Below are 72089 nucleotides of genomic sequence, written 5' to 3' on the forward strand. Positions count from 1 at the left end.
GGTTCTTACTGAAGAAGACGAAGTTGATGGAGAGGAACTTAATCGATTACAGACGTTAGCCTGTAGAACTGCAATTTCATGGTTGGAATCTTTTGTTATGACATGAAGCCTCCCTAGAAAACCAGCAAGTAAATACGGAGATTCTGAATCAGTGAAATCCCGAATAGGAACCTTTCCTACAACTACTTTCCATGCATCCTCTTGGTGATCATACATCTTGATCTTACCACTATCTAGAGAACTAGAAGGATCCAGAGCATATAGCTCCCCATCTACTACAACACTTAATTTAGTTCCTGCTTGCCTAGCAGGCCATCCCTCTCCCATTCCAGTTGGCATTTCAACCCATGAATTTGTTTCAGGATCATAAATCTCTCCTCCAACATCAACAAAAAAGGGCCAGGAATACAGACTCTGTGGCACACATAACCTTCCGCGGTATGAAGTCATTCCAGTGGCAATGGGCTTCAGCATGTCAGCCAAAAAGGCAGTAGGTAAAACCTGAGCTCTTGAGAATGGCATGCTTGGCACTTGAGACCACACTCCTGTGTGAGGGTCAAATACTTCAGCGGATTGAAGCGGAGTCAGTGCACCACCACGACCCCTACTAACCCCTCCAACAACATAAAGCTTGCCATTCAAGATGCCTGTCTTACAATATGCCCTAGCAATGGACATAGAGCTCACTTCACTCCACATATTTAGAACCGGATCAAATCGCCAGACACACCTCATGGCTGAAGATCGAGAGAATCCACCCAACACATAGAGGCAGCCATCAACAGCCCCAATAGCACAACCACAAAAAGGCATTCGATCCAATCCATCCTTCCGTCCGAGCCAGCCCCTGATGATATCTGCAATCTTGATGCTTGACCCAATCACATTCCACATCCGAAGAGCAGATAAACCCTTCTTAGGCTCTTCTTCATAAGCAACATTGGGCATTGGAGGCAACCGTTGCCATTTTTTGGACAAAGGGTCCAATGCATACCATAAAAGCCTATCATCATCAACCTTAGACAATATATAAAGCCATTCTTCTGTCATGCCAAGTTCTTTTCGCAAATTGAAAAGTTCAGGGCTTGTAATGGCAAAATTCCAGCTCCGTGACACCTTCTTCACACTCAAGTAACAAATCCTGGGAACTCTAGCTAGGATCTGCATTGATATCTCATCCGGAAGACTGGGAATAAGTCTTGGATTCTCATCACTGAAGCCTAATAACAACCTTTGCCTCTTGCAGTTTTCGTTTTGTAAAAGCTCACTATACTCGCAAGCCCTGTTACCAGCCGAACTCAGAAATGACCCCATTCTCTGCTCACTTAAAATCAAGAGAATGCTGCACTGAAAAAATGCAAAGACAAACAAACTGGGGAAGGGAGGAGAAAAGGAACTGTGATTAGTATACACAGAATCAGAAGAAAAAGATCAAAATGGTAGTTTGACCTTACAAAAAGATATATCACTCACAAATTTTCCCTAGAATTTTCATTAAAGGAAGAAGTTGTAGGGAAAGGGATTCACAAGGGCTCAATCGAAATCATCTAAATAAAAATTAAATATCAGTAATGTAAGAAGGCCAAGACACCACCAACGTCAATGCACGGAACATTACAAATTCAAACATTTTAAAAACCTAACAAAATTCAAACAAATCAATGCACGGAACAATACAAAGCCTAACAGTATCAAACTCAATAAAATTCAAACAAATCGGCATTGGAAGATTATGACTTCTACTTTGCACACAGAAAAAAGAAAGACTCAAAACATATTCATTTCATTCCGATCATGATCAACAAAGGAGGGAGGATAAAATCGACCGAAAAAACAAAAAAAATAAACCTGAAAAACTGAAACCTAATAAGCTGTTAATCCTCCGATCCGTCCAGTGCTCACAAAACAGAGACACAAATACACGAACAAGAAGTAGAGTGAATCCGAAGCAAGACAGCAAAACAAAAACCCTAATTCAACAACACAATATAACCAACGGCAAACCAAAGTACCGAGCCTAGGATACAAAACACACTTCCCACACTCCATAAACGTCATAACTCATCCAATTAATACAAAACAAAACCCTAAAAGTAGATAATCATGCAAAAGAGAGAAAACGCGGTAAACAGAACAAAATTTCTTACAGGAAAATCAAAAGAATCTTTGAATTCTACTTCTACATTACATCAACGAGTGAACTGAAGTATGAAGACACGATCGAAGAGAAGAAGATCGGAGAGAAGATCGACGAGAAGATCACCTGGAAGAAACCTCGAAAGGGAATCAGAGTAAAGTCTCAAAAGCTTCTCTTGTTACGTCTCGTGTCCATGCCGTTTTGGCCTTTCGCTTGCCCGCTGCCGAGTTACCGACTGGCCATCTTTCATGCTTCTTTATGGGTGCTGATTCAGTACTGTTCTATTTCCTCCCTTCTAATTTTTAACCGTTAGATTTATTTTATGTTTTTTGAATAGTAAGAGATGCGAATCGGATGATCTATACCAAGACCGCAGGTGCAACAAACCTTATTCAATATTTAATTTTGTCTCAGGTCGTACAGGAGACATGGGGCTATGTGAAGAGGTTGATTCTTCTTGAAGTGACCAATGTCTTCTTCGCAAACATGGTTTAAGATACCGGTTAGGAATCGGTTTCCAGGGCCGATCCCGATCGGGATCGCCTCTCATCGGACAGAAATAACCCTGATTTTTATTTTTATTTTTAAAAAATTGGTTTTCTTAACTTATTAAACCCTTGTTTGGATCAATCCAATAATATGGTATCGATCAAAAATCAAGATCGGCAGGAATGATATTGATTTGATCCAAACAATTCAACTCGATCCAATCCCATCCCTCAAACCATGTTCCTAAAGGAAATTGAATAAAAGGAGAAAAGCATGGCACATTATCTGCATGCCTAAAGGAATCAATATGGAATCACTTGAGTCAATTAATTTGTATCCGAATTAATAGGTAGGGATATTGATTCTAGGTTGTTCGGACTGATCTCGATTAATATTACTAAAACCATGGCACTTGCTGTGTCTTCCTCTCTCTTGCTCCATTTGAAATGATCATGTTCCTCTTATATGAAGTCCATCTTGTGCCTCCATTGGTACTACTTGTTAGCTTGTCGAGGCGGTGTACCTATCTCTTCCCTTTAAAAAAAAAATAATAAGGTAGAAATTTTCTCCAACACTAGAGTGGAAAATCACTCTCGGATTGTAAAGGATTCATATTTTGTGGGAGAGAGCGTTAATATAATTCTAAGACTCATTATCTAAGACGTATGTGAGATAGGATCCCTATCATTAAATCTTACCTTAATTGCTAAATTTTATATTAACAATGCAAATATTTTCTTCAATTCTAATGACATGTTTGCTAGGATCTTTGAGCAAACATTTCTAAACACCAAACCCTAAAACCCTAGATATAGCAGAAGACCCCACCAAACATGTCATTAGATTGGATTTGGACTAGTAAAGAATCGGACAGAAATGGACTCGGACTCGGCCGATCCGGACAAAATAAAAATTGTGTTTCCATGAATATCCAAAATGCTCGTGCTCACGTGCAGATTAGCTTCCCTGCCTTTGGATTGGAATCCAATACCAGTATTATTATTATCATATTTCTTCCGAATCCCTTTTTATGTTCTTTTACGGAGCTGATCTAACGTGAAAGCGACGTTGTTGGTTACGTACTATCTAGTTTTGGCAAAAGATAGTGATTGGATGACTTAGCGAGTTTACCGGATCGAATCAAAAAAAGAAGAAAAGAATCTAGGGTTATTTATGTAAATATAAAATAAGAATAATAAAATCGATCGGGTATATCACCGACAGGTGACCGTGACGCAGGTGTTTACTTTTAGCCGAATTATGGATTTGGTACACGCTCTTAAACGTAAGCACATGGCTAATGCTGATGATTAAGGATGACGCTGTAGGTGCCAAGTGGCAATAAATAATTAAGGGGAGAAAGATTTATTTATACGCTGCTCACTTGTATAGGCAGGAAAAAAATCGTCTGCAATTTCGATCTCGTACAATTCCGTGCAATACCACCTTTAGGCGGTGACACGTGTATTGATACCAATACAATGACCCAGATCTGATTTTGGTATCAATACACGTGTCACCGCTTGAATGTGGTATTGCACGGAATTGTACGAGATCGGAATTGTAGACGATTTCAACCCGTATAGGCAAATAGGCGAAATTCGAATTTGATTCAGGTTCATACAATACCTATACCTATGTAGGGAATTTGTATTTAAAAAATCAATTTTGAAAATTATTATATGGTTCGAAAGCTAATCGGATGCAGATATTGATATGATATTTCAACATCAATCTTGATGGGATAATGGATTAAGTCTTTTACTTTATAGTTTTCTCGAATTTTCGTTCTTTCTTACTACTTAATGCAATTGAGACCGCTTTTTTAATGACACCTCTCTCCAATCTCAATTACAATGTAAATGATGATTAAAAATCTGTATTTGATTTGTCCTTTCATCCGTTTATTCTGATAGAAGAAAAAAAGGTATAGGTTAGGGAAAAAAAAAACTGTTTTTTTGAATTTTCACTTATTCGTACTTGAACAATCAGATCCCTTCTATGTAGTCTTGATCAGTTGAGTTCACACTCTCAATTTTCTAGAAACATAAATAAAAATTTATACTTATTTACAATTCTAACTTGTTTGTGTTTCTAGAAACGAATTTAGAGAAAAAAACATGAAAAACTTGGGCCTATATTTTGAAATAAATTGGGCCAACTTCAAACTTGGCACTTGAAGATTACTTGGCAAGAGGGAGAAGGAACATGAGAGGGAGAGGACAAACTTCCTTCATCCCTAAGCAACCAAAGTAAAAGTTCATTGATCTTCAAGATACTAGCAAATCATCACAAATTGACAAAATAATGTCCCCAAACCAAATTGCTGACTTGAAAAGTAGGGCAGATATCCATTCACATGAAACTCTTCAATTTCTCCAACTCCAACATAAGACAAGTTGGACATCACTTCAGTTCAAAGCAATTAACCTTAACATGAAGATTTTTTTTCTTTTATATGAGAATGTGATTCCCACGAAGGAGCAGAGTTCTTCAATCTATTCATTCTTTATCCCATTTCTTTATTTTTTATTATTATTCATTCTTTATCCCATTTCTTTATTTTTATTTTTTTATTATTATTATTTTGGAGAGAGGTGAAAACATTTCCTGAACTTCAAAGCAAACAGTAGGATAAGTAGAGGTATGAAAAATCAAGAAGTACAGCCAAGCAATGTATTATGATTTGTATTGAAGAAAAAAAGGCATTGAACAAGTCCGCAAACAATTTAAATGTATTGTTGTCAACACACTTGGTAGTTGTAACTATTAAAATGCTATTTTTTTACCTATTGTGTAAGGACTAAAATATCCTTAATTTCTTGTAGGGACCTTTTGGATTGGGAAGATTCGATAACACGCCCTTAAAATTCTTGTCTTTGCATTACAAAGCAACAAGAAATGATACAACTACGGTTGCAAGTTTGGCATGTCGGCTAAGTCCACCTTGAGCCCAAACAAGGCTTGGGTCGAGATACCTTAACCCTAAGGGTAGTTCAAGGCCGGAAATCTCTTGCCCTGAGTTAGGACTGGGTCAGGCCAAGGTAGTCAATAAAGCGAAGTCTAGCATGGCCCAACCTGACCCTATCTTCTACTTTTTCTTCCTCTTCTTTTTCTTCTCCTTGAGTGGGCCCAGCCCAGCCCTGCATCTCTCCTCCCCATCCCCATGGTCAATGCGAGCAGCACAACACTAAGGGTGTGTCAAGGTTGGGTTGGGCTTGTTCCAATATAAGTGAACTTAGGGTTGGGCTGGATTTCAAAAAACCCGATCTAACCCAACCGTGTTACAGCCCCGGATACAACAAGGAATGGAGCCAATATTGCATGGAATGTTATCTCCTACACATGTAACATAGGAAGAAAAACATGTTTTATTTATCAATTATTGGATGGATGAAGAGGAGAAGAAGATAGTGATGGGCTAGTAAGCTTTCAGACATCTAAGAGTGAACCAAAACTATAGGTTTTTTCAGTTCCCCCCTCCCCATATGGTCAGGAACTCAAATCCTCCCCAGTCTCTTGGCATCTCAGCGTATCTGACGATTGGGAGGAGCTGTGGGTGTGCACCTGTGTGTTGAGATGCATGCCCATCTCCTCCCAGCTGTCGGATGCCACATTGGGCATCCCAATGGCTAGAGAGGATCTAAATCCAACGGTCAATGCTTAGGCCTAGGGCCCTCTATTTTCTATCTATAAACAGAGATCCGCCTCACCCCAAGGTGGTAGGTCAGTTGGCAAGGACTAACACCTTACAATTAGAAGCTCATGAGTTCAGCTCTCCTTAGGACTAGCTATCAAAATAATAGGGCCAGTTTTAGTTGCCCTAAGTGGGTTACTCAGTTTCCACTTGGAGCAAGATTGCTTATGGGCCTTTTAGCTTATGCTCTTAACAATTAAAGCTAAATATATTCTCATATTTGTATTTTAATTTTAGTCTCTTTATGGATTTTTATCACCTTAATTAAATCTGGTTCATTATCATCACATATGAAGACACTGGTTTATATCCATCAATTAATGAGCTTAGAATATATATATATATATATATATATAAAAAATTCTAGAAACAATTTAAAAATTAAATATTATTATTATTTTCAAAAACCTCTCAAAGTAGCTAATCCAACTTTATTTATTCCCATTAGTAATATTGATACCAAATACGAGATATAACTATAATTATCTAATAAATTAGGATATTCTTGCTTAAAGTACTTGATCAGTCTTATATAAACTTTGTATTAGTCACCTACGATACCATATTTTCATTTGATTATTAGTAGGTTGTTTTGATCAAGCCTCTTGATACTAACCCTTAGTTCATAAGTCTTCCCAAATCTAAGAATTATAATTAATAATATACGAAGTGTAGACTAAGGTACTGTTTGATAACGTTTTTGCTATTTCTATGTCTAGAAACAGTAAAAATGGTTTTTCACGTTTCTGAAAATAAAAACAAATTTTTTTATATTTGATAAACATGTTTCTTGAAACGTTTTTTGCAGATATAATGTCACTAAAAAATCCAATAGTATCATCGGATGCGCAAAAGGGAGACAGGGCTCGGTTGCTTCTTTTTATGTTTAAATAGTTGAGAGATTTATTGGGCACAACAGACTTTTTTTTTTCTCATTCATTTCTAGAAACGACGAAACAAGTCTAACTTGTTTCGTCAAAGTCATTTATAGAATTGTAAATAGGCATACATTTTGATTTATGTTTCTAAAAACGGGTGAAACGAAACAACTTTATCAAACGCTTTTTAGGTTGTTTCTCTATTTCTGGAAACAAAAAAATGCAAAAACGGTAGAAACGGAACGTTGTCAAACGGTGCTTAAGTATAACTAAATCTCTCCTACAAAAAAAAATGTATAACCAAATCTCCATATCTTCTTTGTAGATCAAATCAATTTGAACATTGATTTAAATACAATTTGTAAACTATGTAAGATTAGAAGATTCTTCTATTGAAGATTTTTAGTCTCACAAATTATGCATTAGTTAACCTCTTTTTTTATTTTATTTTTTTATTTATAGAAATATGCATTAGTTGACCAAAATACCTTGTGTTTAACTTAATGTTAATAGATTGGTGGATAAAGCACTTGGTGTGCATCCTTAATTCATGAGTCTTCTCAAATCAAAGTGTATAGTAACAAATAGAATTGGCATCTTTCAATCCATCTCACACCATCCATGGAATGTGGTACCAACACCACAAAGGCTGTCCCTACACGCCATGAATGACGTGAGATGGGATTAAAGGTACAACTAGATGGAGAGGATATGGACTCTAACAAATATAAAAGAGATCCTTAGAAGCATGGAATAGGACATCATTCAGGAGGGGCGAAAAGATCAATTCAAAGGGGAAAGAGAGATAGACACAACACCCGCTAACTTGCGGCATTGAGATGAGACCACATGCCCAGCCTTGTCCTTATTCTAAGAATCTCTTTACTTTTTCTTATAAAGTATTATCTAATTTAGTCAACCATTTAATTTTCTACCCCCTCCAACAAAATATATATATTGACAATTTAATTATTTCTAGTACGAAGCTTCCTTTGGGCAGAGGGTACGTAGATAGACCCACTAGCCTGATCAGACCAGCCCAGCATTGGTGTGAGTCTATAATTTAATGAGATGAGCCCAGCGTGATTATCTTTATATATCCTTTCAATTAGATTGTATTTCCTCTAATTTACATCAAATATTTTCCTTTCATTTATTTCTACCATTCCAGGTACTTAATTGTTTTAAATGTACTTGTTCCCATACATTTGCTTTTATTTTTTTTTTTTTGATAGAAATACATTTGCTATTCAAACATCCAACATTGTTGCAATGTTCGCATACTTGTTCTTTATATTAAAATCAAAGAATGAGACTATGACGTGGCCACGACAATTAGTACCTCTCCTTCTCCTTTGTTTTTTTTTTTCTTAATATGAGTAAATTATCCCCAACGGCACAATCATTATTTTTGTCTTTTTAGTTTTAAATCTACCTCCTAATTACATATTAAGATAACCAACTACATATTACATGATTATTAATATCATATTAATCTTGTGATGCTTGGATTTAATTCTAATGCCCACATGGTCACCCTTTAATCCAACTAAGTAGAAAATTTGATCCAGATTGATGTTATAGCAATTATGTCTATATATATTTCAATTTTTTTTCTAATTAGTCCTAGAATAATTTGATGCTTTAATAGTCCACTGATTCAGTAAGAAATTTTCGAGAATATACTACATATGATTGAAGGTGCTCATGTGGATAATAAAATGAAATGTAGGTACTAAATTAATACTATAATAACTATACGATACATAACTAAATCATCTCAATAGTTATTTTGGAGGTAAATAAAAATTGGAGTGAAAAAAAAAATTAACCTAATGAGCACTTGGAGGGTGCTCTCGATATTTTTAAAATACTAAGGAAGAAACAAAAGGTGAAATATTTCTTTATCGGGGGAATCATGAAAGTTCTCCATAAGGTAGTTTGGAAATGTAAGTTAAGGGGACTGAAGAAATTTCTCCTTTCATTTTTTATTTGGCAGGCATGAGCATCTTGTGTTATTCTTTACTTTGATATGAATGTTATAGTCCCTATTAACAAAATTAGGGCTTGGTTTTCCTAGTATTGCAAAATATAAGGGTTTTTTTCCTGGGCTAAACACATGGATGTGGTGAGTTATATGGTTTAGAAATTTTGTCAACAAGTATATCTCTAAGTTCTTTTTTGCCCACATGTCAAGTTTCTACTTGAATGATTTGGGCAAATCGCAAATTAAAATTTATATTTCCACCAAAAAAAGTTAAAATTTATTTCTCCAAGGACGCTTACTAATAATGTGACCACTAAGAAGGTCCATGATAGTATATGGGACGGTATATATCCAATGGTCGAAATGACACCAAACAAATCCAAGCCATTCCAACCAAGATATCCAATGATCGAAATGACTTAATAATCCCTCCACATAGGAGAACCAAGCCTGTATATAGAGAAAACCCATAGATTGTGCAAATGGAGGAAGCTTTTGCTAATGAATTATTCAAGACTATAATGATTAGGATAACCGTGTGCATTAAAATTATAAAAATAGAGGAAAAGTTTGACGATGGAGCAAAATTCATAGGTTATTTCAATAGTCTTACAATTAACAATCTAACATTGCATACTACAACCTTTCACTTGTCCTTCCTTAATTGTAAAGGCTTTAGTATCTTCTGTATATGATTAAGGTTCTATCTTACTGCGAGGGAAAGTAAAGGGAAGGGAATGAAATCAATCAACGTTAAATTTGAAATTTTTATATCATTGTCTCGCATGATTGTGTAACTAACTCCAAAAATATTTCAGATCTAATTGTTAATTTTTATTTTACCAAATCACTTTTATTTGAAGAATAAAACAAAGATTACATCTCAAAAAAAAAAAAAAAAGTTTATTTTTGTGAAAATTTAAAAATTCTAATTACAAAATATGATCAAAGTTGTAGGTGACTCCTATACTATTATCATTACAAACATTTTCCTTTTGTTCTTAAATTGATTTCACTCTCCCTCCCTACCATTTACTTATAACCAAACAGAGCCTAAATTAAGGAAGTTTCGTTTATTTCCATTCTCCCTTGTCTTCTTTCTCCATGGTTTCCAACCCTAATTGGAAATGTAGTGTATGAAATGTCTATAGTACCCTTATGTTTAATGGAACATAATTCAATGAAATATTTTTTTTATGTATGTGCATTAATATATGATTAAGGTTGTCCATGTGGATTCTAAAATTTGTGTGTGGGTTATTAAAGGAATTTGCGATTCATTGGTTGATTCATTTAGTAGAATCCTCATTTATAAGTTCTTTTACTGAGAAATCAAATTATTTTTTAACTATTCTAGTCTTACCATAGTTTTTCAGTGCTTTAAAAGAAAAGTTGTGGTTAAAATTTTGGTATGTAATTAGACTCTTAAATTTGTCATTTCAATTCGGTGATTTATTATTTGTTAAAAGTTGTAAACTTAATTGATTCATTTAAAGATGGAATTTTACTTCATTGCGGGAATCATAAAAGAATCATAAAAGTTCTCCATAGGGTAGTTTGGGTATATAGGTTAAGTTTAGGGGGACTAAAGAAATTTCTCTTTTTTCATTTTTTTTTTATTTAGCATGTGAGAGCATCCTTCGTTACTCATTTATGGGAAAAAGGTTGAGTACACCATCAGGGTGCTCACCACGTGCCATCCTCTTTCCTCTGGAAAAGATCCACTTGCCCTCTTATGTCCAACCCTATGATTGGTGCATGCTATTAGCTTATTCAGAGCTGGCGGCAATGCTCTGTCCTGTCCTCTCCCTTCTTCTATTTGCTACGCACCTTATTGTACCTAATAATGAGATTAGGGCTAGATTTTCTTATTATTACGTAATTTATGTGATTTTTTGGAATAAACATCTGGGGCCCGTTTGATAACGTTTCAAGAAATGTGTTTCTATAGTTTCTGTGTCCAGAAACAGTAGAAACGAAAAAAAAAATGTTTGATAAAACTGTTTCATTTCACTTGTTTTCAGAAATAGAAATTGAAATTTCTACCTATTTATGGTTCAAGAAATGACCCAGGTTCGCCGTTTCTGGAAACGACTCGTGGTCATTCTTTCGCTGGTTACTATCGACTTCCAGAAATATGACTTATCAAACACCTTCAATTCCGTTTCTGTTTCTAAAAACGAAAATTTATATTTCTGCAGTTTCTTGAAACAGAAACGAATGAAACGTTATCAAACGGGCCCCTAATTTTGCCATGTGATGAGTTACATGGGGCTAAAATTTTGTTGATAAGTAGATCCCAACAAGTTTTTCTATTCACATTTTAAGTTTTCAGCCTCTTGAAGGAAGTTGGTCACGTAATGAGATAAGACCTAGAACTCCAAGACCACCAAGAAGATGCACGACAGCACATGAGAAAGCATGTTACCAAAAAATAAAAAAAAAGGTACGTGGGAAGGCATATGATTCAATTTAAGTCTAAAAAATTTAACACTTAACAAATCCAAGTCATTCCTACATATCCAATTATCAAAATTGTCTAATAATCCCTCCACATAGAGAAAAGCCATAGCTTGTGCAAACCATAAGCTTTTGCCAGTATATTCTTCAAAAAATTATAATGATTACGATAACTATAAGTTATGGGAGTAATTTCTGTATGGAAGCTCACATTAAAGTAACAGCATAAACACCCATTCAGAGCTCTCCCTTTAGTATAATTAAAAGGAATAGGGAGGTCATTATACAGGGTAAAGAAGAGAGATAGACACAGTTGTATGAAGGTGTAGGGTACACTCTCGAATAGAAAACATTGTTGTCTATAAGTAATATAATAGGAAAAATTTGACAATTGGGCAAAATTCAAAGGATGTTTCAATAATCACTATTTTGAAATCTAACATTGCATACTACGAATCTTTCACTCACCGTGAATTGTAGGGAGACTGATATCTTCCTTTGCCGATAGAACAATTAAGGATTTGTCTCGCTTCAATGGAAATAAAGGGAAAGGAAATCAAATCAGATCAATGAAGAAATTTTTGGTATCATTATTATCTCACATGATTGTGTAATTATTTCTAAAATATTCTAAATCTGATTATTAATTTTTATTTTACTTTACAATAATCCCATTGATTTGAAAAATAAAATAAAGATTACAAGACAAAAATTTAATTACTAAATATGATAAGAGTTGTAGATAACTCTTACACAATTACCATAAGAAACTTCCCTTTCTTTACTTGCAACCAAATGGAGTCTAAAGGAAGATTCGGTTATATCCATACTCCTTTGTATTCTTTCTCTATGCTTCTAACTCAAAGTGCAACAATAGTCTATGAAATGTCTACAGTACCCTCATGTTTCAACAAAAACCCTAATACACCTTAACATTAAACATGTACAATTAACTAATTAATCCCAACTCAATATTGTATGGTGTTCGTTCCTTGTTCTGATCGATAATCCTTATTTGTGGTTCTCTACACCTAGACACAGTACCCTATTTTCAGGAAGATAGGGGCACCTTTTTATAACACTTGAAAACATGTTCATAACGTCTGGGCGTAGAGAATGCAGAGAATTTAGATCCTCTCAAGCTGTGAGGTACCAATGAAGAAAGAGAAAGACACAAAATAGGAGAGAGAAAACATAGGAAAAACTAGAAAGAAAGTGACACAAAACCCTCATTGGTACCTCTCTAACAACTCAATCCTTATCCGAATGCAGACGGATTGGGATCTTTCCTCCATAGTCTTTTGGTTGAAAATCCCAATAAGAAGAGAAAACACTCAGTTTCATCGGGGTTTCTAATCTCCATTTTGTTTTAACATAAAAAATTAGAAACTTAATAGTACTCAGAACAAGATTTCCGACGACGAATTTCCCTTTCTTACGACCAATATAAGGTCTTTATTTTTTAGAATATTTAAATATTTTCATTTTTACGTCTCTCCTTCTCCGTCTGTGCATGTTTAACGTGTGCAAGAAACGATAAGAGAAGAAAAACTGATTTGGATCAATTCAAAATCTCATCTGGTTTACAGTATTAGTGTCAAGGTTAGTCTAGGTTAAAGAACCATTGGATTGGAATCTTATCTCCAATATGCCCCATCTCCTCCTCTTCCTGGGCCAATGAGGTTACATAGACGGTGTGGGTTACTAAAGTTGGAACCACGCGTTTGTGTTTGTCGCCATCAATACACCTCTATGTACGATATCACCACGTGTACGTCTCTAGTTAAACCTTAACGTACCGGACGGATAAGAAATTTGGCGTTATTCTGTTACACCTTATACCGGACAGATGTTAAATGCAGATTCATACACAGCTGATCCATTTTCAGCATGTGCTTCTAGATACGATCCGTTGTACATACAATCACCTAGTTATACCAGTCAACCTCCAACACTTGTCCCACCTTCTACCATTATAAAGATAAATAGGGGTATATTTGGAAACAAAAAGGACAGGTGTTAGATGTTGACTTATCATGGTTTAAAGTATCTCCGTTATCGATATGATATCTTCAATTTAGGTGATCGATACGATTCACATCGATATAATACATGGAATTTTTAAAATCCTTTCGTATCGATATATAGCATACGATACATATCGATATACATCAATACACCACCGATACACATTGATACGATACGATATGCACCGATACGACTCTATGAAAAATAAAAAATCGAGGTGAAATGTATGTTTCGGTATGTATCGGTGAGTATCGGTACGTATCGATATACTGCGCTACGATCATATAATGGTCAAGATGAGTAATTTTTCAGAAAAACACAATTTTTTGAGGGGTTTTTGTTCCAAAGTATTCTCTCTAACTAAAATGAAAATCAAGGTTGGGAACAAGGATTTTAAATTTATAAGATAATTACAAATCTTGAATTCTTAGTGCGATACCCTCAATTTAGTGTTTATGCATAATACATGTTATTAATAGTTTTTTTTAACAAATTCTTTATGCAAAAGTATTTAAAAAAATATTTTCTTTCCATTTATGTGTGTATCTTTAGCGAATCTTAGCATATTTTCAATACGATACGATACCCTCCGATACGTATCTTAATTTTGACCGATCGATACGGTGACCGATATCGATACTTTAATCCTTGAGTCGACAAGGTGGTCGTACGAGCAGTTGATCCATTTTGATGCGCTTCTCTCCTTTCATAAGAGGTTTGAGTTGAAAATGGATCGGCTGCTCGTATGATCACGTGGTCAGTGTTCAACATATGTGTTTTTGTTTTCAAATATACCCATTTTTATCCTTGTAATGGTAGAAAGAATGACAGGTATTGGATGCTGACTCATAATATCAGGTGATTGAGTAGCGGATCCTATCTCCGCATGCTTAGGGATCTGGCTCCTCCTCGCTCAGGTCGACCCATAATTATCTTGGTAATCCCCCAGTGTTTAAACAATGATCTAATGGTTGTGTTTTATTCGATTAGAACAGAAGTGTCCCATTAAGAACCATTGGATCACCATTTAGATGTCTATGGATTAATCCCTTTGTGTTTAAACAATGATTCAATGGTTGTGTTTTTATCGATTAGAACAGTAGTGTCCCATTAAGAACCGTTAAATCACCATTTAGATATCTATGGATTATCAGGTAGTTATGGACAAGACCTGGACGATCACTCCTCAGGAGAGGATCCCGATCCCTTGCTTAGGCCTAAGATGATCCCAGAAGCCTTAGATTCTGTTTGGTTAGTTCTTTCCAAACTTCTACCCCACCCCCACCCCCCCAAAAAAAAAAAAAAGTTCTTTCCAAACAGAGCCTTAGATTTTGGTATCTAATTTTGAGATTTTGTTTGAAACGATAAGTGCAGATCGTATATATATATAGAAAGATCAAATCTTAGATTTTATATATGAAGAAGAATCATGACGTCATGGATTTCTTAGCTGGTTCGGTGGAGAGTTTCAAATTTCTGTGCGTCTCTGAAGGAATTCAGTTCAGTCTCTCAGAGTGAAAGTGAAGGAATCATTGAAGGTGGTGGAGGACAACGACTATCAAATATGACAAAGCCAACATGGATATCCACGTTTCCCATGCAACATCTCCAGCCTGTAGGTCTCAAAGCCCTAATCTACTCTTCCTCCGAATCAGAATTCCGGTGCCTCACTCGCACTTATACTTTCGCCTATTCGCAATTCCTGTCTCCTTCTTCTGATGAGAAGGGAAAGGAAATAGAAGAGAGGAGGAGGAGGAGGAGGAGGTCGAGTACTTGAGTCGACGACAGAAATGGCGGAACGAGTGGAGGAAGAGGGAGTTTCCGCCACCATTGCCGGTGGTGGTGAAAACGGAGAAGGACTCAGCGCGTCAGGATCATGTGCCGTGGGTGTTGAAGAAATACTCCTACGGTGACAATGGAAGAGATGAGGGTGGTGGGAATAGGGTTGTGGTTATAGAGGAAAGGGTCAAGCATCGAAAGTACTTTAGGGCTCACAGATCCAACGGTCATCTCACCCTGCAACTCATATGTGTCGACGACGAAGAGGATGCGAACGTGAAGGGGGATGAGACGCCGCGGGTCGGAACTGAAAACGTGGAGCAGGAGTTTTATGAAACTGATGAGACCGAGGAAGCGGAGATTATGGCAAAGGAGTTTGAGCCTGATCAGGATGATGAGATGGGAGATATTAATCCGACGGTGGAGGCTTCATGGATGCAGGGGTCGTCGCTGGAGTCTAAATCTAACGGTGGAGTTGCGAAAGGAAAATGCTGGACGGTGAGTGGTAGCGTGGGTAGGAGATCAAATTCCGATCTCTTCCGGATGGCCATACCCTCAATGAGGCCGATCCACGGCTAGGATTGATTTGGCGGTCAAAAGTCAAAACAACTTAAGTATGGACTTCAGTTACTTATTAGTGTTGTTTCTTTTTTTTTTTTTATAATGAAAAAAGGGTGTTCAATGGTAGTTAGCTCCAGGACAAGCCCTTGTACGGCAAGCAATGCTTCCGTAGGACTAATGAACCCATAACCAGCCGACTCGAGCGGTGATGGTTGAGGGCATTTTCACCACTAGACTTCAGTTACTTGTTAGTGTTGTTTCTCTTTCAATCCTAACTAATAATGCAATGCATGTAATTTTTTTTTTTTTCCAATAGTGAATGTATCTCCATGTCAAGATTGAGAGATTTTAGTCTCACATTAAGTCAGACAGTGTGCAGTTGTAGGACTTATGACCATTGCAAGGGCTTATTTATACTAAATCTCAAGTTAAGTTTTGGGTAAAACATCATCAAAATGTGTCGAAGCGAATTATTTGTGCACTAGTCATGTAGACACATAATTTAAAGCTAGGGGAGTTGATACATTGAGTGCAATTTAAGGACAAGAATATGAATGTAGGCCCACATCAATTGAGTAGTGTGCAATTATGAATTTATACCCTAGAAAACCTTTCCACCTAAATTTAGGAGTCTAGATCCTTTGCAATGAGCAGTGAGGTGCAGTGAGCTTCCGAAGGCTGAGAGCATTTGGACACGGACCTCAAGCGACTTCCAATCATCCGATGCTCACTACACTATGCAACAGCAGACGATTTTCACACGAAACTTAGGCGTTTAGTTAGATGTTGTTAATTGTATTAGAGTGGGTTGTCCATGTGTGGGCCATTTGGGGCCCATGGCTCAATGCCGTGAAGAGTTGATGTACTTTGTACCATGGTAATACACGCGAATATGGGTGTAATCCCACGCACATCAATTAGATCGTGTCCAACTATTGGACTTATGACCTAGGAAGGGTTTCTCCAACTAGAAGTCGGATTTTTTGGGTGAACTATTGTTAAATGATATCGAAGCGGGTTGCCCGTGGGTAGCCATGTGTGGTGCCATGGCTCACAGTTGAGAGGAGTTGATGTACTTGGTACAACTTCATGGCAATAACCGGATGGGTTTGGTCCTACGTTGGTTAGGTAGCATGCGATTATTAGGCTTATGACCCTGTGAATGGCCTCTCTACCCTGAGCTCAAGCTTTGGGTTGATGCCGTCAACTATGCACTAGAATTATTTGATACATTAATTAATCTATTGATTCAATGAGATATCTAGTGAATGTCCATTATATGATTGAGGGTGTCATGTAGATAGTAATAGGGGTGAAAGTTTGGCCCTGGCAATCAACCTGCCCTAGCCTGTTTGAATGGTTTGGGCCATGTTTTCTGATCTGAGGGCGGGTTAGGGTTGAAAAACCCCAACCCTGGGTCGTCGAGCTCCAGTTGAGGCCTTAGCCTGACCCAACTCAGCCAGAAATTTAACCCTAAATTTTTCTATTAGAATTTAGGGTTCTATTAGTATTTCATTTTTCTAAGATTTTTAATGTACAGGATATGAATGCAAAAATAGGTTAATCCAACCATTGCAAAGTCAGGGTCAACCCAACCCGGCCCTGACATGGTCAATTAGGGCCAAGTTGGTTTGGTATGAACCCAGTAGGATTGGGCCTGAACATGAACCCGACAGAGTTGGGTTGGGCCCGGGTTAAATTTTGAGGACCTAGGGTTGGGTTAGGGTTTTAAGAAACCTAGCCCAACCCGACCTTGTTTCATCACCCCTAGATGGTAAAAATTTATTTTGGGGGGTTACTAATGGAATTTGAGATACATTAATTGGTTGATTCAACTGGTAAAATCCTACCATGTATAAATTCTTTTAACTAATGAAATAAAATCTATTTTTGAACTCTTCTAATCTAGTCGTAGATTTTCAGTCCTTAAAGAAACCTTGTGCTTAAAAATTTGATGCATAATAGTTTTATTCACCATTCAACTCTAATATTTGTCATTTCAATTCCGTTTAATTTCACCCCTTTGTTCAATGCTTATTTAACATGCTTGTGCTGTCTACCATATATAAAGAATCGTAGGTGTCAATTAGGTGATAAGCATAAAATGGAGTTAACAAAATAACAGACAATGAATACTTGAAAGTAATATGCATATTTTAAAAAACCAAGGGAAAATGAAAGATGGAATTTTGCTTCATTGCAGGAATCATAAAAAGAAGTTCTCAATAGGGAAGTATGGGTATATAGGTTAAGTTTAGGGGACTGAAGAAATTTCTCTTTTTTCCCTTTTTATTTAAGTATGTGAAAGCATCCTATGTCATTCTTTTATTTAATACACACCTTATAACGACTAATAATGAAATTAGGGCATGATTTTCTTAGTGTTTCATAATATAGAGGGTTTTCCTAGAATAAATACCTGATTTTGCCATGTGATGAATTCCATAGGGTTGAAATTTTGTCGACAAGTTGATCCCAAGTTTTTTCTGCACAAATGCCAAGTTTCCACTAGAATGGCATTGGTCATGTGGTGAGATAAAACCTAAAAGTCTAAGACTATCAAGAAGATGCATGATAATACATGAAAAGGTGTACGATTGAATTTAAATCTAAAATTTGACACCCAGTGTATCCAATTAAAGTATTCATGGCCTTGATATTCAATGGTCAAATGGCCTAATAATTCCTCCACATAACGGACCAAGCCTTTAATCTAGTGAAGCCCCATAGGTGTGCAGACTAATGGAGCTTTTCTTGCCAATAAATAATTCCATAAATTATGATTAATTACTATACGCGTTAAAGTTATATATTAAAGAAGAAGTTTGACAATTGAGCAAAATTCAAAGGTTATTTAAGTAATCTTACTATTGTACAATCTAACGTTGCATATGTCTCAACCTTTCACTTGCCTTGAATTTTAGAGAGACTGATATATTCTCTATGCTAACTATTGTCAACTATGTGATTAAGGTCCATCCAAAAAAAAAAAATTGTGATTAAGGGTTTGTCTCATTGCAATGGAAAATCAAAGGAAGAGAATTGAAATCAATGTTAAAGTGGAAATTTTTGGTATCATTATCTCTCATGATTGTATATTATTTCTAAAATATTTTAAATTTGAATACCATTTGTATGTTATTTTTAAAATATTTCAAATTTGATTGAATATCAATTTTTTATTTTACTTCGCAACTAAATTCTTTTGATTTGAAAAGTAAATTAAAAATTACAACATAGAAATTTAATTACCAAATTTGACAAGAGTCGTAGATATCTCTTACACAGTTACCATAACAAAACTTTTCTCTTACCTTTCACAGTTTTTTTTTTTCCCCTCCAACCAAATGGGACCTAAAGGAAGATTCATTTCTCTCCATGGTCCTTTGTCTTCTTTCTCCATGGCTTCTTACTCCATGGAAACAATAGTGTATGAAATTTCTACAGTACCCTTATGTTTTAACAAATACCCTAATACACCCTTGAAGTTAAACACGTGAAGATGTGTGTGTGTGTGTGAGTGAGAGAGAGAGAGAGAGAGAGATTGGAAAGTTTGTGTTGTTAAATTTGATATTCTTTTTCTCTATTTCTCAATCCGTCTGACTGTTTCTCTTGGGTTATCGTCGCTGTCCAGGTGAAGAGGACTGAAGAAAATCGCCATCGCTTCTACTGTACAAGGTGAGCTTCTCTTTATTCTTGCTATGGCAAATCTTTCTTTTATTTCATCTCTCTCCCTTCTTCTTCTTCTTTACCTTTTTTTTTTTTTTCTGTTAATTTGTATATGGTTTTTGTCTCTTATTGTCTTCATTGTAGAGTATCGTCGTCCCATATATTTCTTTATTTTTTCAGATTTCATTGATTTTACTATATATAACTCATACTCCTTCCCCTGTTCCTTTTGATATTCGTTGCTTTCTTCTGATCCATTTTAAAACAATACTCACAGAACCAACGTTTCATTCCCTTTGAAACGTTTCTCAAAGTCAATCCACTTGGCATCATATTTCTTATTCGGGGGAGCCTTGGATGCATGGGAATCCTCTACGGCGTGGCACGGGGAGTAACAGCGCACATTCGATGGCCTGGAACACCTTGGCATAAGCACTATGTGTTAATGTCCATGTCCGAGGATGCTCCAGGCCATCAGATATGTGTTGCCACTTTACAGTGCTGGATAGGAGTCGGATCTAAAGGTTTAGTGTCCAAGAATAGCGTGGTTATTCTTTGCGATGAGTGCAGCGATGCCACAAACATCGGATGACTGAACGTATCTGAGCTTGCACCCCAAGGTCATCTCCCATCCAATACTCACCGCACCACCATAATCATTGCAGAGGATGTTTTTACTCGAGAGTATAGCCTTACATCAGAGCGTGACCAATGGAAATGCACAAGCTAGAAAGCATCATGTAACGGTGAGATTTTTACCTATCATTCCGGGGGGATGATCATTTTATTCCCTCACGAGTCTTGGCATGGACGTTACTCTTGAGATAAGAGTTCTTTTTCCTTGTTTATTATATCCAAGGGATTTACATTTTCTCCATTCTTAAGTTGTGATATTTTTCACACTTCTGAGGTAGGTGTTCTTTTTCCTTATTTATTATATCGAAGGAATTTACATTTTCTCTATTCTTCTCTGTAATTTTTTTTTTCTTTTATATAAAAATTTATATCACACTACGAATTTATAATAAATAATCACGTTTTTCTTCGTATGTGCATGTTTAATGTCTGTTTGCGCGAAACGATAAGAGAAGTACGTACAATTGTACCCAAATGCTGTCCATGGCTAGAACTGCAGTTTATGTTCAAGAGCCCTTGGATTGGAATCTTCACTCCTATTTGTCTTATCTCCTAGTCTTAAGCTAATAACGGTTACATGGACGGTGTGGGCTACTACCTTGAACCACTTGTTTATAATCGTAATTACACCTGTATGCATGATATCACCATGTGTACGGCCTTAATGGGACGTTGAAGAACCGGGACCCACAAAAGGACGAATAAGAAATTTGGCATTACACCTTTTATGGTAATGGTGTATTGACAATGTAGCTCCAAGACTCAGATGGCGCCAAAGCCTTTATCAGTTTGGTTGGCGTAAATTTTTTTATTTAATTTTTAAAAGAAAAAAAACTTGAAAAATAATGTGACCCATGCATTTAGACATAGAAGTGGTGAAATGATCATATTGACCCTCATAAAGGCAGAAATCTTGGAAAAAACAATCTTTTTCAACACCAACGATCCTCCAATGATCCATCCAATGGTTGGGAGTGTTTGGACACGTCTCCCCAGGTGTTGATAGGTGTTGGGATGCACGATCAAGTCCTTCCAACCCTTGGATGGATCATTGGAGGGTGGTTGGAGGGTCCAATCGTTGAAGAGGAGTCATATCCGAAATCTTGTCTCTATTGATATTTTCATGTGTGCTCTCATTGGCCCCTGCACTGAGTCTTTACGGGAACCCTTTACACTATTTTATTTTTAAAAAGAAAAAACATGAAAGATAGAGTAGTCCCTACACCCATATTTAAAGCGGGTTCCGTAAAATTAATGATTGTCCCACACTTCATGAAAGACGGAAATCACCTGGAAAGAATAGTCCCTACACTCATATTTAGAGCAGTAAAATTAATGAATGTCCCAACGCTGCTGTTGATGCTTGGGCGGTCACTCCCTATCAGTTGTAGGGCCACATTACCTTTTATGGAATCCCCCTTTTATTTCTCAAATTTCCAAACAGAACCTTAGAATTTTTTTAACTGATATGCAGGTTTTATAAATTGGAAGATCAAGTCTGGGACACTTTCAATTTTCTGTTTCTCTTAAGGAATTCATTTCAGTTAGTCAGTGCGAGCCAGAGCAACAGAAGAGAAAGAAAGAAAGAAGGAATCATGGAAAGTGGAGGACAGCAACAGCCAAATATGACAAAGCCAACATGGAAATCCACGTTTCCCATGCAACGTCTTGAGCCTGGTCTCAAAGCCCTACTCTCCGCTTCCTCCGAATCTAAATTTCGGTGCATCACTCGCACTGATACTTTCTCCTCTTCACAATCCATCTCTCTCTCTTCTTCCGAGAAGGGAAAGGAAATAGAAGGAGAGGAAGAAGGGGAGGAGGAGGTGGTGGAGTGCTTGAGTCGACGACAGAAGTGGAGGAACGAGTGGAGGAAGAGGGAGTTTCCGCCACCAATGCCTATGGTGGTGAAGACGGAGAAGATCTCGGCTTCTCAGGTACCTTGGGTGTTGAAGAAATACTCCTACGGCGGAAATGGAAGAGATGAGGGTGGTGGGAATAGGGTTGTGATCGTAGAGAAAAGGGTAAAACGCCAAGAGTACTTTAGGGCTCACAGGGCCAACGGTCATCTCATCCTGCAACTCATATGTGTCGACGTCGACGACGACGATGATGATGAGAACATTAAGGAGAATGAGACGCTGCGGGTCGAAACTGATAATGTGGAGCAGGAATATTATGAAACTGATGAAACCGAGGAAGAGGAGCCTGATGATCATGAGATTGACCCGACGGTGCAGAAAGTGCCGGTGATGGCACTGGCTTCATCGGTGCCGGAATTGTCAGCAAGGTCTGAATCTGACGGTGGAGGTGCGAGTGGAAAATGCTGGACGGTGAGTAGTAGTGTGGGTGGGAGATCGAATTCCGATCTCTTCCGGATGGCCATACCCACAATGAGGCCGATCCACGGCTAGGATTAATTTGGCTGTCAAAACAATTTAATATGGACTTCAGTTACTTGTTAGTGTTATCATTTCTCTTTCTAGAAATTTTTTTATTTTTTAATTGGACCGAGTTTTCCTAAGGTCACGGTGAACGGATTCTGGGCACTAAGGGGGGGAGGGGGGATCTTCCACCGTTTGATCAGGTGGTGAAGAAAAACTTCTCCCTTTTTTTGTAATATTCCAAGTGCCCATAGTATTCATAGAGAGTTCAATTAGAGAAGGCTGGGAGACTCTTTTTCTTTAATTACAACTTTCATAACGTTTAAGAGCAAGAAGACACTCTATTTTCTTATGATCTACCATTAAGATAGAAGATTCTTTCTCATCTTTACATGAAATGACGTTGTTGCCATCTTATGTAAGAAACTATTTCACCATTTTCTTTTGTTGGAGGAGTATTTCTGAATAAACAACAAAAGAATGCACCAATGAGAGAGCAAAGAAATGATTTCATTTTCATAGGGGTAGAGATGCACTATGTGATCCTGCATATTAGAGAGAGAGAGAGAGAGAGAGAGAGAGAATACATAATTTTTCTCGTTCACCTAAATAAAATATTTAAAAAATGGCTTATTATTAGACTGCATAGTCCTTGGGGGAGAGCTTACACACAAATAGATGGGGGAGGATAAATGTCGTTATTTCACTGATCCATGTGAAAGAACGTAAAAACCGCTAATGAGGCACCATTTTTTTTTTCCCTGAAAATTTTTTTTGTTAACATTTTCCATCCAAATGCAAATTCTAAGAATTTTTTTATCTTCAAGATAGATTTTCTAAACAATAAGGTCTTTATTGGGATCTTTTTTGAAGATGAATGAGAGAAAAACTACACGAACGATGAGGGCTCCAAGTAATAGGAATGGTAAGAAAAAATAGAAAGAATTAATTAACTCCCTTTTTGGAATAAAGCAAATGATATAATACACCACAGTTGATTCAATATCTAGGGAAACAATATTCTATTTTTGGTAAGATAGGGATGCGATATTCTAAATCAACGTTGATGAGTGATGGTTGAACACTTTTATTTTAACAAAATTTGTTTTTCTTACACAGGAAAGAAATTGACTCTGAATTAAATTGTGTGACCCAAGATTAGTATTCATTTATTATAATTAACCTTCTTCTTTCATTTTAAGAATTTTTTTTTCTTTTTTGATAAATTTTTAATTGAAGAATCAGATGTGAGTTTTTTCTTCCTTTTACCTCTTTTTCAATAAGTGGTTACAATTTAAACTCATTGAGGGTTTTCTTTGGGACTCAGAACCTTTTCAAGTGTTGAAATGCCTAGTGCGTATCTGAGGACTGGAGAACTTGAGGGTGTGCCTAGATCCTTCTAGCTGTCAGATTCTGTGTTGGGCATCCTAACGGTTGAAGATAATTTGAATCATTTCTTTTGGGACAAAGGATTTTTTTTTTTTTTGGAGAAAGACATGAAGAGCACATGAGTTTGGAGTTATAAACTTCCAAAAATTCATGGCATATTTGGTTGGGTCAATATAATACCACGTGCCAAATGACCTCTTATTAAATATACATTTTGGAAGAAAGAATTATACCTGGGACAGTCTCTCCCCATTTCCCATGCCCAGCTGTAAAGATGTGAATTTGAAACTAAAATTATTATTGAAAAAACTGAACCGTTTATATCAAAACTGTGAAACCATTTATTAGATGGTTCAATTTTGGCTTTAAAATTGAAAATTGTGATTTGATTTTGATTTTAAAGTATAAATCGTTAAATTGATTAATATTACGTAGTAAGTTTAAGTCATTCAATGTTAAGTTTACAGACATTTCAATAATAATAATAATAATAATAATAAAAAAGGGTTTACATTAAATAACTATTAAAAAAATAAACAATTCAATTCAATATTACAATTTACATCCATTTCACTAAAAAATTTAAAGGTAAAAAAGTTGTTTGGATACAAAATTAGAAAACATAAGAAAACTGTTTAAATGTTTTTGGTTTTAATATTTGAAACCATTTATTAAATGATTCGATTTTGATTTTTTCTAAAAAAACTTGCACCAAATCGAATCGAACCATCTACATCAAACCCAAACCGAATTACACTCTTTACCCAATTGTATACCCAGCTGCCCCGTCTGTTTGGTCAATAAATACTATGTGACAAACTATTTCATATTAAATATATATTTGGGGAGAAGGAACTTTGTCTATCTCCGTTTCCCACATCCAAACACAATTGGGTGTGAAAAGGCTTAACATGCATGGGGCCAGTTAGATATTTTCACCCTAGTTGTGTCTAGGCGTGGGAAACAGGGATGGTCAGAGTGCTCCTGCCCATATATTTAATTTGAAGGCAAAAGGTTTACTGAGCCAACAAAGGAGGGTATGCTAGTGCTCTCCCTCTCTATACATCTGCAATTTAAGTGGATACCATGGCACTGGGTTGCTATGCTACTCTCCCCGAGAATTAATCGAGCTACGCGTAAACTGGCCCAAACACATTGGTTAATAAAAAAAGTGCTCTCTCTCTCTCTCTCTCTCACACACACACACACACATTCCAATGTATAAAACATTTCATAGCACCTCATTGGTGCACTCCTCTATGCCGCTTTCTTAGAGAACTCTCTTAATAATTGGAATAAGTTGCTAAAACTCTCATAGCACCTCATTGGTGTACTCCTCCTCTATGTCAGCTTTCTCAGAGAACCATCTTAATAATTGGAATAAATTTCTAAAACTCTCAAATTATTAAGTTTACTAAGCATTTAAAGATAATACTAACTAAAAGTCTCTTATATAAAGTGCATGAATGAGAGAGAGAGCGAGAGAGAGAGAGAGAGAGAGACTTATCTTTGGGAAGGAAAGATAAACAATGATCTTCCTCATTCATCCAAATATAAATTAATAAGGAACTAAATTTTTTTTTTGGTAACGAATAAGGAACTAAAGTGAAGGTAAGACTTGATCCCAATGCCTATTTTAAGATTTTTTTCCTTTAACATATAATTTCCTAACAATAGAAATTTATTGGGGTCTATTAAAGACGAGGTATGATTGTATAATTTCTTATAATAGAAAAAAAAATGCACTAAACATGAGAAAATATCCTGAGTATTAGAGATGGCAATAAACCATATATGAAAAGAAACCAACTCTCTTTTATAATATCACATATAATAATACATAAGATTTTTATTTATTTTTTTCCTTTTGAGATTTTAATAAAAGGAAAAAAATTGACCATAAATCAAATTATGTGACCCAAAATAGAATTGATTTATAATCAATTTTATTTAGGAATCAACTTTGATTGTTCCCCCTTTTGCCCTTTTCAATAAGTGGTTACTAACTCAAACTCATTGAGGGTGTCCTTTGGGGTTGACCAAAGTTAGTAAAGTTGGGAAATATTTGGTTTGGTATATATTCTAATATTATTATGGAAGAAAGTACCGTACCTCCTAGTATGTGCATGTGTTAAGACACATTGGGTGCAAAAAGACCATGTTATCCCTTGCTAAAAAGTTTCGAGCATACCCTTCTACTAGCGTATACATGCACCAAGAGATATTGCTCTCTTGCCCATTATTATATGTGACTAATTATCTCAAAATTAAATATAGACTTAATTTGAAAGAAATAGTTTCTACAAATTTCAGACAACTAAATATGCATCAACAATGAAAAAAGATCTCCTGAGCATTAGGGGTAGTAGTAAAAAGGCAAAAAAAATCTGAACCCTTTTTATATGTTAATGGACTGAATTTTACTCAATCCACAATGAAAAAGAGGAATATTTTCGTTGATGGTCTTATTGCATATGGATGTGTGCCAAAGAATATCGAAGGGAATTTCAAATCTCCAACATATAGGGGAAGTCATGATGACTATAGTGTTGTAACCCAGCAGTCACTGAAAGGGGGGTGAATCAGTGAATTTAATTTCAATCTCTAAAAACCTATCTGATATCTGACCAAGAAAAGCTTGATATATCTATCCTTGTACTTGTCTCTGTTTGCACACAATCGCATGTATATTCAGCCTTTCATAGGCACTTCTAAGTGTGCACGCCCATTTCGCATTCCACGTATTTCAATATAAAATGCAAACAACTCGCACCTACAACACAGGGTTTTACGAGGTTCGACAATTTGCCTACATCCTCTGAGTAGTGCCTGTAAAGGTTTCATACCTACTCAATACACTATTTTTTACTGCACCCACACCCAATTTTCTTAAGCCGAAGTTGAGATGGCACTCGTAGTGCCGGTATAATGTGTAGCACCCATTACACGAGAGCACTCACTCCCGGTGCTTAGCACCCACTAAGCACTCAATAAAGAATACAGTAAATTTTGGTTTATATCAATGTCCTACAATCAAGCCCTACATAGCATATACATCCACAACTAGCTAGCAATTTTACAGTTCATCAACAACTAACCTAGCATGTATACAATTTATCCACAATTAACCTTAGCATACATACATATCATCATACATGCATATAATGTAAGTTCTAGGGTTAGGAAATCTCACAACCCTTGTCTGGTGTTATCAGAGTTGTCTCAGAGCATAGTCTCTACACAATGGAATTCGCAACTCCCCGCTAGAGTAGGAGATTTGAACCTTCAAGTGAGCTCAACATGGTCATGGCATCTCACAAATCTTCTCCCTTGTTCTCCTGCACTTTAAAGCACAAATAAAAAAACCCTCTTTTATTTTCTCTCTTCTTTTGGCTTTTGATCAATGAAACATCAAGAACACTCAACTACCTTCTCAAATCCACTTTAATGGAAGAAAGGCATTGCCCATCAAGTAATAAACCTCATTCAATGATCAACCATCAAGAGGAAACTTCTCTCACAAAATCCATAGATTTTCTCTCACCAAAAACTTGTTTTCAAACTTTCTTCATGAAGCTTAAACCTCCTATCTTGTAGTTAATAAGACATTCTTGCAACTAAGAGAAAAATGGTTAGAAGCTCTACTGATGTTCGATCTTTTTTTTCACATCTAACCTCTGTTCTTTTTCTTCAGATGGATGGAGCTCTCAAAAATGAAGAGACTCTAACTTGGATCACCTAAATCGGACCAGTACTAAGAAAGTTATTGCACTTCAAAGTTAGGCCATTGAGGGAGCTTAAAAGGGAATCTCTGAATCATTTTTAGTGTACCTACGAATCACATAATCAGGAATAGAACTGCAGCCATCAGATTTGTTTTGACCGGTCTTGAACCCTTGGATTGATGCACCATTGTCAGCACAAATTATGGAATGCCCTTGCATTTTTGCCCTTGGATGGGTTTCATCTAATGGCCATAATTAATTCTGATCGGATGAAGAAAGAATCTTCATTTAATGTTTCACCAACCCACCAACAACCCTTTGAAGTCAACACCAGTGAATGGCATCGGCCAATAAAGAAGCCCCTTCTTGAATCTCAAGATTAAAGCCATTTTTTTCTCAAAAAATCAAAGAGCATTCCCTATAACGTAGAAATGACACGTGTCCTATCATTAAATATTACATTCAGACCCCTATGCTTTTGAGAAAAACTTTCATGCCCTGCCAAAATTTGAGAAATTGCAAAGAAGCCCTTCAACTGTTATAAAAATGTTGAACCTCCCGCACCAACACCGGGAGCATTTCCATTTTCAGATTTTAAAAATTTTGGATCGGCTTCACAAAAACTTGCATAACTCTTTCATACGATTTTAGATAAAGACGAAACAAAAAGCATTGGAACGATGACTTGACGCTCTACAATTTTCTAAAAGACTAAATCATCTGACTTAGCCATGTAAAAAGACAAAAATACCCTTAGACCTTTCTAATGCCGCATCTTCCTCATACGAAATCGAAACACGACGAAATTGAAACTTTTGGAAAGATCGGATTTTTGTTATATTATTATATATAGAATTTTTTTTTTCCAAAAAGTTCGTCTTCAATTCTTAAACTTCCCTCCGACTGCCACAAATATAGTAACTTCTTTATACGGTATTGGAATGCGAAAAAATCAGATGTACTGGACTAGATAAATTATAATCTATCTTTTTTATGAAGAAACAATATTCCAAAAATGTCATTTTCATTGTCAAAAATACCCTTGAGTGTAAATAGATCAATTTTATCAGTTTTGACACAAAAACCTGCACCACCTACCATGGATGAATCAAATCACTTTATGTATACAATGTGGCTATGTTATCTCATCGGTGACATTAAACACTACCATGTCATCACTTTCGGCCACTTCACCTAAACTGACTATATCATCATCGCTATGTGGTCGGGTTGCCAACAAGAACAATTATAAAACAACATATAGATTTGTGAGTGTAAACACTGAATTTTGACACCTTAAGGATACCTCTCAACGATGATAATCAGAGCCTAACGAACTCCCATGACAATTGAATGGTAAAAATGATCTTTTTACCCTCAATCTAATTTTTATCCCCCAAACCTTCTCAAATAGAATCAAAACCATTAAAATAATTTTTTTCTAAGATCATTTAAGGCCCTTTATGAAAAATTTCATCCATTTTGTCCCTAATATTTTTCATTGTTCGAATCACCTCAATTTGAGCCGAAACTTTTTTATTTAGTCTCACACAATTATTTTGAACATGCGAACAAAATTTCTTTCAAATTAGACGTTTGTTTTTCATCTACTAACAAATGACATTTTTACCCTTATCATATTTATTGGTATATGTCCTCCCGATTGGGGCCTAAACCATTTACATGACCCTATTTGGCTATTTTAAGCTTTTGTGTAAAATTCATGCAAATATGATATTAGTTGGACCTCAATCCGCGTGAAACATTGCTCTTAGGGATCATTCTTCCTAGAAGCCCCAGGCCCCCAAGTTATTACTGAGGTAATTTTGGGTACACTTGATGATCAAGAATCAAAATGTGATTAAATGGAGAATGTTAAGCTTACATTCATTTTACAAAACAGAAAAAATAAAAATTAATAAAACCATTTAAAATAGAGACGTTTAAATCAAAACAGTTGAAACCGTTTATTAAATAATGGAGAAATTACCTAGATCCACTAGATAAGAAAATAAATTACAAAATAAGTAGGTTTCAAATATATTTTACATTGACTAGTTTCAATTTTGAAAACATTTACTCAATCCCCAAAATCAAAATTAATTACTACTTGTGCAGTTGAAGAAAAAATAAAACTAAATTTTCTAAAATATCCCAACCTCAATTCTTTTATTTTTATTTAATTCATTTTTAATCTCATGTGAGACCTTCTTCCTCCCTTCTCCTCTTCCGCCTCTTCTCTTTCCTTCCCCACAAAGGCCGATTGAGCAAATACATGATAGCACCAAAAACTGCATCTGAAGAATTCAGAAACTTGGTAAACAGACAAACCACTTGAAGAGATAACACACACACACCTAGTTCAGCAATTGTAAATTGACACTGAAGTTTCTCAATATTAAGTTGAATTAAGTTGCAGCTCAGTGCTCAGTACCCTGATCTCCTTTAACTATGTCACTAGTCTATGGTGGTGCTCTTTTGAACTCAAGGGGGACGGGGTGTTAGGAATTAAGAAATAGAAATCGAGCCAACCAATGATGTGGTGAGATTCACCAAGGGGGTTGGGGAGGGGGACACCACTGCAACTAATTAACGCCATGTCCTCATTCTAGTATTCCTTGAAAAGAGAAACAGAAGGGAACTGACCGGATAAGCTATGTAGCGTGTTATCTTTATTCTCACTCCATTCATCCTCATAACTGAACGGGAAGGCCCCTGAAGAAGCAGGGCTAATCTCTTGCACAGAAAACCCCCCGACTGTCTGTCGACGAATACGACGGTGTGGTTGAATTCCTCTGCAAATACTTCAAGACAACCAGTAGATTATCTTCAATGGAATCAGGACCACGGGATCTGACGATTTTCTGCGGCTGGTGAAAAATCCAGAGCTCCTGGAACTGTAAGACCTCTGCATCAGCTGAAACCCTAACATCATACTCCAACGTGGAATGGCTCCTAGGATTTCTAGAGAATTTGGTGAAATTTCACTTTTCAGTTTTGACAGGTGAGGGATGATTCGAAAATGGACTGTGAGCCTGATGATTCGAAAGCTTCAATGCTGGTGGTTTCGGAGAATTGGAGGAGTGGTTCCTAGCCCAACCAACTTAGAACTCCAAAATCAAGTCCCCTTCCTTCTTCAGATGCGGTTTTCAGTGCTAATATGTATTTGCTCAATCGCCCTTTGTGGAGAAGCATCGGAAGAGTGGGGAGGAAGAAATAGGTCCCACATACGATTAAAAAAAAATTGAGATTGATGTATTTTAGAAAATTTATTTTATTTTTTTCCTGAACCTCATAAGCAATAATTAATTTTGAGTTTTGAGTAAATATTTTTAAAGTTGAAACTAATTAATATAAAATAAATTTGAAACCTATTTATCTTGTAAATTTTTTTTTTATTTAATGGATTTAAGTATTTCTCATTAAATAATTTGATCTTGATTTCACAAAAATCTTATATCAAATCAAACCATTTAATACCTTTACCATTACCTTGAATTTTTCGCCCGAATTTCCAATCATTTCGCCATTATTCTCTTGCATTAAAAAAGATTCTGGTCAACCAAAATTGTTGACGTGTCAAGTTTTAATTGGCAATCTCCATTGTATAATATTTCTGAGGAGTTGATTACAATTTTCTATGATATTATCATAGAATTCAATATACCTTATCACCTCTACCCCTGTATATGGACATGGGCTGAGAAGCCCATACAACAATATCACAGAAGCCCATCCCTCTCACATTTATCAGCAGTCAAAGTCATGCTCTGGAGCTTTATTAGAACCTGAAAGGAGTCAAGGAAGGATAGAAGCGTCAGCGTCCATCAATGGACGTCTCTGAAAAACCAGTAGTTCTGATAACGGGTTGTAGCGAAGGAGGTATAGGTCACGCCCTTGCTCAAGCTTTCGCTTCTCAGAAATGTCAAGTTGTAGCCACTAGCAGATCTCTCAGTACCATGAGAGACCTTCAGAACGATGACCGATTCTTTCTGCAAGAACTAGATGTTCAGTCCGATGAAAACATCCAAAAGGTTCTGACGGGCATTGTCGATACGTTTGGTCGGATAGATATCGTCGTTAATAATGCTGGGATTCAATGCGTTGGTCCTCTTGCGGAGATTCCTTTATCTTCTCTTCAAAGTACTTTCGATACCAATGTTTATGGTAAATCTTTCCGGCCTCTTTTACAATTGATGTATTCTTCATGAATCAGTTTCCTTTAACCATGTTTCTATGTTCAGATTCTATTTCTGTGAAATTATGTATAAACCACAAGATTCTTGGTTGTTGTCTTACGATCTGATTTGGTTGGTGGTTCCTCATTTGTTATTACTAGATCTGTGTAAACTATACTTCTAGAGATAATTTGTTTTTCCTGAGGATTCGATGGTGTTTAGTTGACTGGATTTTCTTTCTGGTAGAAGTGAATTTTTACCTACAGAACAAAGAATAAATGAAATTGGATCAGGATCCTGCTTGTAAATTTGATTTATACAGGTAACGATTTGTTTTCAGTAAACAACTCTATGAACAAACATGTGATTTAAGTGAACTTGAAACAGAGTTTACAGCATCGAAATGCATGGATTCATGGGTTCTTTCTGGCTTGTTTTAATTGGGATTTGCCTGAATGGTATCTCTAATTAGATTATGTTTGTTGGAATTGGGATTAACAAGCCAGAGTATCTCTACACAGTTTGTGTTAGCAGATTGAACGAACTTATTCTGGTTTAAGTAGTTTTTGGTTTGCTGTCTTCTCTTGGGTTACTTCTTGATCTGTTACAACTGTTGACCGCTTCTTTCTCTTTAGATGTCACCATTGTAATGAGGTATGTGTTAGGGAGAGGATGGGAGAGGGTTTACCATGCCACCAATGTGTAAGTGCATGACTCACATGGTCAAGATGTGAGAGGGAATGGAAAGCATCCCCACATCCACAGTGTGGGGATCTTTTCCGCATGTGATTATTGCTTTATATTCCAATTTTACCAGTAGCTCTCCCCCATCCCCCACAAAATAAAAAATAAAAATTAAAGGTATACCAATTCATGTTTGCATGTTTTTAATGGTAAAGGAGCATCAGGCTCCTCATCTTGACTTGAGCCTGATTCCAATTAAAAGCTTAAAAGAATCAATGGAAGCATCATCAATATGGGAGTGCAGATGACATGTGTTTTATGTGTGCCCAGCTCTCTGCGTGATTTTTTATTTTTGATGTTTTCTCAAATTGAATGCCAAGTAACTCCCATCAAACCTGATCACCTTCTATTGGTTATGATGGGTAATATTTTCATCAGGCAGAATCATTCCCAGCCATTTCCTTAAAGTGATTTAGACTATAATACTGTGAGGCAATTGTTGATTCTCACACAAGATAAAGAGTGATGATTGATGTATTATAGCTGACAAATGCGTTATCTTCCATCCTGGATTTAGGCAATACAATTACTTCTTTCAGAGTGAAGAAAATGAATTTTAAGAATCATACAGGACAATCTGGTGGGAAAGCTAAAGGTTAAATGGCGTGCACACTAACATAGAAGATTGTTTACTATTTCCAGTGAAATCATGAATTACTATATACGGTAAAGAATGTAATTTACTATCTATAGTCAAATAGCAATATGCTAATTGAAGTGAACAATTTTGTGCAGAAACAAGTCCTTCTCACCTGAACTAGAAGAGTAGATTACTTGATTCATTGGTCAACATGAAAAAAGAATTATGACCTAAAATGTGTAGGTACTTTTTATGGGTTTAGGTTATATACACATATGATTTGAAGTTTAATATTTTTATTATTTGAAAAGCAGTAAACTTCGATCATTGGGAGCAATTCTCAATTTTTGGTACTGGTTCCTTTTCCCTTTGTTAATGTTGTAGGTTATTTTTTGCTATTTTCTTTATCTTTATTTATCTTAACTTCAACCATCCCTCTGTTTCAAATGTGGTCAGAGATCTGTAAATGGATAAAGAGCTGGAAGCTAAACCTTTTTTAATTTTGTTATATTGTTTACTTTACTCTATTTTTCGGTGGTGTTATCGATAACCCTTCTATTTGCTATGAAGTTTGAATAAGTTTCATTTTTCTATATAAGAAATCTCTTATTAAGATGGAAAATCTAGATCCAAGCTGCAAGGGCCAAGGAAGGAAAGCTTTCAGTATATACATTAATTCCTGCACACTAGTTTTGGATGAACAAGCTCACTTGCAGCTCATAGAGCATGAGACAAGAAATGGAAGAACCCAAGAGCTAGAAATTTATGAACTGTTCTGTAGCACGGGGTGCCACCCTTTGGTAACCAACATTACTTAAATTTGGTTGACTGCCAATCAAGTAGTATTCCCTCTTAAGGCCTCATGCTTGATTTGATTATTTTTTTAGATCTGATTTTGTTGATATGCCCCTTTACCCTCAAATCTTCCTTTTGGAGGATGACTTGCTATATACACAAGGTGCATGCTTGTTATTGGCCAACCAATTTGATGGTTGATACAACATTGCAAAGGTTTGATATATGATATAAAGTTGCAACATAATGTAATAATAACATTACATATATGATGATGCAAGAGCTATCGTTGGAAAATTACTCATCTATAACAATGATGTTTTCCTAGATGGCTTGAGATGTACATTTGTTTACCTTCATGTTTCTAGAGTCCTGTATCCCTCTTCTATGGCATAGTTCTTTTACGTCTGAATTGAATCACCAGTCTAAATTGAGCTTACACAAGCTCCTTTACTGGATATTAAGGAATAGCTTATGCAAGAGCTATGTTATCCTTGGACTGCCTGAAAAGGCTTTAGGGCCTGACAGCATATTCTGTTCCCACATGAACTGGTAACCAGTTTGAACAACGAGGAAATCGAATCACCCCCCCCCCCAACCAGGTCAAAGGGCGAGGAAAAGTGAAACCGAGAAAAAACAGATGAAGCCATGCTGTGGACCTATTGGGGAGGACAGAGATATAATTTTATGGTTCTTCCCAAACCTGTTACAGCTCATTCTTAAAGTCTACCATGTGGAGAAGTTCGGCTTCTCCATATAATTATCTGCATTTTAAATTTCATTATACTATTGAACATGTGTTATCTTCGTCTGATTATCTGTTTTCTTAATTCAAATTTAGACATGCTGAAGGTTGATCCCGTAGATCTAGTTTGCAGGTCTTAATATTTAAACCAATCTGTAAAATTTTTCACCACAAAACTGCCTGAGACAAATTCTACTGCATAGGGACAATGCTTTAACTGCTGTGCAAGTTGGTAGGAATTTTTTGCATCTTTATCATGATGCTTATTTGTTCTCCATTTGTTTCACTTCTGATGGGATTGATTTTTCAATTGATTGTGCAGCACTGATTTACTACATATCATTATAGAAGGCCTTTATTTTCAACATGAAACTGTAGCCTGTTGCTGTTTATTGATGTGAGGTTTGTTTAGATTTTTTAATGTCATCACTAAATTGAATTTTGTATTAATCGTTTTCTTTATTATCTATAGGACCCATAAGGTTGGTTCAAGCTGTTGTTCCTCACATGGCCGCCAGGAGAAAGGGGAAGATAGTGAATGTTGGAAGTGTTGCTGCCTTGGCCCCTGGCCCGTGGTCAGGTGTCTACACTGCATCTAAAGCTGCTCTTCATGCTCTAACAGATACCTTGAGGTTTGTAAAATGCCCCATCCCCCCCCCCCTGTGTGTGCACGGATGCAGAGGATTGTTCAGTTGTGTAATACTTATAGTACATGTGTATTCCAATATGATGGTTGCTAGTCGTTTGTTAAAAATGATAGTTTATAGTCCCCTATATTAGCAGCAATTGTCCGGTGACTTAGTTATGCTCTATATGAATCAGAATGGATATCATAATATTCTTTTCATGTTGGAATTTTCAGTTCAATGACTTTCCTACTTTCTCCATGCAGGATGGAGCTCAGACCTTTGGGGATTGATGTTATAAATGTGCTCCCCGGTGCAATCAAGTCCAATATAGGAAATTCTGCAGTCGCTAGTTACAACCAGATGCCAGAGTGGAAGCTTTACAAACCATTTAGTAATGTCATCCAAGCTAGAGCCAGCTTCTCACAAGGTCTCAAGGCAACCCCTGCAGATGAGTTTGCAAACAAGACAGTTGCTGCTCTGTTGGAGAAGAATCCACCAGCCTGGTTCTCTTACGGAAAATACTCCTCCGTTATGGCCATCCTTTATCACCTGCCACTTTCTGTTAGAGATTTCATATTCAGGAAGACAATGAAATGTTGAAGCCTTACATCCATCTTTGGATTCCTGATTTACATGGATGTGTCCTCTAAGCTTGTAATTGCCTTACTGAGTTTCCTTAGAGAAGTCGTTTTCTGCTAATGGCTTGTGTTGTGGTCTTGTCCCATGTTGGCTGTTGAACATTGCGCCTCTGTTTATTGAAGAAAGGTTGCTTCTTCTAGTGTACGAAGTGTTATGTGTAGAAGTTGTTGATTGCTCTATGCCTTATTCTCAAAAATTCTTCAAAGGGTAAAAGAGAAAATTTTACCATTATATCACTATCAAAAGCTATTATTGTCTTCCATGTTTTTTTAACTGACAAGTGAAATTAAGGATGTGAATTTGAAACACAAATCATTTACTGAGATCGAATTAAACTATGTACACTGAAACTGTGAAACCGTTTATCAAATGGTTTGATTTTGGTTTTAAAATTGAAATCGTAATTTGATTTTGGTTTTAAAATTTGAATCATTAAATCAATTAATATATACGTAAGTAAGTTTAAGTCATCCAATGTTAAGTTTACATATATTTCAATTAACAAAAAAAAAAAAATATATATATATATATATATAACAATAAATAACTCAATTCAATGTTACAATTTACATCCATTTCATTAAAATGTTTGAAGGTAAAGAAGTTGTTTGAATAAAAATTTCGAAAACAAAAGAAAACCATTTATAAATGGTTTCAGTTTTAATATATGAATCCGTTATTAAATGTTTCGATTTTAATTTTACTTAAAAATTTTTGCTCCTAATTGAATCGAACCGTCTACAGAAGAATCAAACTGATTAACTCCCTTAAGTGAAATGATAAGATTTTACCCTCATTGAAAAAAATAGGTATTATACAAAAAATCAAAATGAGCAAATATAAAATTATTTCTTTTTACTAAGCTTCGTTACAACAAGACTTTACAAGGGGTCTCATTATTGAAGTTCAGAATTACATCTAACATATAAAAACTCTCTTTGTTTCGTATCTACACAGATTAGTGTGGAGATTTTTTTTTTTTGGTAGCAGACTAGTGAGATGCATGTTGGCTGTGAAGGTTGTTAAAAAGATTGTGTATTTGTACAAAATGGACCATTACCTAGTAGTGTTGGTCTCACTTATGCAGGTCCTGGGGGATGAGTTGGAGATAGTCCTGACCTTCGGCATATTTTAACAAAATGGCCATTTTCAAGACTCAAATGCAGATATTTGCCCTTGCAATCTTAAACTTTAGCAATGGCCCCTGTATATTGCATATTTGTATAAGGGTTCCAAATGTTGTCTACATCACCAGCCCCTTTGCCCCAATGCTACCCCTGAAAAGAAAAGAACAAGCATAAATCAAAATCAAAGGAAAAGAGATCTATTAATCCTCTTTTGTGTTGGGAACCCCATTAAAAGATTGTGTAAAGTTCAATAATTTTGGGACTCAAATCTTCTGTGACTGGTCATGAGAGGTAATGAGAGGTAGTAAAGATCCAACAGTTGGGAGGGCCCTAATATGCATCCCTACCGTTGAATTTTTGTGCATAATTTAGTCACTCTTGAGGAACAGGGAGTTATTGACAATTTTACTCTGAAAAGATTACATGTATTTATAATGAGATTTCCTTTAAGTATATTTTTTTTCAATAAAGATTAATATTATAATAAGGAAATTTTAAAATCATTTTTCACTTCAAACTTAATTAACATTTTATGGATTCTTAAAAAAATAATAAATAAATAAATGTAAGGGCAAGATAATATGGCCTTTTTTTTTTTGTTAGAATATTATATAGCCAAGTCGAAAAGAATCTCCCTAGCCAAAAACAAAAAACAAAAACAAAAAAATCGAATAGAATCAATTCTGGAAAGCAACAGTACATCTAGGAAAATCGGACGATTAAATTTGAACAGATCGATGTTTATAGACGTACGGCTGAGATTGAGTTGGGCTATTCCATTATCATAGTAGCCCGTGATCGAAATGCCCTCATAAATTAATATTTAAAATAATGACATGAGGATCGTTAGATCTATAAAGGAAATAATCTGATCAGATATTCAGCAATCGTAGTAGACCCCACTTTATATAATAATAATAACTCCTAATGACAATAATCAGAATCGACGTAGACCCCACTCTTCGTGTGGTCTACCTCACTCTTTGCTGTTTTATTTTGAAATTACTTTCATTTTCTCATTCTTTCCACCATTAAACGTTTGGGGCTTCGGGTAATAGTTAGGCTTCCCGGAATCTCAAGTTCTTGCAGAGATAGAAGGAGATGAGGATGGATCTAGAAGCAGTTCGATCGATACTGTCTAAATCAGTATTCAGAGATGTAATGGCAGCAGATGCTTGTGATTACCAGAAGGTATTCGACTCTTGATTCTTCCTCATCTTTCGTTCTTTTTGTTAGGCTAGCTTTGCCTCTTTTTCCCTGCGATTTGCTTCTCTGTAATGGAAACTATCTTCTGGATTAATTAGTTAGATAACAAACGATACTCTTTTGATGTTCTTTTATTAGATCTACCTTCTTTTATATTGTTTCCCTTTTTCTGCTAATCGTCTTTTTAGTTTCTGTTTTTATTTGTATTTTGTGGATTCTCTTGAGTATACAATGTATTCATGACTTTATTGTTGATATGAATTTCTGTCGGCTGCTTTGAGTTATTGCTTTGCGTTTGGTTCTTCAACTTCATGAAACAATGAGAATCGAGACCACATTTATCAAAATATGCGTGAAAAGAAAACTAGTGTCTGGAGATACATCCTGCTTATTTAATATGTTAAATTCAACTGCAAACACTACTAAAGCTCTTTCATTTGTTTGTGAAAGAGAAAAAGTGGAATTGATTAAACAAGTTAAGAAATCCATCCTTTAGAATGCAGAATATATGATCAAATGCCTATTTAATTTAACAGGTGCTGATTTAGTAAAAGAAAAACACTCGCCTGAATGGTTAAGGCGTGGATTTATAATATTAAAAAGAAAAAAAGGGGGAAAGAGAATACTTGACCTAAATTTTACTTTATCATGAGTTGCTTTGATCGGTAATTTTAGTTTCTCCTCTATTTATATTCTTATTCTTAAACTCAAAAAGCATTTCTTTTCCTATCTCTTTTCTATTTACCTTATAGGATTAGCTTGTCCTATATTTTCTATTCTTAAATTCAAAAATCATATCTTCTGCTGGTTCTTTTGTTATTCCTTAAGAGAAACTCCATCTCCAAGGTCGATAAAATCATTGTTCAAATATCCCCGCATATTATTTTCTATTATTAAGATGCCCCAATTTTTTTTAATGCAGTTGATAATTGTTTTTTTTTTTTTTTTTTTCAATTCCTTTTTTGGGATATTGGGAATAGAAATATGGATCAACTGATTGGTTGGGAATCCATTTTCATGCCATTAACTGAGAGTGGATTGGAAATTGGTAATCTTGAGATCAAGAATGTAATGGGGTATTATAATCACTTAAGGATTAGGGTTACAAAACCTCATGTAATCTAAGATCGTAGGGATTAGGGACTCAAAATTGAAACCAGAATTTAAAAACTTCCAAATAGCAACCATGATTTAGATATTCATAAAATAAGAAGTTGCAAAATTAGTAACTATTAAATCAGGAATGTACGACCAGATTTGATGTATTGAGAGGAATGTTGGGTAGTTAAGAAGCGTCATATAAATAAATTAAGTGTAGTAGAGGTGAGGATGTTGAGATGGATGTGCGGCAATGGAGTTGCCCCGATACATGATAAACCTCGAGAAAGTCGTTTGAGGTGGCATGACTAGGTTCAACGGAGGCCTTGGGATGCACAAGTATGGAGGAGTGATCTTATCAGATTGACGGAATTAAAAGAGCTAGGGGCAAGCCTAAAATGACCCTAGGATAAATAGTGAAGAAAGACATACATAGTTTAGGTCTGGACTCAAGTATGATCTCGAATAGAGCTGTTTGGAGGGCAACGATTCATGTAGCCTACCTCATTTAGGTGGGATATTGCTGAGTTGTTGTTGTTGTTATGGTGTTCTTTTCTTTTTACTATTATCATTATTTGTTTGGATCCATGTAGTCGACCCCATTTAGTTGGGATAAGGACAAGTGGTGTTGTTTGTTGTTGTTTTGTTTCAAATCGGGAATGTAATGGAGTATTCTAACCATTTAAGGATTAGGGTTACAAAACCTCATGTAATCCAGGATCATAGGGAATAGGGACTCAAAACTGAAACCAGAATTTAGCAACTTCCCAAATAGAACCCTTGATTTAGAAACTCATAAATAGCAACTTGCCAAAATTAGTAACTATCAAATAGCAGCTAACAAATTTAAAAGGTAGAAAATAGGAACTGAAACTAAAATTAGAAACAAAAGACAGAATTAAAAAGTAACTGAAATCGTAAGTAGGAACCAGATTTGAAGAAATCAAAGGGTAATTAAGATAGTAAGTTGCTGAAAATAGAAACTCATATTTAATAACCACAAAAGAAAAAACCGCAATTCAACTCAACTCAGCCTTATACCAACTAAGTGTGGTCAGTCGAAACAACGACTAGTGAGAGAAACAGCAAGTGAAACCAAAATAGAAAGTGAGAAATGAAATTAGTCACTAAGGAAATAATTTAAGAAGAGGGTATAGAAATAGAAACTAGGACAGGTGTGATCTGGAACTTAATGGGAGAAGGAGAGAGAAGGAGAAGGAGAAGGATATGAACTAGGTTTTCCACCTCGAACTTGACTGTCATCTCATCTGTCCAACTTAGCGTCCCATAAAGGATTTCACTGCCTTTGACAACAAAGGAGTTTTGAGTCTTACGGAAATCAATTAGTGTAAAGGTTAAAAAATTGTTCAAATCATTTGTAGTGGGTATGATCCCAATGCTTTATTCATAACTTCGTGGAAATAAGAAAATAGGAAAATCCTTATCTATAGTAAGGAGAATCCCTTACAACTTAAGTCTTGTTCAAAATAGAAACTATTCGAAAACTTTAATAAGGCCAGATTTGGTATGATTTCTATTTCAATTTCGAATTGATTTCATGAAATATTCAACAAATAGATTTTTGGTCAAGAAATTGAATTGTTTTGGATGCATCAATCTGAAATATTTCAGGAATAAGAAATCCATTTGGTAGTTCGATTTCTCAGAATAGATTCTCTATTTTGTTGGGAGAGGCTGAGAGGGTGGTGGGGGCGGGGGCGGATGGGGCAGGGCTGGGTAGGGGTGGTGGTGGTGGCATATTGGTGGTGAGATCATTGGGAGAAGAAGGGTGGTGTTTTATTTTTACCGTCAAATTACTGCTTTGCCCATCAAATTAAACATGTGCTCATTAAAGAGCAAGAGAGAAATCACTTTCAATTTCAAAATTGAAACAACTCCTCATCTATTTCAGAATTTATTTTCAATTTGATTTCTATTTCACTGAAATAAAATGTAAAAATCAAACTAAACAATTTCTAAAATAGAAATCGTCCCATGAAATTAAAAAAGAAATCATACTGAGTTAGGCTTAAATAGAAACTAGGGGGCTGGAATGTTAGACCCTTGTTCAGCCTTCTAGAAATACTACTAAGATAAAGAATACAACTTACTAAATAGAAACATTCTACCCAAAAAAAAACTTACTAAATAGAAACTATTACCAATCCCGTATATGACTTAAATCCCCAATATTTGGGCTTATAGAATTGGCCCATTACAATAGTAAACCCAAAAACATTAAGCCCATGACTTATATAACCCATTGGAGACTCAAAATTAAACATATGAGTCCATTATTGGTCCAGTTTGATGACCTGGTTTGTGGCTGGCCTTATTGTTCTTTTGAACTATACATCAAATCTCCTTATCTTGAAAAAAAAAAAAAACTCGTCCGCAAGTTTTGTAGTGATGCTGAATCAAATCCGCATGATCATCCTTCATTTTGAAGTAGAATTGAGCAACCCTTGATGGCGTCCTGTCAACATAGTGGCTTCATTGTCCCTCCATAGCTTTGATACCAATTAAAATGGGGTAGTTTTATAACCTAAAGATTAGGGTGGAAAAAACTCATGTTACTCCAGAATCATAGGGAGCATACGAACCAAAACCAGCAACTGAGATTTAATTAAACAGAGAAAAGACAAGTCTGATGTGGCCAAAATTAAAATGGGGTTATCACCTAAAGATTAGGGTTAAAAAACCTCATGTTACTCCAGAATCGTAGGGAGCATACGAACCAAAACCAGCAGCTGAGATTTAATTAAACAGAGAAAAGACAAGTCTGATGTGGCCAAAATTATGGTTGAGTGGACTAAGAGGGAAGGAGAATAAGCCCTTAAGTTTGAACCAAAACCAACGGTCGAATTTGAGCATATTAGGAGATTACTAAAATAGTGACTTCGTGGAAATTTGGAGTCGGATTTAGAAATATCAGTATAACCAAGGATCGAGAACTTGATCTCGAGGCCGGTTTTGACCCAACTTGAAACTGAGATATGGGTGGAAAAGTGATGTTTTCTGGGCAAAAAACAATGTGTCATGGGCTGGTCGAAACTACCGAAATTGGGCTGGTCAAAATTGGTTTAAACTTGGCATTTTCAGTCGAAACTACCAAAATGTATATGGCCAAAACCAGGTACAAAGTCAATTGGACCATACATCTCATCTCAGCCAGCTCAAAACCACAAAATTTCGGTTAGAACTATGAATGTAACAGTAACTAGAAGGGAGAATAATTTTACCAAAAAAAAACCTAGAAGGTAGAATAGCAAGAGAAACCAAAATAGAAAGTGAGTGAATGGATTTAGTAACTAGAGAACCAGCATGGAAAGTGGATATAGAGAATGAGAACTTCCGAAACGTAATTAGAAACTAGAGAACAACAGTATATAACTCACAGATTAGTAACTAGAACCACAATGAAAACTTGATAATAGAATTAGAAAGTAGTGCAAACATAATAGTAAGTGTTTTGCAAAGTAGTAACTAAAAGGAATACTAGAAACAAGGCAAAGAATGGTGCTGCGAAAAGATTCAAACTATGTCAGAATACTACTATCAATGATAGGAACTGATAGGAAAAATAAGAAGATATCACCAAGAACTTCACTGCATGTCACAACAAAGGAGTTCTGAATCTCAGAAATCAGCGAGCATAAGCTCAACAAATTGTTCTAGTCGTTGGTAGTGGGTATGATCCCCTTTTCTTTATTTTTAACTTCATGGAAATAGGCAAAATAGTAAACTCCGATGTATGGTAGGGAGAAACTATTGCAACTTAAGTCTTCTTCAAAATAGAAACTATTCTTGAACTTCAATAAAATGGATTTAGGGACTGGAATATAGGACACATCTCTGCCTTCTAGAAACACTAATAACATAAAGCGTACAACATACTAAAATAGAAACTAACACTAATCGTGTATAGGACTTGAATCCCTAATATTTAGGCTTATAGAAATGGCCCGTTACTATAGTAAACACAAAAATATTAAGCCCACGGCCCATATAACCCATTGGACACTCAAAATTAAGCATATTAGTCCATTCTTTGTCTAGTGTGACGGCTTGGTTTGCTGCTAGCCTTATTGTTCTTTTGACTGCATCAGAATGTTACTCCTTTCTAAATGGCTGAGATGATTTCTCAAGGAGCCACAAGCGCTACGGCACTTGGTGATGAGATCCATTATCCATATATGATTTACCTTTGGAGGTTGGGACTCTAGCCTCCCCACTGGGTTTCTAGGAAGCGAGATGGAGGACTTGAGGAATAGAAGAAGCTGTTTGCGATTTTTCGCTGTTAGGGGGGACTGATTGCTGCTAGCTAGTTCTTGGGGGAGGTTGATTCAATAGTAAAAGAATAGGAATAGAATGCGCACAAAGAAGGAGCTCGAGTGACCCTTAGTGCCCCTTGGAAGTCTCCTGCTTTTTTTGATCAAGTATGATGTTGGTAAGGGTGATAGAATCAGAATTTTGGAAGACATGGTATGGTGTGGTATTGATCTGTTTAGGATAGGTTTCCTATACTGTATTCAGTCGAGTTTTGTATTTTGTTTGTTGAACTCAGGCAGTCACTTGCAACCACATGCACTCACAATCATGTTGCCAGGTCTACCAGATGTTCCAATGCGTTCCACCCTGCTGGGCACATCACAGATATCCACACAACCACAACGGCACAATGACAACCTGAGTTCAACAATGTCGGTTGCGGGAGGGGTAAAAAATTTAGGTTCCTAGTGTCCTTGCATTTGTTAAGCATCTCAAGTGATATTCATTTCTGATGTTGAAAATAGGAGGTTTCCTCTAGATCCTTTTCCATTGTTTTACGTAATCTCTTTAACCTGGAGGATCCAGAATGCCCTTGGGGTCCGTAATCTTATAGGGGCAGCTGGAAACCTGATGCCCCACCCAAGTGCAAGGCATTAGGATGGTAGTAGCTCATAACAAAGTTCTTAGAGGAGGCATTTAGGGAGAACCCTATCTCATGTCTGCCTCTTAGAAGAAGAGATTTCATGCAAATTGGATCCTTCCTTTAGATGTAATTAGTTGGATGTGATTTTGGTAATTCTTCCTTTAAGCATTCCATTGGAGTGGCACTCTTGTAGTATGCTGGTGCATTTGGGAAGAGAAATTATTCTAGATTATTCGGTGATGGTTTTTCTTCTCTGGAGGCCGTCATAGAGAGATACCCATCAGAGTGGCTGCTTGTTCACAGGTGTTCCTTGCAGCTATCTTTCCAGGATTGGGAGAAGGCTATTATTTCAAGGAATATTGAAGACAGAATGTGCATGAGTCCCCCCCAACCCCCTTTTCTCTTTTCACTGGTTCTTTTAAGGAATGGATATTCCCGGAACCCAAAAAAAATATCTTTTTGTGTAAAGCAACATTGATTCCAATGGATAAATTGAAGTTTATGTGGGCATTGGTCACTAAACAGAAAGGAGGTATAAAAGGAAAGTGATGACAATCTGGTCCATCTATGGAGGTTATGTATCAGATGGGACAAGCTACCATGAGATATTCATCTCATCATAGTCTTTGGCAGGCTAGGAAGATTACGCACTTATTATGAAGTGCATAGGTTTGAGATCTATAACCTCCTCAAAATGTTAGTCTCTTCGCTCTCTTCTTTAATATTTATCAATGAATAATGTCTTCCATAAGAGTGTTTCTGCTTTGTGCGTATGTATCATCATAAAACCCACTCCTCACAGAAGTATAGTCCTGATAGAATGGAATAGCTTGGCATATTTTGTAGTTGGATATTCTGTGACTGCATACTTGTGCAGGAGTTGCTTGCTCAGGCACCCTCTACATCCAATCAGTAGGTTGATTTTGATGGGTTGATGGATGTAAAGTTGGACAAAATTTCTTGCTTCTGTTTCTCGTTCTCTTTCTTCTTCTTCTTTTTAACATTGTAGCCTAATACGGTTAAAATTGTGATCCAGGGCAGGAAAAATTGCATGCTGACAGGATTGCAGCCCTTAAGGTTAGACACAAACTCTGTAAATGTATGAACTTTTACCGTCTAGATAATGGGAAATGATGTAATACATTGTACTGAAATTTCACAAGACTTGCTCCTACAGAGAAGCTTAGAAAAGGCAAGCAGGTCCATTGCGACCTAGTGGTCCCGGGTTGGAGTCACGAAACAGCCTCTCCACGAAGAGGGGGTAAGGCTGCATACATCATGACCCTCCCCAGACCCACAAGTGGCTTTCCCATTTCTTTACAATGTTCCACATTATTCAATCAGGCCCTATGACCATAGCAGAATAAACTTTTGTGAACAATACAACAAGCATTATTACAGTAAGTGGAGAAGTCATATTGATGTGAACTTTTGACACATTCCAACATGATAACAGGGTTATGTTATCTGATGTATGGTGGATATTAGGGTTTGCAGAAACCTAGAGTTCTATATGTATGATGCATGAGCAATTCTATTTGCAAATTTATGTGAATACGCTGATGTCCTGTAGGATAATGGATAAGCATTGAAGTCTCCTGCACAAGGTACATTGATGCCAAGTTCATCAAGCAGGACGCTGAGGTTGGTTTATGCTGCCCCCGCATCATCCTCTGCCACTGCCTCGGTGGTTGAGGATTAAATCTAGCTCAACTACCGAAGTTTTGTTTCTTTAAACCTTGGCAATTACCATCCACTGAAAAATCCTCAATAGCCTGTAGTAGTGTCTTGAAAAGCAGTAAGGAGAAACTGATTTTTTGTCAATGCAGAATGAACCCTTCGTTGTTGCCAACCTTGAAGTCAGAACTCTGCTGTAGCATAACCTTCAGGTGAGGACTTCGATATTACTTCACATATTTTTATGTAGCGATTTAGTACACGGTAATGGTGTTGGTATCGGTCACCGCCAATACTGATACTGGTATGGATTGGCGATTTTTACCCTCAAGATTCTGATACCAATATGGTACGGGATCGCGCCGAATCCTAAATCCCTGTTTTTATCTCCATTGCATTTTTGAATTAGACGTCTTGATGCTTATCAAAATAAAATTATTATCGTAAAAGATGATACACATGCATAATGCCTATGGGATCAGCGATTTATAATCAGTATCAGATAACAATCCAATACCGATCCAGAATGGCCATTAACAAAGTGACACATGAATGCCAATTCCAAAAATAAAATAAAATGGTACAAATTGCTGTTGAATCAGTATCAAACTCCACCGATATCCATACGAATTGGCCAATTAGGCCAAGCCATTACTGTGTTTTTCAAACCACGTATGGATCTCTTTCACCAGAAACACCCAAATGAGTTAAGGCAAACGTTTGGTGCCAATGCATCAGAACGTTGTTCGATAGACCCCAATGTAACTGAGGTTACTGTTTTGGGTACCCAAAGTAACAGCAAACGCATTGCAAATTTCATCTCTTTCAGAAAAGGGATTGCAATAGAAAGGCCCTGGTAGCAAAGATGATTTCACAATACATACTTTTAGAGACTTAATCACAGAACGGTAATACTTTCCTCCATTTGTTATGTGATATCCCATGTTTGGTGCAGCATCTCAACCACCATATTTAGCACAAAGAAGGATAAGATGAAGAACACGAAGACGCAGATGAAGCCAACGGAATATAGCAAAAGAAATGCTTTTTTTGGTTTCAATGGATCTATAACTTTTAAAACTCTTACCTGTTGTATTTTTTTCCTAAAAATGTAAATAGGTTTATTATGTTGCAGAAATATTTGTTTAAATTAATTAGGGCAATATGCTCCACATGACAAAGGAGTCATTGTGGTTGTTGTTGATGATGATGATGATGTGTGTAGTACATCATCCCCATAGGTTGAAGCGGCCGGAAACTTGGAGGTACAGGTGGTTGCTGGATCAATGGCATTTGTTGCTGTACAGTTGGTTGCTGAATCAATGGCATTGGTTGCTGCGGGGTTTGGGGAACTTGCATCTGCTGAGCCAATAATGGCGTTGCAAGCCTTGTAAGTGGAGGTGGGGGTGGACCTGGTGGTAGAGGTGGCAAGCTACCATACCCATAAGGCAATCCACTGGTGACCCCTCCTGATGGCTGCACATATTGCTGGGAAGGAGGGTTTTGAATCATATGATACTGAGTTTGGGCACTTGAAGCTTGGGCTTGTATCAGTGGTTGGTGAACCAAGGCTGTTTGATAAGTACCAGCAAGCTGCTGAGAATAAGTACTAGAAAGTTGCTGTTGCTGTGAAGGAGTAGCAACATAGACATTGGAATCTGCAACAGGCATGGGATTATCAAATTTAGCCCTTGTATCTGTAAATGAAGCAACTGGGGCCAAGCTAAATGAATTTGAGGGAGTTGAGGATGTGGTCAGTCCAGCATTTTTTGCCGCCTCTGCTGCGAATGTTGACAGAACAGAAGACATGATAGATTGTGAAGAGGAAGAAGCTGCCAACTTATCAGCAACCTCAGCTGCAATTGCTGCAGCTGACTTTTTTGGTGCAACTTTTTCACCTTTGAGCCGCTTCCGCATGTTGACGGATTCCTCCACTTGGGCTTGCGCGACCTAACCAATTCATAATATGCAAGACATTAATGTTAGTAGAAACTAATACCTTTTGCCTCCAATATATTTTCCAGAAGACTTCTGAATTCTGAGAAATAATATCACTTGCTTTGATAATCATCTCCCATAAAAATAATAATAATAAATGAACCATATATCATGCAATGCAAAAATATGATAACTAGTACAACACAGAATGAATGTGAATGAAGGTTCTGCATGCTATCACCTAGAAGTAGAACAACACACCCAACACTACCTGCTGCCATATGGTTGATCATGTGGGCTGAAGACACAGAGGTCCCCAAGGTCCTCTGTTCACCTGTCGAGTTTCAGCCCGATCCATGTTTGCCAATTGGCAAAACAAACAATTGAAAAAATCAGGGACAATCAAAGAGATCACAATGGTGGCAATGTGGCATGGACATATATGGAAGGGTAAATCCACATAATTTCTTATATTGACTCTAAAATTTGGCATTTGGTCAATCCACATAATTTCCTAAGCATCAAATAGTAGGACATTTGACATGTGGTCTATCCACATCATTCATTACACCGTTCAGTGCATGCTACTGTCATTTCAAAAGTCGAAATATCTGAAATAGTTCTAGATTAAAGCTGAAATTCCATTATTCAATACTGCACAGGTTTGAATTGACATAAACCACATATTATCAATATCAAAATAAAAGCTTCTAAAAAGAAGGGTCTTGAGTCGCTAAGAATCGAGTAAAAAAACAATATGAATCAAATAAAATTGAAATGGTTTTGATCAGATCACATCTTGAGACCTATATCACCAAAAACACGCAATGTGCATCTTTGAGCATTTTCTTTGGTCAATGGACCCCCCCCCCAACCCAAAATATGTGTCCGGTACTTCAACAAATCCTCCTAGACCAACTAAACCTTGAGGAGATTCCATTTGGAACTTCATTGAATTGTTCGTGGACCGATGAGATTTTAATAGGAACATTTTGCCATTTGCCATTTGATATTGACCATATTGTTAATATAATCAGGACATTTCAGCCTCTATGAGCGGTGTAAAAAATTCTACAGCAAAAGGTACCCCAAGATTATATTAACTTTTCTCCGCAACACCAAGTGAATATAAAAGCAGTAGTATATATTTTTTATGGTATGAAAATTGGATGTATTTTATCCTTCACTAATAAAGAAATGGGCAGGGGAAAATTTATTCAAAAAAAATGCCCCATGGAAACAAGGGATCCAAGGTACATGAGACATACCTGCAATTGAGTGCGAACATTCTCCAATTCGGATTCCTGAACAAATTCACCAAGTAAGTTCTACATTCAAGAAGGGAATGGCATCAACCGGATCCCACCTATTTCTAGACAGATTAGAACCTTTGAACGTTCTTGAAGAATAATGATGGCAAATTAATGATCCCATACCTGCACATGTAGTGCCTCTCTTAGTTGAGAGACTAGGGCCACTCTTGTTTCTTCAAATGATTTTAGTTTTTCAATGCATTGTTTCAAAAGGTTTTCTTCCTCTTCTACTTCATTTGCCAAACTTGTCCGCTTGGGGTCATTCCCCGCTGAGGAAAAAGTAAGAGAAGCAAAATGTCATGCAAATTGCAGTACATTCAATCAAGCGACAAGTAATATCCAGCACTTCCAGCAAATCCAAAGAAGAAATGCATACCAGGCAGATCAATGAGTGGTTTCTGAAAGGCCACCATGACAAATTTAATTTGCAGTTGTTAACTACATTTTATTTCAACTTACTTCTCTGCAGAACCTCCAATAGCCAATTTCTGGTTTTCAAATGATTATTTTCAAGGTCAGATCTATGAGAAACTTTCTGAGAAAAAAGAAAGAGATCCTTTTTTTGGGGGGGTGGGGGTGGTGGTGTGCTAAAACTTTAAATACTTAAAAAAAAGAAAAGAAAAAAGGGAGGGCATAGAAAAAGACAAGACAAGCCTAGGGTTCTTACAGTTCTTATGGAGCGTGAATCCCTTTTCATGATTCTAACAGAGCGTGAACGTTTTCTGCCAAGCTCCAGAGGAGGCAGAGGCTCATTTCCGAGCATTAAATCCTTAAGGCCCCGAGCTCGTCCAAACACTCTCCTTTCTTCCCAGATATTAACCTAGCAATTATTAACACAATTTGATAATTGGTCTATTGTACATTTTAGTGTTTTCTTAGAAAACCATGTAGCAAATAAAACTAAGCTGCAGCCAAAATACTGGCTTTGCAATTTTTCCAGTCATATTATTGAACTAGCCTAATTATTAAATTAATAGCCTACAATGACATTAAGGATCCAACAAATATAAGGTTTAAAATAATAGCAAGAACAAAGATTGGTACAAGGAAAAGGCAAATGTTACGTGACGTCAAGAATTAGTTTAATCAACTTATCACCAGCACATCCAATTATCCCTTCCAGGTCCAAAGTAAATTGTTAACAATTTAGGATACAAACTTCAACCTTCAGCACAGGGTAACAATGTCATGAGAATATGTAGCCTAACACTAGTTAAAAACAAAGGAATCTGTTATGGGTGTATCTGCTCATTCATCATTTTGTGTGAACTGCAATATGATGGACATTTAAGATATTTGAATCGGGAAAAAAAATCAACCATTTGACAATGGCAATGTAAAAGCTGTATAAAATTTCACAAATGCATAAAACTAAACATAATGATTCATCCAAGGAATGCAACATAAATATATGATATATGTCTGACAGGAACCACTGGCTCCATTTGTTTCAACAAAAAAATTACTTCCCCAGGAAATAAAATTCTAATTAGGAAATTTACTTTTTAACTATTTGCCATCTGTTTTTTTGCTTTTCTATTTCTTAATTGTACATGGAAATAAAGAATATTTTGGCATTAGAGATTGAGGACGAGTCCAGTCATATTATGGGGTGGTGGTGGTGGCAATTGTATGATTGATGAAGATAGAACCACTTCTCAAAAATAACATCCAACAGGCTTAATTGTAATTTTTATTTGCATTTACACCTTTTGGAAAGATCTGCTAACATAGTTCTTGTTTTGGTGAAGGAAGTATGCTGCCTTACCAATAGTTGAGACTTTCTCCAGCTGCCTATCGGATCAGAACAGAGGAATAACTTCGCTAGAATTGCAGTCTACCCCGGCCTGAGTTGCCAATAGATAGAAAGTTTTTGGGAATGTACTATTCAATTACCTACCCGACTCAGAACCCACTATATCAAGGTTGAACTTGTACTTGCTTAGAAAAAAAAAAGTGAGGTTTTTGCTCTAAAAGTCCATCCTCAGCTTCTATTGGAGGTGCAGCGGGTCGAATCCATTCAGAGGGGGAGCCGAGCAGGGAGGCAAATCAAGGGAAGAGCGGAAGAAGAAAATTCTGTAAGCTAGGCAGCTGTATTGCCAAATTTTTGTATTGCATTTTATACAAACAGTTTCTGTTCCTTTCTATCCCTGTAAAATATTTCTTTTTCGTTTTAAGACAATTCCTTTAAAATATTTTCAATTGAAAACAAATAGAACCTAAAAGAAACAGATGATAATAATAAGATTTCTGAAGGGGTCACTGGTTTTTGTGATTTTCCTAAATGAAAGCTTGCTGGTACAAAAATAACAAAGGACGTAAATTATTCACCAACAAGCAAAAGGTCATAAGATAAAAGATTACATCTATGGTACCTCTGCCTACCTCTCAGGACTAACCAAGGTGCTTTGGACTCCACTGTGGGTAATCTTTGTGGAAAGAAGTTTACTGCTCAGAAGAAGAACATCTTGTTGGAGCCCAGTGCTTGCAAAAAGAATCACCTAATAACCTCACAGTGTGTTCAATCTCCAAAGAACACATCATTCAAATTTATGGGAATCCAGAACAAGAATTTGACACTTCATGCAAATGTGGATGATGGTCTCCTGGTTAGTGGTTACAACTAAGTTGATTGCATTTGAAGAGTCAAACATGTGCAGATGGGTCGTGGTTACTATTAGAGTTAAGTATGTGCAGATGGGTGGAATTATTTCATTTCATTCGTTCCTACTACTACAAATTTTTCTTGTCCTTGTAACCAAATCAGCAATATTCTTCTCCCTCTAATTCCATTCATTAATGTTCCTAAAAAAACTGAAGGACGTATTAGTAAATATTTTCTCCACTAAAAACATATTATCCAAAAGTGGAACATCTATCCTTCAAGATCTTGTATCGTCTATATGAAAGAAATATCGAAAAAATTATTTACCATAAAATTAAACTTGGTTACTCATAATCATATATTGGTCACAATAACTTCCTTACATATCCATAGATTTTCAACTTATTAGAGCTCATATATTTACTTTCACTGGTGTATTTCTTTTGTAATAGTGTGGCTTTTATATCCATCAGAATAGGACTTACTATTCCTAAGCTCATCACTGTGTATCTCAAATTTTGCAATGTATGAATGCACATCCACAACACGTATCTTGGAAGGGTATTGAATTACCTATAAAACAAAGATCAAGATCTAGTGAATCCAAGGTGATCTGTGAGAATCATGACCAAAATACTAGCAGCAAGTCAATCTGAGATAGTATTTCTATTTTCTATTCCTAAATTTAATTAGGAGACCAATTCACAGTTCTAATGACCATGAAATGGGATTGCATATGGTCATCCCCACCCCTGAAGAAATGTCAGCGTCTTTCTTTGAGAAAGAAGATTTTTTTAGTCTGGATTTCCTGATTTTAAAGGTGTATTGGATTCCTTCTATTATCACTAGTAGTGTATTCCAAGATCTCAACAAGAGAATTCATGCAGAAACTTATCCTTTCTATCATTATTCTCTATTCCTTTTATTTATTTTTCTTTTTAATTTCTTGTGGGGCTATAGAGATACTTGAACCTCCCTAAATTTTGTTTAACCTAACTATTTTCATCACTGTGAAGTTCTTAAAACCCCATTCTGCTCCAAGTCACAACTCTGATACTCTATTTCAATCTTTATCATAATTACTAACCCTTCACCTATTTGGGTTACCCCACGGTAATCCTTCATCAATTTTAGAGAAGAAAAATCACAATCATTTCAAAAACATAGCAATAATAAAAGTAACATTCAGCAACTCCTTTCATAACCAAGGGTACTGATTCTGTTTGGACTTTGGACAGGAAATAAGGATTTAAAGATTAGTCAATCCAAACAAAGGATTAACATAGATAAGAGGAAAAACAAGCCTCAGCCTGTATAAACAGAAACATCATGACATTCATCCTTCATCACAGATAAACCAAAAAAATCTCTAAAAAGATTTGGGGGAGGGGTAATAATGAATTGGTAATTGTATATTAATCCAGATTAGTCAATCCAAACAAAGAATCAGTCACTTAAAGAGAAAAATCCTGATACTGGTACAGGAACAGCTGATTCACCACACATGATAAATCGGAGTGGTTATGTCGGACACAGATACAGATCAGATGATCCAACCAAAAATAGTGCTGAACTTCAAACCATACTTGAAAATGCGAAAACTAAAAAGGATAAACGTACTTAAGACCCACAACCAGAACTGAGAAATAATAATCTTTAAGGAAGTACACTTAAAATGAGGGAGAACTTGGCGCAACGGTAAGGATGCTCCATTGCGACCACTAGGTCACGAGTTCGAGTCTGGAAACAGCCTCTCCGCGAAGCGGGGGTAAGAATGCGTACATTATGAAACTCCCCAGACCCACAACCAGAACTAAGAAATAAAAATCTTTAAGGAAGTACACTTAAAATGAGGGTGGACTTGGCGCAACAATAAGGATGCTCCATTGCTACCACTAGGTCACTGGTTCGAGTCTGGAAACAGCCTCTCCGCGAAGCAGAGGTAAGGTGTACATTATGAACCTCCCCAGACCCCACAGTGGTAGGAGCCTCATGAACTGGGTACGTCTTTTTTTAAAAGGAAGTGCACTTAGAGTCCACTTTATTAGAATGATATTTTGAGTTGTTTTAGCCACTTAGGATTCTTAAAACTTGGATCACTTCCATAGGCAACTCCCTAGGGTTTGTAACTAGAAGGGAATGATTTGTGATTCCCTTGTGACGAGGCACTTATCCCTCCATTGATATAATTTGGCATTTATCTCCTCTCTAGTCTCATCAGTCAAAAGTATGTCATCAAAGGATATAACTTGGCTAAAATTCGAGTTGTGGGAGTATATAGATATAAAACATATCACCAACCATTAAATTCCATAAACAAATTGGATGCTCCTGAAGCATGGGATTCAAAGAAATGCAATTAACATAAATGCCAAGTAAACCAGATCACCTTCCAGTATTGTAGAATTAGACAGAGGAGACATATATAAGAGGAAACACAAGCCTCAGCCTGTACATACAGCAACATTGTAACATTCATCGCTCATCACAAATACACCCCAAGAATATCTAAAAAGATTTTTTTTGGGGCGGGGGGGGGTAAATAATGAATTGGTAATTGCATACATCAAAAACGTTCTCTCTCTCTCTCTTTCTCTTTTAAAGAGAAAGGGTGGTTTATAGGGCAGTCAACAGTGCTTCGTCAAACAAGTTGCTCTATGTGAAAGGTTTAAAACACATACCAATCTAGATACCACACTCTTCCCACGGTCTTCACAGTTCTCATTAACGTCCTTAATTGCTGCAGGAAGAACCTTCCAAAATTCACTAACAAATTCATTGCCTTTACGCTTGCTATTCTGTAGGATGTCATTGGCAAGATATAGAAATGGAACTTTCTGTGAATTCTCAGAGCTATGAAATTGTTTGTCCCATGTTGCAACAACAAGGTCTGCCTTCTTCTGGTGAAAAATACACCAATGTGACAATGCTAGGGAAAGGTTAAGAAAACATATTCATTTAATATATAAGACTGACTAGACCGTCAACGCTGCTTATACAATAGAAGATGGTGACCAGTGGTTCAATAATCAGAATCTGATCAGATGAATCGGCCGATTTAGATCAGAATAGGCCGAGCTCAATCCCGATTCCGGTCGATCTGGTGTGGCCGATCCATGATGGGTTTCTAGGTTTTAGGCTGATTCCGGATGAATTTGAATTGAAATCAGAATCAGCTGCACCCGATCCAGATCCCAATTCAGAGTGTAATTCAATATGATGATCAAGCAGCACATATGGAAAATTAGATATAACAAATTGGAGCATGCTAATAAAGAGAAGTCTCAACCCTCGTAATAAAATTTTATACGATAAAAAATTTAATTCTTTGAATTAATTCCCATAATACAAGTCATGCTAAAATTCCAATTTCTAACAAGTGTTGTGTTCAGGTGTGAAATAAGGAAGTACCATTGTTGTTGAATCACACAAAAATATCAACAAATAGACAGCAGAAGTTAAATATCACAAGATTTGAGTGTAAATTTAGCCGGAATTAAAAAATACGAACAAAATTATAGAAAGATAGTTTCGGTACATAATGTCAGTAGCTCTTACTTAATTTACTTATTTTCTGGCAACATCCATAAGGAGCTCCAAATAGACAGCAGAAATTAAATATCACAAGATTTGGGTGTAAATTTATCCGGAATTAAAAAATACGAACAAAATTATAGAAAGATAGTTTCAGTACATGTTGTCATTAGCTCTTACTTAATTTACTTATTTTCTGCAACATCCATAAGGAGCTCCACAGCAATCCCTATAAAATTGGTGATCACTTTCAAATATCTATCACATTATGTGGATTCATGTATACCACATCATTCTAGTGCTCTCCTTTTCACTCAGCAGTTCATAAACAACCCATCAATGATGCTGCCAAGTACCATTCTAAACATTTCCAAAAATTAAAATTTAAAAAGCAGCACCTCAAAAGTCACTGAAACTTGAATATATATACATCTGGAACGGCTACATCCAGTATTTACCTCCTTTGAGTGCATATGTGGCAAAATTTATTAACTTTGAAAGGAAGTTAGATGATCAGCAAGCTCTTGATCTGATCCAAGAGGTGACCCCTGAAGAGGTGAGACAAGCTATGTTCTCTTTGAAGGAGACAGAGCTACGACTCTTGGTAGGCGGCAGGATACTAGTGCGCTTTAGTTTTGATCACCATTCATTTGCAATACTTAACTGTAACAGCTGCTGTGACAACCCGGCAAGCTTTATATTTGATATAAAAACTCATCAGGTCTATCCAGGCCAGGGTCTCTAGCAAGTATGCTATATATATATATATGAGAAATTTAGAGTGTTGTGATATAATAAAGTATCAGGAACCATATTACTTTTCTTCCTCTCACATGCAACACTGAATAAAATTGGAACAGTGAACATGGAAAATATCTACATCTGGAACTACTAGGGTATCTCATCATTTCAGATGAAAAAAATGGTCCAAGCATGTTTCCAAAGAAAAGAACATACAGTTCAAATTTTTGTCCCTCCTTGTGGAAAGTTTTCCAATTCTCCTTCCCAAAACAACATGGACTTGCAATAAAAAATATTAAAGAGATCTTTTTGAAAGGATACTTTCGATACACTGCTGGGTGTTGTTAAGCTTAGAAAGCTTGTCCGCAAGTATCTGTTCACTGAATACACTATTCATCCCACCTCAAAAATTCCCCTTTCCCCCACTCTCCAAGGATTAAGGTCCAAGAACAGAAATTTCTCAAGACCACCCTAATTTTCACCCATGCAAACGCTTAATAGCACAGAACCTGTAAAAAAAGCAAATTAAAAATGTGGTGAGAAAGAAGACGAGGAGGGGGGTGAGAAGAAGAAGAAAAGGAGAACGAAAAAGAAAAGAAGAACACTACTTCAAGTCGAAACCATTAATAATCCCTAGAACCCTTTTGAAAAAAAAGAACAGTTTTACATGCAAACTTCAAAATTCAGCAATCGAAAGAGAAAATAGATCAAACACACCATAAAGGATTCGAAGAAGTAAAAAAAAAAACGCTGAAAACAAAAGATTAAAATAGAAGAAACACATCGGAACCTTAATGAATGATCAAAAACGAAAAGAAAAACAGAAACTTCACGAAAGCAGGAGAAAGCAGAACTCAAAGACTAAAATTTCACCTCAATTCGTCTCTGGCATTTGTAATGTCACTGCATCGCTTGGCCCTAAACCAAAACTTCTGAGATTTAACGTAAGAGAAAAGAAAAAAAAAAGGCAGAACGAACAAAAGAAGTTGAAATGGAAGTCGAAATGCAAGAGAAACCGTAAAAGTTGCAGAGGGTTTTAAGCGTTTAAGGAGGAGGTTTATGGCTTTAGGGATCACTTGACACTTACGAAGTTTCAAAACTTTGGAACAGGGACGCGCATCGCAACTCCGCGAGTGTCCGAGATTTGATTAGAGCCAAGATTCACAGACAAAGCCGTAGACCCCAATCAGGAATCGCTGTTTCGGAATATATTATAATATGAAGCGATTGGATCACCAACACAATTGCGAAAATTTTAAATTCAAACCCATTGGTCTGAGTCAAAATATTGTTTTTCTTAATAGGAAAAAAATAAATGAGTTCATATAACGCAGAGTGGAGATTCCTTCCAAGGAACCAAATCCTCTTCCGCGTGGCAATTCACTCAACGTGTATCTGACGGTTGGGATGTATAATTAATTCTATCGATTATCCCATTGGAGAGGATTTGGGTAGTTCCTTCCATTGCTTTATAACAACCGCTCACATACATACAACGCTAGAGTGAGGATTCTTTTTATCGCCTTCCATCCTTCTCTCACATACGTCGATGGAGTGAGTGAAGATTTCATGTGACACTTTCTGTTACTCTGTCACATACACGATCAGAGTGGGGGTTTCATGTGACGCCTTCTGATGCCCTCTTACGTGATGTTGTCATTCACTCTAATGTCGTGGGAAATGTTTAACTTTTATTTCTTTTATAATATCAACCTCAATCTGAGTTTATGTTTGGATTATATTTGTTAATGTTCTATATGGTTGTAATGAAAGTTGTATAACTATCTTAAATTCTTATCAAAAGAAATTCATCAAATTTTTTATGAATATATCTAATGGCAATTTCGAATATTAATATCGATGTTAGTCATGGGTTACATCTAGCATATATTTTGTTAATGTTCTCCTAATTGTAATTATAATCGTAAACTACCTTGAACTTTTGCCAAATATGGTTATAAAAACTTCCAATTGAATTTTTTTCCCAAATCCAATGAATGGGATTGCAAATTATAGTAAATTTTAAAAACTTGTTTACTGATTTGGAAACTTTTAAATCAAATTCATTGTTGTTAATGATTTGAAAAAAATTCCATTACAAAATTATTTTAATTTTTTTTTCTCCCACGACTAAACTCATTGGGTTGAGCTAATTTTTTTTTTTAAGAAATAAAAACATTCCTAGAACGCCAAGTGGGGATTCTTTACGTCACACTGATACTCACTCTCCTCGAACAAATATAGGCACCCTATTAAATCAATCCATCTCCCATACTCTCATTGGTGTGTTTCTCACCTTGGCATTGTGGAAAATCTTTACCTCATTTTTTTTTTTTTTAATATCGACCTCAATCTATGTCTATATTCGGCATATAATTTATTAAGGTTCCGTCTTGTTGTAATTGCTATACTCTCTCTCTCTCTCTCTCTCTCTCTCTCTCTCTCTCTCTTTTTACCTATCACAACTTCAATCATTGGCTAAATGTATCGAACTGATTCTTTTATGAATAGATTCGACTGCAACTTCAAATAATTTTTCATCGACTTTAGTCTTAAGCTATATTTAGCTTAATTTATTACGTTTCTTATGATTGTAATTATATTGTATAATTACTTTAAATCTTACAGGATATGATTATAATAACTTTCTAATGAAATCTTTATTTTTCTTCTCAAGTCCAATGAATCGGATTGTAAATTATTATAAAATAACTTTGTTTTAGAAAATTTTAAAGAAGGCATGCATCCATTGTTCTTAACGATTTCTAAAGATTCTTATTTTTAATTTTGTTTTAATTTATTTTCCTCTGTTCATTTCTCCCACAAGTAAACTCATTGGACTGAGAAAATCTTTTTTTAAGGAAAACAAAATTCCCTTGGCATCAAAGTGGGAATTTGTTTCCATACACTCTCTAATGAGCCATGGGATTCATGTTGACTCTCTCTGCTCAAAAAAAAAAAAAAAAAAAGGGCTCCTCCTGAATGAATTTGTTTCCTACCTTCTCATTGGTGCAGTTTCTTACTCTGGCTTCATGGGAAATCTCTGCCATCTTTAGTAATAACAACCTCATTCTTAAGTTGTGGTTGGCGTAGATTTTATTAATGGAGTGTGTGATTGTAATCACGGTTGTATATTATCTTAAATTTTTATTATAAGAAATGGATCAAATTGATTCTTTTCAATGAAGAGACCTTATCGTAACTTCGAATATTTTAATATCAACATAGTCTTAGGCCATATTTGACAAAGACTTTATTAACATTCCATTTGGTTGTAACTATTATTATACAACTACCTTAAATTCTTACCAAATATGGTAATAAAATTTTTCAAATGAAATCCTTAATCCCCAATTTCGATTAGAATTATTTGTTGCCATCAAGTGAACCGAGGCAAGAAAGAGGTTATTGAGATATAGTCAAAGGAAGTATGCTCAAAACAAACATGATTGATTCATCTAAAACAATCCCAATCACAATTGATTGACGAAGACTTTGTTAACATTCCATTTGGTTGTAACTATAATTATATAACTACCTTAAATTCTTGTCAAATATGGTAATAAAAATTTTCAAATGAAATCCTTAATCCTCCAATTTCAATTAGAATTATTTCGCCATCAAGTGAACCAAGGCAAGGAAGAGGTTATCAAGATATAGTCAAAGGAAGTATGCTCAAAACAAACATGATTGATTCATCTAAGACAACCCCAACCACAATTGATTGACCACAATGCCATTACATAGGCTGTATCTTTTCCTATTAAATTTGTTCAGTGTGGATGCAGGTGTCTCATGAAAGTCGACTGTTTAGAAAAAAATATATTTATTTTCCTTCTCAAATCCATTGAATGTGGTTGCAAATTATAACGAAATTTAATAACCTAATTTTTTTAATTAATGACTACAAAATGCTTCCATTTAATTTGATTCATTCATCTTCATTTCTCTAACAACTAGGGTTCTAATTATCGGCCATTGAATCAGTCAGATCATATCAATATTGATCGAGATCGATACCAATACCTGGTAGATCCTGGATCAAGTATCAGTATCAGGTTAGAGGTAAAATTGTAAAATAAACAATTTTTTTTTTTTTGTTTTAAATAAAAAAGGGGATAAAACAGATCAATCCATGTTAATATTTTTAAATATCATATCAATATCAGCTGGTACCATTACTAATACTTAGAACCCTGTCTAAAGAAAAACACATTTTTCATACTATTGTTATATATATTGTCCAATGGCCCAACCAGCAAAATGGTTGCCTTATGGTCTAAAATTTTGCCATGTGGGAATTGACCAAAATCTTGAGAATAGATAGATCCCATCATCCCAAAGTCTACTACTCACATTTTAAATTTTAGCATAAATATATTTGACGAAGTTGTAAAATAAAAATTTAAAATTCCAGGATTATCAAATGGGTGCACACTAATGCGTGACTGCCAAGTGGGAAACATGCATTAATAGAGGGGTTTTTGATTGAGTAACACCCATTCATACATTTATATGTACAATATTTTGTCCATGACATAATACATTATGGCAAAACATTATTTCTATCCCTTTGTTCTCACCTTCTCTATTTTGACCGTTTGCATTCAAGCAATGTTACAAATCATACTTAGTGAACTTAGTCTTTCTCTCTCAAAGAATAAAAGTCTGCGTACAATCAGACAAAGATCAGTGGTTGTTTTATCTTAAAAGTAAAACAAAGGAATTCAATTATACTACTATAGGAAGCGTTTTAGACTTTAAGGAGAGTGTCTGCTTCTGATACGACTAAACCAACTCTGTTCATTTGCTACTACATCTGGCCATGTCCTCTATGATTCATAAAGCTAGGAAGACAAACCATCTCACTAACAATAATCTTATGCATCAATATCCGGTACTCTTTCCCAATAAGTATAATAACATATTTATTCATATCTTCGTATAAATTTCCAAGCTTGCTAAAATCTCAGCCCAAGCCCTATTAGGGCTGAGGGCGGGCTAGGGTTGGTTCGGGTTAATCGGGCTTTTTTGACACCCCTAAATGTGAGGCAATATTTGTGATTAAGTTGATTAAAAAATCATCTTTAAAAGAAAGAATGTTTATCTTGTGCTTTTGTCATGTGAATAAAGAAAAGACATCGAGAAAATAGCTATCAAAACAAATTTAAAAGTGCAAATTAAATTTTTAAAAAGTATGCTATATGTTAACAAATATAACTCAAGAAATTCCATAAACTTTTGAATTATTTATCGTAATCGAATAAACCATGAATCAAATGATTGGATTCATGTTACCCAGATCTAAGGCGGAAATTCCCCAAAATCACATCCCTAACTTGTAAAGTCTAGAATCTCTTCTTCTAACATCCCCTCTATCTCAACCTATGTTGGTTTCCCAAATTTTCACCAATGTGTTGTAGCTGGTCAGTATTGCCTGGAGAGCGATCTGGACTCGGTCTTAAGAATTTGGCAAGCTTGTATAAAGGAAGGGAAGTGAAATTAAATGAAACCTAAAAATAGATATTTTAGTAACCGTTTAACATGTATTCATCAATAATTTCAAATCATTCTGAATTTGGAGAAAAAAATTGCTTTACTTTGCATCCAAATCAACTTGGATTTACAAATGGGTTGCATGCGTCTGGGCCTAGAAACTGGAACAAAAAGATTGTATTAGCCCTGCATTGAAGATGCTTCCGCTCATCCTCTTATTGGCCACGTGTTAACAAGTATCTACACCAGCAAAATAGCATTCTCTTGCCCAAAATGAAAGAAAAAACATTGTCATTTTAAGTAATGATAAAAAATATATATATATATTGTAAAGAGCTTGAGCTAAAAAGAATTATTATGGCTCAAGCCTTGAACGGTAGATCTACCTACTCCCTTAAGATTTGGTTATCATAATAGCAATCTGAAAGGTGGGAGAAAAACCTTCTCTTAATGTCTTATCATTTAAAAAAGGAAAAGGATAAGCATGCTAGGAATTGGGTATGCTAGCGAATGTAGACCATTGGATTAGATAGATTACATCAATACCATTTGTACTTGTTGTCTTATGTAACCTACCCAGCCACGTTGTACAATCACTCTTCTTCCTCACTATCTCTAGCTTCCCTTCTCTCTTCCACAAATTCCATCGCCCCGATGTCCCTATCTTTGATTTCTCTCCTCTAGCACTCTCTCTCTCTCTCTCTCTCTCTCTCTCTAAACACACACTCACGAAAGATGTTTATACAGTAAATTCCATCTTGGTAAAGGTGTTTTCATATTACTTTATGTAGATGATATGTTAATTATGGGTACAAGTTTGGACATAGTGAATCAAACTAAAAGACTGCTTATGTCCAATTTTGATCCAAAAGATATGGATGAGGCTGATGTGATTCTTGAAATCAAGATCATCACAAAATGAAGAGAGATAATTTTATCTCAGGCACATTATGTTGAGAACATGCTTAAAAGGTATAGTAATTATGGCGCACCTATTATTAAGACACTTTTAGAGAAGGGATGCCATTTACAACAGTATTTCGGGAACCTGTAAATCAAAAGAAATATTCACAAATCATAGGCTTTGTTTCATATTTGATGAACTGTACTAGGCCTGATATTGCATTAGCAGTTGGAAAACTGAGTTAACAAACTTACAATCCAAGCAAAGAGCATTAGCATGCCCTTGATAGGCTAATGAGATATTTAAAGGGTACAATAAATTATGGAATTCACTACAGTGGAAATCCTACTATTTTAGAAGGTTATTGTGATGCTAATTGGATATCAGACACAAATGAATCTTAGCAACAAGTGGATATATGTTCACACTAGGAGGTGGAGTGGTTTCATGAAAATCGGTAAAACAATCCTGTGGTACAGGATCCACTATAGAAGCAGAATTCATCGCTTTAGAAAAAATTGGAACTGAAGTTGAATGGCTCAAAAGTTTAATGGCAGATATTCCATTGTGGCCTAAACCCGTGCCTTCCATATCACTTCATTGTGATAGTCAGGCAGCAATAGCTAAAACAAAGAGTAGGATATACAATGGAAAAATGAGACATATTCATCTAAGATAGAACCTTGTAAAGCAATATATAAATGAAGGAATTATAGCAATAGATTTTGTGAAATCAGAAAGTAACTTAGCAGATATGTTCACAAAGCCAATGCCTATAAAGGTTATTCATGATTCATCTAAAGGAATGAGCTTAAAGCCTGTCTCATAGGTCATGTGATGGACATCCAATCTATGTGAAGAGGTAATATCCTGAATTAGGTTCAAAGAGTACAAACGAAGTCACTGAATGACCTGTCTAGTACTACTAATTAAAGTGTTCATTCTGGTTAGATGAGAAAGTAGATCACCACAAAGAAAAGAGGATGAGTTATAAACTCTTAATCAAGCGGGATCTCACAAAATGTGGGGGTATGTTAACTGTGGTGCACACTATGCATTGACCTAAGTGGGTGTAGGAGATGAGGCCGCCTACCGATGAGAATTTTAAAGGCGAATTCTCTAAATACCCATGAGACCAAGATAAGGGATAAGGCTTTTATTAAAAAGGAAAAATATCCATTTCATGAAAAAGGGAATACCAAATGTCAACTGGTGGGATATGGATGGTGAGCTAGCCAGCTACGACGAAGATGAAATGTTCAAGAAGTCTGACTTCACCCGCACTCTATAGCTTAGTTCATCAGACCTAGTGTAAGTTCAAGTCCTGAAGACACCTGTAACGATGTGTCCTACTATGTTTAAAATACTCAGTGTTATGTTTGTGTTACCGAAATTTTTTTAAACTTGTGGGGGAATTGTTGAATTTTATATTATACAATATAAAATATTACTTTAGTAAAGTTAAAGATTCAAATAATGTTAAAAACCTTTTCCCCCCTTTTTACTTTTTGAATATTATTTGTACACTAGTAAGGACAAGTAGAGAGCTAAAATTAACTTTTTTAAGTTTGTTTAGTCCCACATCTGAAGTGGATGAAATGTGTGAGGGGTTTATATGAGGGAATGTTTCTTAAGGGTGCAAGCCCTTGTGAGAGGCACTCTCCCTTGTCATGTGTGTGTGGGGGTTCCTGGGGTGCTTTTGAATCGAGCCGAGCCAGGCCGGGCCGTGGCCGAGGTCAGGGTCGGGTATGGGTATGGGTATCAAGAGATTTATCTTTTTACACCAAATTCGAATTTGAATTTTTAAAATTCAAATTAAGTGAAAGACACCCATACGTACCTGTACGTTAGTTCTATACATCCATTGGTATTAAGACATATACCTGTACATAAAACAGACACCCATTAGTATTATACATACACCTGTACATGTAAAGATACCCTTTTACCATTGGACATGTCCTTGTACGTATAGACATCTTCTCCTTAATAGATAGTAGAAGTCCAAAAATGATATTACATTCTGTAAGTGTTTTTTGAAAACTTCTCTGTGGGAAAGTGCTCTCTGCCAGTGTCTTTTTCTGAGTGTTCTTAAGACAAACAGTGACTATTTTAAAGGAAAAATCTCTCTGTTTACTGCCATTTCATACATAGTATACATTGAGTATTACCTTTGGTTTTTCCTATTGCAATCACTTATTGGAGTTGCACCTTAAGAGATTGGGGGAGTTGTTTTATCTTGGAGGTGAGGACGTTGGTCTACCTGGTTGCATACTATTACGGAACTTTCAAATACCTTAAGGAGAGTATTCTTATATGACTCAACTCCACATTTTTGAAGGATTTCTATTTACAATTCTACATATACGATTTGACTTGTAAGTGATATTCTTCTTCTTCATTTTAATAATATTTTATTAAAAGAATTGTCAAAGTCTTATACCTATTGCCATATTCTGTTTCTTACATTCTTAAGGTATTTGAAATGAATAGGTATAAGACTATGGCTAGTGATTCAGACGATACACATGATGCAAATGGTGTCTCACCAATACCCCCTAACAATGTTGATCCAATACTGCCAACTGATTTTTCTACTCCAACCAATATGGTACCAACAGTTGGGACACTTCAGCCCATTATGGAAATGATGAAAATTGTGGCCGAGTTTGATAAGATTGACCAATTTAATGGTCAGAATCTCAAACGGTGAAAGCAAATGATGCTATTCGCGTTGTCTCAAGTTGGGTTGCTTTTGCTTTGACAGAACCAAAGCCACAACAAACTGAAATTCCGGTTCTTGAAACAAAAAGACTTGGATGGGTGGAGGATGATTTTCAGTGCAAGAACTGCATTCTGAATGGTCTTTCAATTGAATTATATAGTGTGTATAATTCTTTTGAGTATGCTCATTTAATGTGGAATGCACTTACAAGGAAGTATACCCTTGATGAAGCAGGGAGTAACAAGTATGTGGTGGTAAATTTTCTCAATTTTGTTATGACTGAGGGAGAAGAAATATCACCCCAAATTGATAAGTTTCAACTATCGATTGGTAAGTTGGCAAAAGAGAATATTATTTTTTCGGATGCATTTGTTACCAATTCTTTAATTGAAAAACTACCCTCATCTTGGAATGATTTCAAATTAATAATGAAATATAAGAGGAAGGAGTGGACATTAGAACAAGTGGTGGTTCGAACTAAAATTAAAGAAAGGAACAAGGCAAAGGATAAGGTTGAGGCAAGTAGCATTTAAAAATTGAAGGCTAACATTGTTGAGACCGGGACTCAAAACCAATCCAAGAAAGGCTTTCAAGTTAAAAAAGACAAGACCTTCAAGAAGAAGAAGGGTAAATGTTTCATTTGTAAGAAATCGGGCCATTTTAAGAAAGAATGTCAGAGCAAGAAGAAGATGTCGGATAAAACAAAAATCAATTTACTTGAAGATGACATCTTCACTGCTATGATTACTGAAGAATATGATTGAGAAACCTAAAGAGTGGATAATAGATACAGGTGCCACTAAACACATTAGTGGAGACCAGAATGCATTTATTAAATATTTACCTATCATATTCGGTGATAAGGTCTTTATGAAAAATTCACAGACTTAAAGTGTCATAGGCAAAGGAAAAGTCACATTGAAGCTAACTTTGGGGAAGACTTTGGTTTTGGATAATGTGCTTTATGTTCCGGATATTCGAAGAAACTTGGTGTCGGGATCACTCTTGAACAAGGTTGGAATGAAATTGTCTTTTGAGGCTGATAAGGTTGTTATGTTAAAAAATGATGAATTTGTTGGAAAGGGCTATTTGAATGATGGTCTATTTGTATTAAGTGTTTCTGAAATAATTAATGAAAAATTTGATTCTTCTATTTACTTTGTGGATTCTTTTGAATTATGGCATGGTAGATTAGGTCATAGTAGTGCCCCTTACATTTTTAAAATTTGTAAAATGGGTTTGATTAAATGTACAATTTATATAGAGGCAAAGTTTACTAAGAAATCACACAATTCTGTAACAAGGCAAAGTGGTCTTCTTAACCTTATTCATAGTGATTTATGTGATTTTAAGTATTGTGAATCAAGAGGTGGTAAAAAATATGTTATGACATTTATTGATGGTTATTCAAGGTATACTATGATTTATTTGCTTAATTCTAAGAATGAAGCAGGAAATGCTTTCATATCTTACAAAATTGAAGTTGAAAACCAATTAGGAAAGAAAATTAAAAGACTTAGAACCGATAGGGGTTTAGAATACTTTAGCATAAATGACTTTTGTGAAAATCATGGCATCATACATGAAATTACACCTCCCTATCAACCTGAATCAAATGGTATAGCCAAAAGGAAGAATCGAACATTAAAAGAAATAATGAATTCAATGTTAATTAGTTCGGGTTTACCACTTGACTTGTGGGGGCAAACAATTTTATCTACTTATTATATTCTAAATAGAATACCCCACAAGAAGGCCGATTTATTACCATTTGAGTATGGTTTGGTAGACAACCTGGTTTAAACTATTTAAAAGTATGAGGTTATCGAGCTAAAGTGGCCATTTTAGAATCAAAGAAAAGAAAAGTTGGTCCGAAGACTTTTGATTGTGTATTCATTGGATATGCAAAACATAGTACTGCATACTGTTATATGGTTTTTAAAACCATAGAAGAAACATGTGAAGAAAACAATATAGTGGAATCCAAGGATGTTGAATTTTTTTGAAAATATATTTCCTTTTAAGACGAGCTTATTAGAAAATAAGGAACATAGTGATGATTTAAGCTTAGGAGAGAATGTGTCAAAAGAATCTGATCCTACACTTAGTAAAAATGATGCAAGTTAATTAAGGAGGAGTAACATTAGAGGATGATTGGCTTGTTTATGTTGTAGACAAGAACCCTTTTACATATAAAGAGGCTATAACATCTAAAGATGCAGTGTTCTGGAAGAAAGCTATAAAATGTGAAATAGATTTCATATTGTCCAATCATACTTGGGAATTAGTTGACTTGCCCTTAGGGTCTAAAGTATTAGAAACTAAGTGGATATTTTGAAAGAAATTAAAATCGGATGGATTACTTAATAAGTTTAAGGCTAGACTTGTAGTCAAGGGCTTTAGACAAAAGAAAATTATGGACTATTTTGACACTTTTGCTCCAGAATTAGAATCACTACTATAAGAATTATGATTGCAGTTGCTTCCATCTATAGTTTGGTGATCCATCAAATGAATGTAAAAACAGTTTTCTGAAATGGAGACTCAGAAGAAGAAATATATATTAAGCAACTAGAAAGTTATAAAGTTCCTGAAAAAGAAAATAAAGTGTGTAAGCTTGTTAAATCATTGTATCGACTAAAATAAGCACAAAAGCAATGGCATGAAAAACTTAATATGGTGCTCCTATCAAGTGGATTTGTTGTGAATGATGCCGAAAGATGTTTATACAGTAAATTTCATCTTGGTAAAGGTGTTTTCATATTACTTTATGTATATGATATGTTAATTATGGGTACAAGTTTGGACATGGTGAATCAAACTAAAAGACTGCTTATGTCCAATTTTGATACAAAAGATATGGGTAAGGCTGATGTGATTCTTGGAATTAAGATCATTAGAAAAAGAAGAGAGATAATTTTATCTCAGGCATATTATGTTGAGAACATGCTTAAAATATATAGTTATTATGATTCACCTATTATTAAGACACCTTTAGAGATAGAATGTCATTTACAAAAGTATTTGAGAGAACCTATAAATCAAAAGAAATATTCACAAATCATAGGCTCTGTTTCATATTTGATGAACTGTACTAGGCCTGATATTGCATTAGCAATTGAAAAACTGAGTCAACAAACTCACAATCCAAGCAAAGAGCATTGGCATGCCCTTGACAGGCTAATGAGATATTTAAAGGGTAAAATAAATTATAGACTTCACTATAGTGGAAATTCTACTCTTTTAGAAGGTTATTGTGATGCTAATTGGATATTAGACACAAATGAATCCTTAGCAACTAGTGGATATGTGTTCACACTAGGAGGTGGATCGGTTTTATGGAAATCGATAAAACAATCCTGTGGTACAGGATCCACCATGGAAGAGGAATTCATCACTTTAGAAAAAGTTGAAACTGAAACTGAGTGGCTCAGAAGTTTAATGACAGATATTCCATTATGGCCTAAACCAGTGCCTTCCATATCACTTCATTGTGATAGCCATGTAGCAATAGCTAAAGCAAAGAGCATGTTATACAATAGAAAAAGGAGACATATTCGTCTAAGAAATAACCTTGTAAAGCAATATATAAATGAAGGAATTATAGCTACAGATTTTGTGAAATCAGATAGCAACTTAACAGATATGGTCACAAAGCCAATGCCTACAAAGGTTATTCATGATTCATCTAAAGGAATGAGCTTAAAGTCTGTGTCATAGGTCATGTGATGAACACCCAACCTATGTGAAGAGGTAATATCCTGAATTAGGTTCAAAGGGTACAAACGAAATCACTGGATGACCTGTCTAGTACTACTAATTAAAATGTTCATTTTGGTTAGATGGGGAAGTATCACCACAAGAAAAAATGATGAATTATAAACTCTTAATCAAGTGGGATTTCACAAAATATGGGGGTGTGTTAACTGTGGTGCACACTATGCGCTGACCTAAGTGGGTGTAGGAAGTGAGGCCACCTACCGATGAGAATTTTAAAGGCGAATTCTCTAAACACCCATAAGGCCAAGATAAGGGACAAGGCCAGCTTTTACTAAAAAGAAAAAATGTCAATTTCATAAAAGGAAATACCAAACGTCGACTGGTAGGATATGGATGGTGAACTAACCAGCTACAGTGAAGAGTAAATATTCAAGAAGTTTGACTTCACCCGTACTTTGTAGTGTAGTTCATCAGACCTAGTGTAGGTTCAAGTCCTAAAGACACCTGCAACAATGTGTCATACTATATTTAAAATACTCAGTGTTATGTCTGTGTTACCGACATTTTTTGAAACATGTGGGGGACTTGTTGGATTTTATATTATATAATATAAAATATTACTTTAGTAAAGTTAAAGTTTCAAATAATGTCCAAAACCTTTTCCCCCCTTTTTACTTTTTGAATATTGTTTGTACACTAGTAAGGACAAGTAGAGAGCTAAAAGTAACTTTTCTCAAGTTTGTTTAGTCCCACATCGGAAGTGGATGAAAGGTGTGAAGGGTTTATATGTGGAAATGTTTCTTAAGGGTGCAAGCCCTTGTGAGAGGCACTCTTGCTTGTCATGTTTGTGTGGGGGTTCCTGGGGTGCTTTTAAATTGCGTTGAGTCAAGTCGAGCTGAGCCAACCCATATGTACCTATACGTTAGTTCTATACACCCATTAGTATTATACATACACCTGTGCATGTAAAGATACCCTTTACCATTGGACATGTACCTGTACATACAGACACCTTCTCCTTAATAGATAGTAGAAGTCCAAAAATGATATTACATTCTGTAAGTATTTTTTGGAAACCTCTCGGTGGGAAAGTGCTCTCTGCCAATGTCTTTTTCTGAGTGTTCTTAAGACAAACAGTGACTTTTTTAAAGCAAAAACCTCTCTGTTTACTACCATTTCATACACAAGTATTACCTTTGGTTTTCCCTATTGCAATCACTTATTGGAGTTGCACCTTAAGAGATTGGGGGAGTTGTTTTATCTTGGAGGTGAGAACGTTGGTCTACCCGATTGCATACTATTACGGGACGTTCAAATACCTTAAGAAGAGTATCCTTATACGACTCAACTCCACATTTTTGAAGGATTTCTGTTTACAATTCTACATATACGGTTTGACTTGTAAGTGATACATTCCTTCTTTATTTTAATAATATTTTATTAAAAAAATTGTCAAAATCTTATACCTATTGCCATATTCTGTTTCTTACAAGGGGATGGAGGAGGGAAAAACTCAGTCTGCTAAGTAAGGAAAAAAAAAACTTTGTCATGTTTCCAACATTTTCCATCAAAAAATTCCAGCAACTTCTCAAATAACTCTAACAAACATTTGGAAATGAATCCAAAATCCCAACACAGCAGCAAAAAATCCAATATATCTGGTGGAGATGATCGAGTTGAGATGAACAATTCCGTTTGGTCCGTATGTCATTGTCAAAGATGGAAGCTCTAGACGGTCGGATATGGCGGCTTATGACCTGAAACCTAAAACCGAGGGCGGGGAGGGAGATCCACCGTAAAGCAGGGAGAGGGAGAGAGGTGAAAAGGAGATGCAGCGGTTTGCAGGCTGGACATGGTAGTTAGGGTTTCAGGTCAAGCAGCGTCACTGGTCACCGATCAATTGCAAAGGGTAGCAGGAAGAGGGGAGAGAAAAGGTGTCGCAGCAGTGGATTGAAAGTTTGTATATCTTCTCTCCATCCAACGATTTAATTCAAGATGATCAAGTCCTACGGTCAAAATCTTGCTTGCATTCCTAATTCCTAGGTAACCCGCTAGCATGCCCAACCCTCTCCCTACAAAAAAAGTGAAAATCCATTTTGTCTTAAGATAAAAGAAAATAAGGGTAAAAGAGGATAAATCATTCAGTTTGGTAATTAGATATGCGAGAAGACCAAAACTCAAACCTTAAACAAAGGCAATTATCAATGGAGTCCGACCAAAACTAATGATGGACCTTGTTAGGAGGTAAAAAGTAGCAAAACTAAAGAAGATTACAGAACAAGCGTTGATCGCTCAGGTCTTGTCCATAGATATTTGGGCGATCGATATGTGTCCAAATGTGATCCAAAGATTTTGGGCGCAATAACTATGTCAGCCGTTAGATCACCGCTTGAACACGTGTCAATTACCCAGATAGCTATGGATTGACCTTCGCGATTAGCACTTAGAAGAAGAGCCGGATCCTCAAGTCATTGCATTTGCCAATTAAACTATTTGAAGGTGAATGAATATAGTTCAAGGCTTGAGCTAAAAGAATCCAATTTTAGCTCGAGCTCTTTGGAACATTTATCTTTTCTTCTGTTTTTAAAGCAATTCACTTTTCCTCTCTCTGAATCATCCTCACCTTTGTCAAGTCTCTATAAAAGCTGATTTTTAAATCATGTCAATGTCTTGAATTCCATAATCTATGCCAAAAGTGAACAAAATTTTCTAAGACTATATGGGTATTTTTGTAAATTTTCTGAATATGGTTTCTATATATATATATATATATATAGCGAGGTTTCTGTCCCTATAAATAATCCAGAGAAAGCAATATGAGATAGGTGTGAGGACGAGTATCATAAATCTATTTTCTATTGATAGCAAAGCAAGATCTCATCTCACTATATACGTAGACAAATCTGGTCGAACCATGTAGATCTGTGTATATTGTGTGATTGTTTAATTGTATTTTTTCATTAT

The 72089-nt window shown here is 35.9% G+C and overlaps 5 protein-coding genes and 1 long non-coding RNA gene across 27 annotated transcripts in view; 3 read left to right on the forward strand and 3 right to left on the reverse strand.

Annotated features, from left to right (window-relative positions):
* LOC122074660 (F-box/kelch-repeat protein At1g22040-like) overlaps positions 1-2374 on the reverse strand; it is a 3161-nt gene extending 787 nt beyond the window's left edge. Inside the window, exons 1-2 of one of the 2 annotated variants that reach the window (XM_042639581.1) lie at positions 2264-2374; positions 1-1372 (exon numbers count right to left, since the gene is read on the reverse strand). The exon at positions 1-1372 is cut by the window's left edge and continues 787 nt beyond it. In XM_042639581.1, the coding sequence (XP_042495515.1) occupies positions 1-1314 (1314 nt within the window). In that variant the 5' untranslated portion in view covers positions 1315-1372; positions 2264-2374. Of the gene's footprint in view, positions 1373-2147 lie in introns of both variants that reach the window. The other variant, XM_042639582.1, reaches the window with a different exon arrangement.
* Positions 2375-15254: 12880 nt separating this feature from the next.
* LOC122074318 lies at positions 15255-16356 on the forward strand. The gene is made up of 2 exons (XM_042639145.1): positions 15255-15291; positions 15403-16356. The coding sequence occupies exons 1-2, from the start codon at positions 15255-15257 to the stop codon at positions 16032-16034; spliced, it is 669 nt and encodes a 222-aa protein (XP_042495079.1). The 3' UTR covers positions 16035-16356.
* Positions 16357-29966: 13610 nt separating this feature from the next.
* On the reverse strand, positions 29967-30995 carry LOC122074828. Its single transcript, XR_006139060.1, has 2 exons — positions 30463-30995; positions 29967-30113 (listed from the first exon to the last, which is right to left on the reverse strand). It is a non-coding gene; the product is annotated as an uncharacterized LOC122074828 (long non-coding RNA).
* Positions 30996-31579: 584 nt separating this feature from the next.
* On the forward strand, positions 31580-36265 carry LOC122072653 (short-chain dehydrogenase RED1). The gene is made up of 3 exons (XM_042637031.1): positions 31580-31983; positions 35331-35490; positions 35751-36265. The coding sequence occupies exons 1-3, from the start codon at positions 31647-31649 to the stop codon at positions 36085-36087; spliced, it is 834 nt and encodes a 277-aa protein (XP_042492965.1). The 5' UTR covers positions 31580-31646; the 3' UTR covers positions 36088-36265.
* Positions 36266-38234: 1969 nt separating this feature from the next.
* On the forward strand, positions 38235-47517 carry LOC122073250. Of its 21 annotated transcripts, XR_006138699.1 has the most exons (7): positions 38238-38444; positions 45350-45412; positions 45509-45549; positions 45650-45733; positions 46046-46116; positions 46302-46361; positions 47105-47356. XR_006138699.1 is itself a non-coding variant. In XM_042637802.1 (6 exons), the coding sequence occupies exons 1-5, from the start codon at positions 38355-38357 to the stop codon at positions 47007-47009; spliced, it is 252 nt and encodes an 83-aa protein (XP_042493736.1). In that variant the 5' UTR covers positions 38235-38354; the 3' UTR covers positions 47010-47057; positions 47391-47443. The 21 variants fall into 21 exon arrangements, 4 of the variants coding, with proteins under 4 accessions (XP_042493736.1, XP_042493735.1, XP_042493733.1 ...); XM_042637802.1 differs by lacking the exons at positions 45650-45733; positions 46046-46116; positions 47105-47356 and adding exons at positions 46979-47057; positions 47391-47443 and having other exon boundaries at positions 38235-38444; positions 45350-45384; positions 45514-45549; XR_006138709.1 differs by lacking the exon at positions 45350-45412 and having other exon boundaries at positions 38236-38444; positions 45514-45549.
* On the reverse strand, positions 47222-57469 carry LOC122073251 (regulation of nuclear pre-mRNA domain-containing protein 2-like). Its single transcript, XM_042637803.1, is given in 8 exon segments — positions 47222-48099; positions 49356-49391; positions 49524-49669; positions 49840-49888; positions 50068-50220; positions 54687-54934; positions 56602-56789; positions 57154-57469. Coding segments are annotated over 7 exon segments (1473 nt in total). The 5' UTR covers positions 56678-56789; positions 57154-57469; the 3' UTR covers positions 47222-47334.
* Positions 57470-72089: the final 14620 nt, after the last annotated feature.

The sequence above is a fragment of the Macadamia integrifolia genome, chromosome 3 (genome assembly GCF_013358625.1).
Source record: "Macadamia integrifolia cultivar HAES 741 chromosome 3, SCU_Mint_v3, whole genome shotgun sequence".
NCBI classification, from domain to species: Eukaryota; Viridiplantae; Streptophyta; class Magnoliopsida; order Proteales; family Proteaceae; genus Macadamia; species Macadamia integrifolia.

What these genes read in the sequence shown, in the direction of transcription:
- LOC122074318 (XM_042639145.1), top strand. Translation starts at nt 15,255, where the DNA reads ATGGATATCCACGTTTCCCATGCAACATCTCCAGCCT. An exon ending in CCATGCAACATCTCCAGCCT is followed by an intron (nt 15,292 to 15,402) that starts GTAGGTCTCAAA and finishes TCTGATGAGAAG; the next exon opens with GGAAAGGAAATAGAAGAGAG.
- LOC122072653 (XM_042637031.1), top strand. Translation starts at nt 31,647, where the DNA reads ATGGACGTCTCTGAAAAACCAGTAGTTCTGATAACGGGTTGTAGCGAA. An exon ending in TTTCGATACCAATGTTTATG is followed by an intron (nt 31,984 to 35,330) that starts GTAAATCTTTCC and finishes TATTATCTATAG; the next exon opens with GACCCATAAGGTTGGTTCAA. An exon ending in GCTCTAACAGATACCTTGAG is followed by an intron (nt 35,491 to 35,750) that starts GTTTGTAAAATG and finishes TTCTCCATGCAG; the next exon opens with GATGGAGCTCAGACCTTTGG.
- LOC122073250 (XM_042637799.1), top strand. Translation starts at nt 38,355, where the DNA reads ATGAGGATGGATCTAGAAGCAGTTCGATCGATACTGTCTAAATCAGTA. An exon ending in ATGCTTGTGATTACCAGAAG is followed by an intron (nt 38,445 to 45,349) that starts GTATTCGACTCT and finishes ATACTTGTGCAG; the next exon opens with GAGTTGCTTGCTCAGGCACC. An exon ending in ACAGGATTGCAGCCCTTAAG is followed by an intron (nt 45,550 to 46,301) that starts GTTAGACACAAA and finishes TTGTCAATGCAG; the next exon opens with AATGAACCCTTCGTTGTTGC.